Source organism: Thalia democratica, chromosome 2, assembly GCF_965202585.1.
Source record: "Thalia democratica chromosome 2, ktThaDemo2.hap1.1, whole genome shotgun sequence".
In the NCBI taxonomy this organism is placed as follows: Eukaryota; Metazoa; Chordata; class Thaliacea; order Salpida; family Salpidae; genus Thalia; species Thalia democratica.
This window is the reverse complement of record NC_139166.1, coordinates 101,238,047-101,310,135: the sequence shown is the minus strand read 5'-3', so window position 1 is coordinate 101,310,135 and position 72,089 is coordinate 101,238,047. Positions and strand designations below refer to the sequence as shown.

At 25.0% G+C, this 72,089-nt stretch overlaps 1 non-coding gene across 1 annotated transcript; it reads left to right on the top strand.

Moving 5' to 3' along the window:
- The first annotated feature begins 32,430 nt into the window (after positions 1 to 32,430).
- On the top strand, positions 32,431 to 32,512 carry Trnal-aag (transfer RNA leucine (anticodon AAG)). The gene has a single exon. It is a non-coding gene; the product is annotated as a tRNA-Leu (tRNA).
- Positions 32,513 to 72,089: the final 39,577 nt, after the last annotated feature.

The window sequence follows — 72,089 nt, the reverse complement described above, 5'->3', positions numbered from 1 at the left end:
TTTGTCTTGTTGGTATTAAGAAATTAATTTTCCTTGTAAACTTGCTAATGACGTAACAATCTTAATTTTCCTTTTTTTACGAAAATGTTTTATTAATATTTTCACTAAAAATATGAAAGCCCAAGGATCTACTGATTTGTATATTACCAATTTATACCAAAAAATACGTGTTTCGGAATATATTATAATTAACTGACATTAAGTTTGAACATAATGTTATACTTAGCCAGTGATGGGTAGTCTAAGAGCAGTACAATAGTCTTAAACTTGTCTAGACTAATAGTTTATTAAAACAAGTGTTTTAAATTTTTTGATTTTCAGAATGGTTCTTTTTGAAGGAAAATTTCAATAAAATTTTGCTTAAGGTTTTTTAAAAGTACCTATAATTTAATGGCTTGTAAGGACATTTAAAAAAAAAGGTTTTATTTGTTTACTTTTTTAGTTTCTAATCAAATAATGTAAAAAACAACTTATTTTACTTTAAATATTCTGAACTAAATTAGTCTAACTTAATATATTTTCTGCGCTAATAAAATCATTTTAGAGTTTTTAACGACTACAAATACTCTATTATTCTTTTTTTAAGTATCCCTTGTTATACTAAACTTAAGTTGCAAGCCTAAATTTAAACCTTTTATATAAAATTACACTGTTGTTCTTAATTTAACCTGTATAGTTGTCAAATATAATATTAATAATAAATATAATATTGAAAACAAATAATGCTATGCTACGATTTTTCTGTGTTCTAAAAATTCTTTAAGTCAAGTTGGTTTTGATTTTAGACCGTAGTATTGTTGCTAAACTGTAAAGACATTTTTATAAAGCTTATAAAAGTGTTATTTTTATAACTGAGATATATTTAAAGATATCTAAACTTTCAACTTACATAAATCAGTAACTTTGATTTGTTGTTGAAGCGATTTCATTAACTAAACTGTATTTAAATGATCACTAAATTAGATTTTCTTGAAGTTTTATCTGAATTGATAGTTATAAAATTTATTTTGAAAACATCTTCTAAAACATCGAAATTGTTTGTAGCTTAATTATACTTTGTTGAACGTTTTCCTTAAACTATTGAAAATTTTTTAACGCAAAATACTTGTTTCAGTTGCTGGTAGAAATTTAAAAAAACAAAAAAATAATTTACCTTTGAATTTACAGGTGAGGTAATGTTATAATTTCAATTAATACGAAAAAGTTTTTGAACTTACTTTTACCAAATTGTGCTAACAATATTAAAATTTTTTCATCCTTCATATTAATTTGCACCATCGTGGTTGCTGACATTTTTTCATTTAAATATTATGTTAAAATTAAATTATACGCCAGCGCTAGGAATTGGAACAACCTACGAATCCGTATATTTTACCTGCAAACTAACAAAATTAATTGGTATGCTATGGACGTGATTATTAGTATACAAAAGTTCTTGTTAAATTGTCCTTACAGCTTCGATTTTTAATAGTCTTATTTATAATAACATAAGTCAAAGTTTTGCGGCCCGCAAAGAATTTTTTAAAAGTTTTTCAACTATTTTCTCAATCTGTAATTTATATCTTAAAGATATGAGTTTTTTGTATTTGAATAATTTTACCCGAGAACTTACTGGTGACGTCATAACACATTTTGAACTTTTTTCAACAAAAATTAAAATATAATATTTTCAAAAGGATTCGAACAGTAATACTTCTTTACATCTAGATTTATGCGGTATATTTAGCGCTACTAAAATTAGTGGCATATTTAATTAAAATAGCTTTATGTAAAGTTTATAAAGCCTGTTATGATTGGGTTTCATCATTTCGCGACTTTCGAAAGTTGTTTACATTTTAGTTATTAGATATATGTTGGTTGTTATTATGAATATTGTCATATTTCATAAACACCAAACCTGTAATTAACAACCTACAAATCAGTTAACTTACCTTTGAAACTAACAAATTGACCTTTTTTATAATCTTTGAATGTTGTGTTATTAATTTGATTCTTGGTATACAAAAGTGCTTATTAAGTGACCATTATAGTTTCTTAAGAGTTATTTATTAAAATTTTATTCAAAGTCAAGCAGCCGACGAGATACAGGTTTTTAATTTGCTGTTAAATTTGTGACTGATATATTTATTAGTAACCAATTATACTTGATTAACATTTTCACCTGTTGACTTAGCAGTGACTTAACAACATAATCTTGAACAATTTTATGAAAAATGTGTTACAAATATTTAAAATTAATTATTTAACTACAAAATTTTTACTTCTTTCTTTATTGGGAATATTTAGCACCACCAAAACTATTTGCTTACATTTTTATATAAAAAGCAATATAAAGTTTTAAGTCTTCTTTATAGTATTTATGGTTGGGTAACCTTAACTTTCCTGAGATGTTTTTAGTTTTAAACAACTAAAGTTGTGGCTTTTTTGAAGCAAACACTTTCCATGTACTTTTAACTTGCTTTCCAGCACACATTTGTGATCATATATTAACCTTAATTTTATTTTAATCTGTTATGACTTATATTTTTAATTACTGTTCAATCTGCCTTGAGCATATTTTGATTAACTGATTTTATTTACAACAGACTGAATTAAAATAGAATATTTTTTGTCAACGTGTAAAGTTTATATCTAAATAGTATTTCTTTGAAAACAAAAAAGATTTTGTCATGTCATTTTTAAAGTTTTAAAAATAATAACAGTTTAAATTAACACTTTTACTTTGTCTTGATTTAAAATGTTTATGGTCAAATATAAACACAAGTATGCTATTTATTTTGTTTTTAGCATACCAAAGTGCTTATTGAATTATCCTTACAGTTCTGATTAAAGAGTTTTTTTTTATCAAACTGTTATTAATAGTTGATAGCCCACAAGAGATCTTTTAAACAACTCTTTGTTTTTCTGTTAAATCTGTGATTTGTAGTTTTTTTTTTTCTAATTTCGAGTTATATTTTTTGAACAATTTCACCTGTAAACTTTCTTGTGACGTAGTAACAACTTTGGAACTTTTGTTATAAAAATATTTATATAAATACTTACAAAAATTGATCAATCACAACATCATCAATTCGGCTCATAGGTGGAATATTTAGCACCACTAAGTGGTCTACAATTTGACTCAAAAAAAAAACTTTAAGTAGAGTTAATAGTTTTATTTACTATTGATAGTGTTGGGTAACCTACAATTCGCGAAGTTTTTACACAACTAAAGTTTAAACTCTTTTATAGTAAATATGTTTCCATTTGCTATAATTTGATTTTCATTACACAGTAGAGATTATGTACGAACCTTAAAATTTTGGATATAAATTGTTATTTTTCTGATAAAACCTTATACTTCTTGCGAGTATTTTTATTTATAACTTTTTAACTTACTGTTCAATATGCTTTCAATAGTTTAAAAAACAACCTGTTTTGTTTACAACATACTGAATTAAAATTTAGATATTAATTAAAGTTTTCCAGGCGTAAGGTTTATATTTAAATAGTATTTTATTAAAAGTATAAAAAGATTCTGTCATGTCATTTTCTAACTCATATTAAATTTAAACGCTAGTTTAAATCATAAGTTTGAACTAGTCTTGGTTCTACGCATTTGCCGAATAAACTTGCTTTTATTGGTTCAATTTTTGTAGTAAACGTTTATTAACAACCTACGAATCCGTATAATACACCTTAGCACTAAAAGTTTAAGCTTTTTATAATCAAAACGAATATTAATATATTTATATATTGATTATAGTTTACAAAATCGCATATTAACATCTTACTGTTCCGCTCTCAGAAATTTTGCGACGTATTTTTCATTTCGAAACAATTTTGTGAAAATCAAATAAAATTAAACTTTAAGATAAGAAATATTTTAAAATTGAAATAAATTTAAGCATATTATGGTCCTTAAAAATAATTTTTATCTAGCAACTTTAGTTAAAACAGTACAATTTTTACAAAGCTACGCAGCCCGCGAAGACCTCTTTTTTTTTAATCTACTAAATATTTTTTGGTTAATCTGACCCCCTTAACCATAAAGTTACCCACCAAAAAATTATAACTGTTTAAATTTTCAAACACAAACTATTGTCATCTTAAATTAACGAATCATAACTTTTTTAAACATTTTTACCCGTAAGCTTGCTAGTGACGTAGTAACGTAGTTTTAATTTTTTGTACCAAAAAGTCTTATTGTTATTGTCACTGAAAGTAATATCAACCTTGAGTCTGATGGCTACTTCTTCTCTTTTATTTTACACCACAATGATGTGGTTTGTAACATCCTTCGAAAAATTTAATCTCTTAAGTATTTTACATTGGATCATAGCTGGGCAACTTGCGAGTCTGATCCGTGCAATTTGTTTTTATAACAAGCTTATTTATGTATATTTTTATAATAATGTGACTTTTTGAATAAAACTTCATGTAAACTTACTTGTGACGTGTTAGCATATATTTCGATTTATACCAAAACTGTTCTTATAAATGTCCTAGATTTATCAACAATGTATAGTCCAGCATCAGTGTGTAGTTGATCTTTGCACCACATATTACGTGGTTCATATTCTATTGTAAACACAATTAACTTTAAATTTTTATTTACACTAAACCAGGGTCAGAAATATGCGGGCAAGATAATAACCTTTCGCTTATACAAAAATAATATCGGTTTGAATTTTTTATTTCTTACCTTCCGTATTTATTTCCACTTTTTTATATGTAAAAAACGACTACTGTATAATTATCAACAATCAAGAAATCAGTGTTAAATTTTTTTTTTTGTTTAACCTAATTTTTGAACTTGAAATGTTTGTTGTCGCTAAATTATTACCCATTGTCTATGAAATTTCTTACCAGTTTTGTTTATATAAGTTTTGTGTACAATTCACATAAATGTTTAACTTTAATTTAGTCAGCAGCTGTAGTATATTATTGAAATATCTCATTAACTGACAACAAGCTTTACTTTGAGGTTTATCTCTATAAATAAATATTAGGTTAATTGAGTTGTTAAAACTAAGTCTTATACTTTTTGCAAAAACTTTTTCTTCACTAATTTATGTCATTTTTGTTTTTTAAAAAGTACAAATGCTTTTTTGATTGAATAATTTTACTTGTAAACTTTTTATTGACGTAATATCCTAATTTGAACTTTTTTCACAAAAATTTTACACATATATTTAAAGTAATAATCAATAACAGAAGTTTGATTATGTATTTTTTAATTTTGACCACAGAAAATGTGGTGTATAATATGTAAGACACTTATTATAAATTAATTTGATGACTGTTTTAGTCTGTAACTAAATCATATCATCAATTAAGCTGCAGATATATTATATTCGCTAAAATGTTGTTATTTTATATACTCTTTTTAATATTTGTATTTTTCTATCAAATCTGGCCCGCTGACTATAAAAATTACCTGCATTAAAAAAATAATCGGTTTTAACTACATTTTTGCATAATAGAAGTTTATGTGTACTAATGTTTATGAAAATTAATTAAGTTGTTTAATTTTTACAATGGTTTATAGCATAATATAAATAACTTGTAGAAAAATTGTTCATAAACTGTTGATGTTTTTTAAATGCTAAATGTTGACATCTTAAAATAACGGTTCCTGCCTTTTAATTTCATTTGACTTGTTTATATCATTTTTCACTTTTAAAAAGTGCTTTTTTTTAGAATAGTTTTACCTATAAACTCACCAGTGACGTAGTAACACGATTAATGATTTTTTTTAAACATACTAACATAAATTGGCTAAAGTATATATTAGTATATGCAAGGTTTCTTGCTTCTAAACATTCTTTATTTTGTACCACAGTCATGTGGCTTACATTTTTATACAAACCTACTAAAATTATAATATTAAATGGCTCATGGACAGGCAACTTCCGGGCATGGTCCGTATGACTTTACTTAAATAAACCACAAATGAGCTTTTTTAAACTTGTACTTAGCAACATGCACTTAAATTTCATATTCAGTTAACAGTAGTGCTATTAACTATCAATACGATTTCGCCTTAAAAGCGTTTTTTTATTATAATTACTAAAAGTTAGACAGCCTAAGTATTCCAATTATTTTTTTAATCTGTATCCAACAATTTAAAATATACTTCATTTGATTCTGTCTGAATTGTAATGAAGCTATTTCTAAAAATTTGTCCATGTGTAACAGTATGTTTGAACACTATCTTTTTAAAGCTGAATTATTCTGTTATGTTATTTCAAATAAATTGAAATTGTTTTAAAATTAATTATAACTTTCAAACTTAAGTTCAAACCATTTATTATCATCGTACCTGCCGTGTATATTCGCATTTTTATCTGTATTCAATACGGGAGTTTCATGGCTATTGTGTAGTTTTACACTTGACAACATCATTTTTGGTAATTTGTAATTTTTTTAAAAGTCCTGGACAAGACGTTAAAAGTTATCCAAGTTGTGTGAGACTTGTTTTATGTATAGTGTAGTTTTATATTTGACAAATTTTTTAGTATTGAATTCGGTAGTATCTTAGATAATATGTTTAGTATTTTAAAAGTAAAAGAAAATAAAAGAGTACTGTTTTATTTAAGCAAATTCTTTGTTTTATATTATTGATAAGTATTTAGATTTAGTTATGCTAAACTGTTATCAGTTACAAAACAGTTCTGTGATTAAAATGTAATCAATCTGATTAAGTTTGATCTGTTTGGATATTAAATGTTTTGTAACTGATTATCTTTTTAAATAAATCATATTTTTACAAAAAGTTCTGAAATAATAAATCCCATAGTATATCTCTTAAGTTTTAAGATGTTTTATTTAAATACTAAAAGTATAAAATTGAACTATAATAAGGTAAGTTGTTTTAATGTATTTCAGTTAAATCATATAAACTGTCTATTATATTCAAAAAAACAAGACTGTTTAGTGTGTACTACTCAGAACATTTATTTATAGTTATAAATTTAAATAAAAATAATCGATGATTCAATGTTTTCAAGTTAAAAACTACTAATTGTTTGTGTATTGTTTTAAGTAAGCTGTGTTGGAATATTAATACCAGAAGTAATTAAGTAATGTTACTTTAAAACTTTAAGTGACGTCATAGCATAAATTAAGCTTTTTTGACGAATTTGTTTTTATAAATGTTCTCACAATAAAACTGACATTGAAGTTTTAACAACATAGTTTTTTACACCACAAGCTTTGTGGATATTATTTTAACTGTGAGAATTTCGATCCATAAACGAGATTACTTGTGGGCAATATTCGATATTTAGCTTTAAAAAAATGATCTTCTTAGTAACAAATATTTATAAACGACCTTTAATTTGATAACACAATTAGTGCTTATTGTATAAGTTCTTCAATGCTGTATTACTTATAAATAGTTGTTCTGCTAAATCTGGTCCGCCCACTAGATTAGACTAACGCTTACAACATAATCTTATACATTATTAAACGAAGACTTTTTAACTGTTGAAACTTTTAAAACTACTAGTTGTCTGTAAGTTTTTATATTAACATTAAAAATACGTTTTTTTTTAATTTTCCTTGTAAACTTACTAGTGACGTAGTAACCTTACTTAAGCTTTATTTCCAGAATTTTTTTTTAATTTTTCATTAGAATATGTAAATTTATCTATTTTAAAAGATTATTATTTGCACCACGAAATGGGTGGTTGGAATTGTGTTATGATAATTACAATCTTTGAATTATTATTTAAGGGTAGAGCAACTTGTGAGCAAGATAATATTCTTAAACTTTTTTTTTAACAATTTATTGGAATAAGTACTTTAATTAATTTTTTTGTTTGATTTATAGTACACGTATTACTTTTTAAAGAAACATTTTATTGCAATTTTGCTGTTAAAGAGTTTTTTAAAGACTTTAATTACATTTTTATCATGTTATTTAATCTCTAATCCTACAGTATAAAACATAATTCATTTTATTTAAACTAGTCTGAACTATAGTTAAGGTAATTTTTGAAACTTTCTGGGTTTATTTCTTCAAAACTAAAATAAACTACAATTTATTTTCTAACTATCTAATTTTTAAACTAAACTTTAGTTTTAACCTTAACTTTATACCTGTACTAATATTTAGCACTTTTTTCCTAAATTAAACTTGCGTATATTATGCCAAAGACTACTTGTATCTTTGTTAATATTGTTAGTATAGTTTTAATATAACTACTAACAAAAAATAAAACTTTTATTTCAAATCAGTTTCAACTTAAATTATTTTCAATTTTAGACTGTAAAAATTTGTTGTCGCTAAACTTTGAAGAAATATTTACAAAGTTTTTAAAAGTATTGTTTTTGTAATTAAAACATATTTAATTCAATTTTTTAGCCATCATACACTCATTAATTCAGTAGTTTTGATTTGTTATTAAAAAATCTCATTATTTTTTTCATATACACTCATAGTTTTATTTAAAATGATAGTTACCAAAATTTATTGGAAGACATTATAAAGCATCGAAATAGTCCGTAGATTGGTTTAAAGTTTGTTAAACGATTTTCTAAAACTATAAAAATTTTGCACTGAAAATTATATATGTCACTACGTTTTACAATTTTGTTGACAACATTTTTGGAATGTTTTTTCCTGTGAATTTATTAGTGACGTCGTTATACATTTTCAATTTTTTTCTGAAACTTTTCAAGTCTATTATCATTAAAATATTGCACTTATTGCATTTTCTATTGATAATCAGTTTGGACCACAAAATGTGTGATTTACATTTTATTTCACAACTGTTTAGATAAAGGTCATTTTAATCTTTTTATTAAACAAGCACAATTTACGAATCCATGTAATTTACCTGATAGAAAACCAATTGAATTGAGTTGTTGTAGGTTTTGATTTTTAGAAAACAAATAAAGAAATCTCAACTACTTAGTTTGATAATAAAGTCTGGAAGTAATAAAATACAAATCGAGTATTTTACTAATTTGCTTATTTTATAATAAAATTAATTGTTATGTCATTAGTTTGATTATAAGTACTTAAAGAGCTTAATAAATGTTTGATATTAAAGAGTTTTTTTTTGTATAGTTGTTATTCAAAGTTTCACAAGCTGCGAGAAATCTTTTTATTATATTTTTATTTGCTGTTCAGTTTGTAATTTCTAGTTTTCTAAACAGAAATTTTTTGACTAATTTTACATGTGAACCTAGTAGTGACGCAAAAACATATTACAACTTTTTTCAACATTTTTTTATTCAAATATTCTCAATAAAAATTTCAAGTACTCCTTTTTATTTTTATACTATGTGATATATTTAGCACCATTATATAAGTGGTTTACGCTTTATTATAAAAACTTCATGATATTTGATAATATAGTCAATGTTTCGCGCCAGCTAAGAATCTTTTTAACAGCTTTTAAACATTCTTCTTACTTTGTGATTTATCTTTTCTTAAGTACATGAGTTTTCTGTTGTTAAATAATTTTATATGTGAACTTAGTAGTGACGTAATAACATAATTGAAGATTTTTTACGAAAGTAGTTCAATAAATATTTACAATATGTTTACTCAAAATTAAGTCTTTGTAACTTAGTTTATATTGTATGAATTTAGCACCACAAAAACGGTGGTTAACATTGTGATAGTACTAAATCTAATATAAAATCAATCAGTTTTCATTATAAGAATTGGTAACCTACGATTTACGATGTTTTAAGATTTACGATTAATATCAAAACTTCTTATTACAAGTATTTTGCCATGATCTTTTTTTTCATATCAAGTAGTGATTATAAATGATCATACAATTATAGTTTTAAAAAGCTTTTATTTCTAATGGAATTTTAACATTTAGCAGACTGCAAGGACTTTTATTGATAGCTTTTTAACACACTTTTCAATTTTAGTTGCATAATTTTGAAATGACCTGTATTATTTTATACAGACTAAATTGAAAAATAGGTTATTTTAAAAACTTATCCACGTGTAAAGTTGATATTTGTACAGTATTTTTTTAAAAATTAAATATACTATGTCATTTAATCTTAAATATTAAAAATGGTATTAAAATTAGACATTAGTTTTTATTATAATTTTTAATTAATTTTGATTCTACGCGTTTGCCGTATAAACTCGCTAAACTAACATAACGCTTACTTATTAGCAATAAATATGTTAGTGTTAGGTTTTTACCACAAGTTAAATTGATTTTACTACAAATTATTGAATTTGTAACTAGCCACAACATTTTTTTAATCATTTTTACCTGTAAGCTAACTAGTGACGTAGTAGCGAAGTTTTAAGTTTTTTTTGTACAAAAAAGTTTTATTAATATTCTCACTGAAAATAATATTAATAGCCAGTTTTTTTGCTTCCGTATAAACTTATTTTGCACCACTAAAAAGTGGTTTGTATTTCATTATTATGTAGTTTAGCATGTTTTTAGTATTTATTCTCACATTGGACCGATAGTGACCACTTGCAAGCCGGATCCGTGTAATTTATCTTAAAAACTACCAAATTTTGAACATTTTTTTGTCTTTCTTCTAAAACTTCTAGACATTTAAAAGTACAAAGTAAATTTATGAATTGTTTTACTTGTCACATAATTACTTGGCTTTTGATTTTGTCAATAATGTCAATAGTGTCTACATCGAACTTTTTGCGAAATTTAAGATCTTATTTAGCAACACCACTGTAATGTGTTTTGCGTTATTTAAAAAAAAAAATAATTTTGAATTAATGATTATCCTTACATTGGATCATAGCTGGGAAACTTGCTGAGTCAGTGTAACTTATGAAAAAGAAACTTTTTTATAAGTTACACGGTTTTTTTTTAACTTCTGCACTTTTTTAATATTGCTTGTAAACTTACTTGTGACGTGTTAGCATATATTTAGATTACTTTTCAAGACTGTTTTTATATATTTCCTAGAATTATCAACAATGTCTACTCCAACATCCGTGTGTAGTTGATACCATACTTTGCACCACTAAATACGTGGTTCATAAACTATTGTAAACAAAATTAACTTTATATTGTCATCTACACTATACTAATGTCAAAAATATGCGGACAAGATAATAACCTTTCGTTTATACAAAAATAATATTGGTTTGAATTTTTTTCTTACCTCCGTATTTATTCCCACTTTTTTATATGTAAAAAACGACTACTGTATAATTATCAACAATAAAGAAATCTGTGTTAAAAATGTTTTATGTATAACCTAATTTTTGAACTTGTTCTCGCTGAATTATGATCTGTTGTCTATATAATCTCATAATAGTTTTGTTTATGTTAGTTTTATATATAATTCATAAATATATTCTCTTTTATGTACTAATAAAGTCAGCAACTATGGTTTACTATTGAAATATCTCATTTACTGACAATAAGCATTAAATAAGATTTTTAAATAGGTATAATAAATATTAAGTTATCTGTGTTGCTAATACTTTGAACTATTTACACTAGAGTCCTATAGTATTTAAAAAAATTATTTCCAAACTGCTAAAACCGTTAAAATGACATTTGAATTGTACAAACTTTTTTTTTGAATAATTTTACAGATAAAGTATTTAGTGACGTAGTAACGTATTTTGAACTTTTTTTACAAATATTTTGTGAATAACTTGTGTGTAATGATTATAATCACAAACTTGATATTCATTTCAACAATTTTCACTACAGTAACTGTGGTTTAATATCAATCAATTTGAGTTAATAATAGTCTGCACTAAATAACTAAATTATTTACTCAGTTGATCTGCAGACAAATTATATTCGCTAAAATTTTGTTATTTTATATACTCTTTATTGTTTTATGTATTTTTCTAGTAAATAGAAAACTCACCTGCATTAGATTAATGCTTGTTTGTGCTAAGTTAATAAAACTTTTGCACACTAAAACTTTATAATTACTAATGTTAATGAAAATAGCTTAAGTAATTTAAATGTACAATAAATTATAGCATAATATAATAACTTTTAGAAAAATTGTTTATAAACTGTTGATGTTTTTAAAATTCTGAGTATTATAAAAATAACGATTCCGACTTTCTTATGTCATTAAACTTATTTATATCGTTTTTGTCTGATAAAAAGTACAACTTTTTTTTTCGAACTGTTTTAAATGTGAACTTATTAGTGACGTAATAACATAATTGAAGGTTTTCTTAACAGAAAAGATACAAACATATTCTGCCTAAGTTATACGTTGGTGCAAAATTTTCTGTTCAAATTTTCTGATTTATTTTGTACCACAGTAACGTGGCTTACATTTTCTTACTTTTACACTTAAATTTATATTTAAAAGTTGTAGAATTAAATTAGCGTGTCTTCAAAAAAAAGTTTCGCGGCCTTCAAGGATATTTTTAACCTATTTTTCACTCTCTGATCAAATAATGTAGAACGCGATTTATTGAAATCATTGTGAAGTGGAGTTACTCTAGTTATAAAATTTTTCTGCGCTTTTTAAATTTGTTTCAGAGTTCTTTATCACTAAAAATAAATTGTTTTTATTTTTCTAAATACCCCTTGTTGAACTAAACTTTTTATTTCAGTTAGCACTTTTATCCTAGATTAAACTTTAGTAGAATTAGAAAGAGAACTGTATATTTGTTAAGTAACTTCACTGGAATATAAATAAAAAATTATTAATAAATAAAGTGTGTTGATTCGTTAACACACAGAAACATATGTTGGTACAATAAAGGAAGATTACTGTACAATTTGTTTTTATTTGTTAAGTATAAATATTAGTAACATGTGTAATCATTGACAAAAAATAAAGCTGTGTGCCAATGTTTTATGTATTTGCTATCAAAACAACCTCATTAACTGATAGTGATCATAAATCAGATTTACTCATAGTTTTATTTTAAATGATAGTTTCCAAAATTTATTAAAAGATATTTTAAAACATCGAAATTGTTCGTAGATTGGTTTATAGTTTGTTAATTGATTTTCTGAAAATATAAAGATATTGCACTACAAATTATTTTGTAAATACAAGTTTTAAAGTATTTTTTTTAAAAACTAAAAGTATAAAATTTAATTATAATAAGATAAGTTGTTTTAATGTGTTTCAGTTAAATCACATAAACTGTCTATTCTATTCAAAAAAAAGCAAGACTGTTTAGTGTGTACTACTCAGAACGTAGTTAATTTGTTTATAGTCATCAAGTTACACGAAAATAATCGATGATTCAATGTTTTCAAGTTGAAATCTAGTTTGAAAATACTAATTGTTTGTGTCTTGTTTAAAGTAAACTGTGTAGGAATATTGATACCATAAGTAATGTTACTTTTAAACTTTGTTGTGACGTCATACCATAAATTAAGCTTTTTGACGAATTTTTTTTTTTATAAATCTTCTCACAATAGCATCTGACTTTTAAGTTAGTTAAGTTAATTTTGTATCTGAAATTTTTATTGTCGTTGAATTATGGTTCATTGTCTAAAAATCTCATGACAGTTTTTTTGTACTAATTTTATATATAATTCACATAAATGTTTAACTTTTACGTACTAATAAAGTCAGCAACTATAGTTTACTGTTGAAATATCTCATTTACTGACAATAAGCATTGTATAAGCTGTTTTTTAAATAGGTATAATAAATATTAAGTTATCTAAGTTGCTAGTACTTTGAACTTTTTACACAACAGTCTTATACTATTTAGAAAATATACTTCTAAACTTTTAAAACCGATAAAAAGCTTATATTGTCTTTTAAAAAGAATTTTTTTCTGAATAATTTTACTTGTAAATTTTTTAGTGACTTAATAACTTATTTTGAACTTTTTTCACAAAATCTTTACAAATATGATTGTGCAATGATTATAATCACAAACTTAATGCTGATTTCAATAATTTCCACCACAGTAAATTTGGTTTAATATCAATCAATTTGAGTTAATAATAGTATAGTCTGCACTAAATAACTAAATCATTTACTCATTTGAATTGTAGACAATTTATACTTGCTAAAATTTGTTATTTTATAATATTTACATTGTTTTCTGTAATTTTCCAGTAAATCTGGCCCGCTAGTAAATAGAAAACCTACCTGCATTAGACTAATGCTTGTTTGTACTAAATTAATAAAACTTGTTCATATTAAAACTTTATTTGAATTAATGTTTATGAAAACAGGTTAAGTTGTTTATCTAACAACTTGTATAAAAGTTATTTATTAAATCAGTAGTTTTGATTTGTTATTAAATCAACCTCATTATCTGACAATGATTATTAAATCAGATTTACTCATAGTTTTATTTTAAATGATAGTTACGAAAATTTATTGAAAGATATTTTAATACATTGAAATTTAGTAGATAGGTTTATAGTTTGTTGAATGTTTTTCTTAAACTATAAAAATTTGCACTACAGATTATTTTTGTAAATAAAAGTTTTAAGATGTTTTATTTAAAAACTAAAAGTAATAAATAAGGTAATTTGTTTTAATGTATTTCACTTAAATCATATAAACTGTCAATTATATCCAAAAAAAAAACAAGACTGTTTAGTGTGTACTACTCAGAACATAGTTATTTGTTTTTAGTCATCAAGTTAAATAAAACTAATCGATGCTTCAATGTTCTTATATAAAAATCTAGTTTAAAACTACTAATCGTTTGTATGATGTTTTCAGTAAAACTGTGTTGGAATCTTAATACCATAAGTAACTAAGTAATGTTACTTTTTAAAATTTGTAGTGACGTAATAGCATAAATTAAGCTTTTTTGACGAATTTATTTTTTCAAATCTTCTCACAATAGCAACTGACTTTTAAGTTAGTTAAACATAATTTATTTATGCCACAATCTTTGTGGTTACTATTTTAAATGTGAGAATTTCGACCCATAAAAGAGATTACTTGTGGGCAATATCCAATATTTAGTTTGAAAAAATTGAGCTTCTAAGTAACAAATATTTATAAATGACCTTTAGTTTGATTACACAGTAGTGTATAAGTTCTTCAATGCTTTATTACTTTTAAATAGTTGTTCTGCTAAATCTGACCCGCCGACTATATTAGACCAACGCTTACAGCAAAATCTTATACATTATTAAACGAATATTATGAACTGTTGAAACTTTAAAACCACTAGTTGTTTGTAAGTTTTTATATTAACTTTAAAAAATACGCTTTTTTTAATAGTTTTACTTATAAAGTTGCTAGTGACGTAGTAACCTTACTTTAGCTTTTTTTCCAGAAATTTTTTTTTTTAATTTTTCATCAGAATATGTAAATTTATCTATTTTCTAATGATTTGTATTTGCACCACGAAATGAGTGGTTTGAATGGTGATATGATAATTACAATCTCTGAATTATTATTTAAGGGTAGAACAACTTGTGAGCAATATAAAAATCTTAAACTTTTTAATTTTAAAATTTATTGAAACAAGTATTTTAGTTTAAATTTTTCTTGACGCTAAACTGTGAACGAATGTATATAAAGTTTCAATTAGTATTACTTTTGTTATCAAAATATATTTTGTTAAAATTTTTTGCATTCTTATACTTATTAAACTAGTAGTTTTGATTTGTTATCAAAACAATCTTATCAACTGACAATGATCATTGAATCAGATTTACTCATATTTTTATCTAAAATAATAGTTACCAAAACTGATTGAAAGGTATTTAAAAAAAATTAGAATTGTTTGTATATTGATCTAGAATTTGTTGAACGATTTTCTGAAAATGTTTAAATTTTGCACTGCAAATTATTTATGTCAATACTCATTGACAATTAAATAATAGCTTGTATATTTTCTGAATATTTTTACCTGTGAATTTACTAGTGACGTCATAATACATTTTCAATTTTTTCTCAGAAATTTTTTAAGCTTATATTCATTAAAGTTAAGCGTAATTTGCAATAGTTATCTTGAATTCTGTTTGCACCACGAAATACGTGGTTTACATGTTATAATTCAATTGTTTTGATAAAGGTAATTTTCATCTTTATATAGACATTAGACAAGCAATTAACAACCTACGAATCCGTAATTTACCTGATAGAAAACCAACAAATTGAGTTATTTTTAGAAAACAAATAAAGATATCTCAACTACTTAGTCTGCATAACAAAGTCTAAAATAATAATTTATTAATTCAATTATTTTATAATAAAAATAATTGTTATGTTATCAACTTGATTATTAGTACACAAAAGAGCTTATTAAATGATCCTTACAGTTTGATTTTTTTTTAAATATTGTTAAGTTCTTATTCAAATTTTTTACGGCCTGCGAGGAATCTTTTAATTAGATTTTCATTTGCTGCTCAATCTGTAATTTCTAGTTTTCCAAACAGAAATTTTTTGACTAATTTTACATGTGAACCTAGTAGTGACGTAATAACATAATTGAACTTTTTTCAACAATTTTTTCATTCAAATATTTTCAATAAAATAGTTTAAGTATTCCTTTTTGGTTTTATTAATGTGATATATTTAACACCACTATATAAGTGGTTTACACTTTATTATAAAAACTTTATGTATATTTGATAATATAGTCAAAGTTTCGCGGCCCGCAAAGAAGTTTTTTTTTTAACTTTCTTCTTACTCTGTGATTTATCTTTTCTTAAGTACATGAGTTTTCTGTTTTAAATAACTTAAATAAATTTAAGTCTATGTAACTTAGTATATATTGTATGAATTTAGCACCACAAAAACGGTGGTTAACATTGTGATAGAACTAAATCTAATGTAAAATCAATTAGTTTTCATTATCAGGTTTGGTAACCTACGATGTTTTAAGACTGCTAAAATCAAAACTTCTTATTACAAGTATTTTGCTATCAGCTTTTTTTTTTTATTCAAGTAGTGATTATAAATGATCCTCACAATTATAGTTTTAAAAAACTTTTATTTCTAATGGAATTTTAACAACTAGCAGACTGCAAGGATTTTTATTGATAACTTTTTAACACACTGTTCAATTTTGGTTGCATAATTTTGAAATGACCTGTATTATTTTATACAGACTAAATTGAAAAATAGGTTATTTTAAAAACTTATCCACGTGTAAAGTTGATATTTGTACAGTATTTCTTTGAAAATTAAATATATTATGTCATTAATCTTAAATATTAAAAATGGTATTAAAATTAGACATTAGTTTTTATTATAGTTTTTAACTAATTTTGATTCTACGCGTTTGCCGTATAAACTCGCTAAACTAACATAATGCTTACTTATTAGCAATAAATATGTTAGTGTTAGGTTTTTACCACAAGTTAAATTGATTTTACTACAAATTATTGAATTTTTAACTAATCGCAACATTTTTTCAAACATTTTTACCTGTAAGCTAAATAGTGACGTAGTAGCGAAGTTTTAAATTTTTGTACAAAAAAGTCTTATAGATATTCTCATTGAAATTAAAATTCATAGCCAGTTTTTTTTGCTTCAGTATAAACTTGTTTTGCACCACTAAAAGGTGGTTTATGTTTCATTACTATGTAATTTAACATGTTATTAGTATTTATTCTCACATTGGACCGTTTGTTGCCACTTGCAAGCCGGATCCGTGTAATTTATCTTAAAAACAACCAAAATTGAACATTTTTTGTCTTTCTTCTAATACTTCTAGACATTTAAAAGTACAAAGTAAATTTATGAATTGTTTTACTTTTCACATAATTACTTGGCTTTTGATTTTTCCTGTAAATTGTCAATAATGTCTACTTCTATCTTTTTGCGCAATTGAAGATCTAATTTAGTAAACCACTGTAATGTGTTTTGCGTCAATTTAAAAAAGTACTTAACTTTGAATTAATAATTATCCTTACATTGAATCATAGATGTGCTACTTGCAGGCCGAATCCGTGCAATTTGTCTTTAAAACAAGCTTATTTATGTATTTTTTTATAACAAATTCACTTGTTGTATAAAATTTCTTGTAAACTTACTTGTGACGTGTTAGCATATTTTTTGATTTTTACCAAAACTGTTCTTATAAATGTCCTAGAATTATCACCAATGTCTACTCCAACATCAGTGTGCCATTGATATCATACTTTCCACCACATAATACGTGGTTCATATTCTAATTAACTAATAAATAAGTAATTAACTTTAATTTTTATTTACACTATACCAAGGTCAGAAATATGCGGACAAGATTTTCGTTTATACAAAGTAATATCGGTTTGATTTTTTCTTACCTTCCATATATATTCGGACTTTTTTATCTGTAAACAACGACTATTGTGTGGTTATCAACAATCAAGAAATCTGTGTTAAAATTTGTTTATGTATAACCTAATTTTTGAACGTGTATTTTTTTTGTTGTCGCTGAATTATGATCCGTTGTCTATAGAATATCATAACAGTTTTGTTTTATATTAGTTTTATATACAATTTATATAAGTATTAACTTTTATATACTAATTAAGTCAGCAACTATAGTTTACTATTGAAATAATATAATTAACTGCCAATAAGCATTAAATAAGCTTGTTGTTTAAATAGGTATGATAAATATTTAAGTTATCTAACTTGCTAATACTTTGAACTAATTAAAAAACAGTATTATACTATTTAGAAAAGTGTTTTCTAAACTGTTAAAACCGTTAAAAAGTACGAACTTTTTTTGAACAATTTAACTTGTAAACTTTTTAGTGACGTAATAACTTAATTTGAACTGTTTTTACAAAATTATGATCACACATATCATCATTGTAATAATAAAATTCAGAAGTTTGAGACACATTTCTAAATTTTTGACCGCAATAATTGTGGTATATAAAATCTAAAACATTTATTTAAATCTAAGACTAAATCATGTACTCATTTAAGCTGCAGACAAGTTAAATGTGCTGAAATTATATCTACTACATTAATGTTTGTATTTTCCTGGTAAATCTTGCTGACTATGAAAGTTACCTGCGCTGGAATAGTGCTTGCTTGTTATAAAATACTAAAACTTGTGCATATTTAAAATTTATGTGTACTTATGTTTATACAAGTTGCTAAAACTTTACAATATTTTATAGCATAATCTAATAGTTTGTAGAAAATTATAAACTGAGTTTTTAAATTGCAAACTGTTCGCATGTCAAAAATAGGTTTTAGTATATGTTTTTGTTTTGAGTTTAAACCTGTTATAATACTAATAGCACTTTTTTTCCTAAATTATACTTGTGTATAATACGCCAAAAACTACTGTATCTTTGTTAATACTTGTAATATAACTACTGACAACAAATAAAACTTTTTTTCAAATCAGTTTCAACTTAAGTTACTTTTAATTTTAGACTGTAAAATTTTCTTCGTCGCTAAACTATGAAGAAATATTTACAAAGTTTTTAAAAGTGTTATTTTTTGTTATTGAAATACATATAACTCAAATTTTTAGCCTTCATATACTTATTAAATCAGTAGTTTTGATTTGTAATTATAAAAATTTTATTTACTGACAATGATCATAAGTCAGATTTACTCATTTTGTTTAAAATGATAATTTCCGAAACTGATTAGAGATATTTTAAAACATTGAAACTTAGTAGATTGGTTTATAGCTTGTTGAAAGATTTTCTGAAATTATAAAAAAATTGCACTGCAAACTATCTATGTCAATACTTGTGACATTTAAATAACAACTTGTATATTTTTACCTGTGAATTTATTAGTGACGTCATAATGCATTTCCAAATTTTTAAGAAACTTTTTAAGTTTATATCCATTAAAGTCTAGCACTAAATGCATAATCTATCGTAACTTGAGTTTGTCCTACAAAATACGTGGTTTACATTTTATTTTACAGTTGTTTTGATAATGGTCATTTAAATCTATTATTAGACAAGCACAATTAACAATTTACGTATCCGTACAATTTACCTGATAGAAAACCAATTAAATTGAGTTGTTTTATGTTTTAATTTTTAGAAAACAAATAAAAAGATCTCAACTACTTAGTTTGCATAATAAAGTCTTGAAATATAAATTGAGTTACTCTATAATAAAAATAACTGTTAATAATATAGTCAAGGTTTCGCGCTAGCTAATAATTTTTTTATCAGCTTTTAAACATTTTTCTTACTTTGTGATTATCTTTACTTAAATATATGAGTTTTCTGTTGTTAAATACAGGGTTGCCACTTTACCTGGAAAAACCTGGAATTTTTAATAATATAAACATACTTAGTAGTAAAAATTCGATTTGACACAAGAAATCTATCATATAGGTGAGATTTTTTGTCATCATCTAATTTTTTTTTATAATAAACACATTTAAAGTAACTCTAAAGTATATTTTCAATGTTTTTATACTATTTAGCACAGTTTCTTATAAAGAAATAAACTTAGAAATAAAACATGTCCACGTGTAAGGTGGTATTTGAACAGCATTTCTTTAAAAATTCAATATGTTATGTCATTTTATCTTAAATGTTGAAAAAGGTAACAAAATTAGACATCAGTTTAAATCGTTGTTTGAACTAGTTTTGATTTTATTTATCTGCCGAATAAACTCCCTTTTTTTGTCCAACTTTTGTAGTAAGTGTTTACTTATCAGCAATAAATATGTTCGTGTTAGGTTTTTACCACACATTTTTGACATCTTAAATTGACGAATTACAACCTGTTTTTAGCATTTTTAATCATGAACTTGTTAGTGACGTAGTAGCGTAGTTTTAAATTTTTCTACAAAAAAGTTTTATTAATATTCTCACTAAAATAATTATTTATGGCTAGTTTCTTTGCTTCGGTTTAGACTTATTTTGCACCGCTGTAAAGTGGTTTATAATATATTACTATGTCATCTAACATATAATTAATATTTATTCTCACATTGGAAGCCACTTGCAAGCCGGATCCGTGTAATTTATCTTAAAAACTACATAAATTGAACATTTTTTGGTTTTTTTATAACTTCTTGACATTTTAAAGTACAGTAACTTCTACTCATTTGCCGTATAAACCGTTTTTTTTTTGGTTCAACTTTTGTAGTCAATGTTTACTTATTAACAATAAATATGTTTATGTTAGGTTTTTACCAGGGGCGTAGCGTGGGGAGGGACACTGGCGCATGCGTGCCACCCAAAAAAAGAAAAATGTAAAAAAAAGAATGTAATATCTTTATCCTTTATAGTTTATTTTTTCTGCTTAATTTGCCTTTTTTCAACTATGTTTATCTAGTACTCAAAAAGTAAAACGAAATTTTGAATACCAATTAGTGACAAGTTAGGAAAGTACATGTTATTACTCAATATACTGATTCGGTGTGTAATTGCAAATGCGCACCGATGTTGATGAAAAACTCCATTAGGAAAAGTTTTATAAGTTCATTAACTTCATAAGAATTTAGACTCAAACAGTACGCAATTAATATAGCGCACCGCTGTAGTATAACCTTATGGCAGATTATTTTTTTACAAAAAAGTTTACAAATATACGTCACGCTTAAAGAAAAATTAAACAATTTTACAAATTTTTTTTATGCTACATTGTTAAGACTACTGCTAGTTTTCCGAACTTTATTTTTGTAAACATACAAGATAAGCGTGTCGGCCTATAAGAAATAAATTGTGTTTGTGATTTTTATTTTAAACAAATACAATCAAGTGAATTAAATTCAAAAAGTATACTTTTAACTATTTTACAAAGTTGTAATAAATTGCAATAACAGTTATAAAGTTGGTCTATTTTAACTTCTGTCTAACTTTATTTAAATTATGTGCAATGAGGTGTTGTTATCACTGTTGTATTGTATATTAAAGAGATTGATATTTTTTCGTAAATAAAACAGATACTTTCGTTTTATTGAATATATTAATTTTTAAAGATATAAAGTTTACTATAAGTTATAAAAACAATTTTTATTTAGTAAGTTTACATTTTTGCAAGTATAAGTAATTCTAATGAAATTTATACTTTTATTTAATTGTTTAATTTTATAATATATAAATATTTTTTAAAACAGTTAACGAACTTATTTTACTTAATAAATTTATTTCAATTATATTACTTATAAACAGTTTTTTTATAGCTAGTTACAAAAGTTTTAATTTAGAGGTTTTTGAGAAAAAATTTGCGCACCCTCTGACCAAAGTACCACGCTACGCCACTGGTTTTTACCATAAGTTAAATTGAGTTTTACTACAAATTATTGAATTATTAACTAAACACAACATTTTTTTAACATTTTTACCCGTAAGCTTACTAGTGACGTAGTAACGAAGTTTAAATTTTTGTACTAAAAAGTCTTATTAATATTGTCAATCAAACAGTAATTCATTGACAGAGTATAGGCTTAAGCTTCAACTTATTATTGCACCACTGTAAATTGGTTTACTGTTCAAAACTATGTCATCTAACATAAAACTATTATTTATCCTCACAATGGAAACCACTTGCAAGCCGGATCCGTGTAATTTATCTTAGAAACTACTACGAAAGTTGAATAGTTTTTGTCTTTTTTTATCCTCTTGACACTTGAAAAATTGTTTTTTTGTGTACCTGTGACTTGTCACTTAATTGCCTAGTTGTTGATTTTTTCACCAAAGTTGTCAATAATGTCTACTTCGAAATTTTTGCGCAATTGTATACTTTAAATTGCACCAAAAAATATGTAGTTTGCATTCTATTGTAAATATGTTTACCCTTTCATAATTGTTTACATTTACACTAGAAGTTGGCAACATACGTGCAAGATAATAACTTTTTTAAATCAAAATATTTTGCACTTTTTTTGATTTTCTGAACACAGTGGTTTTAAACAGTCAACTCAGTTTCGCTTTTAAGGTCTTTCAATTTTGAGTAAAATTTCAAAGTTTCCCGACCCGCGAGAACTGTTTTCTTTAATTTACTATTCAGTATTGTATTCAGTATGTTTTACAATAGTGTAAAACGTAATTTGTTGTGTCTAAATTATGATCAAGATACTTGAATAAAGTTTACAAAAAATGGATAACACTTAAGTCTTTAAAAATTTTTTCATACACCGTTTCTATATGCGCGTTTTATATATCATTGTTAAATTTAAAAGTCACTGTTAGCTTAAATCGCACATGCTGTATAAATATATTTTTTTCATATGTATTCAACATGCTTAGTTACTCGACAGTTTAGTTATTAGCAATAAATATGTAGTTTTTCTTACAAAATAAAACGTTTTTTAATTATGAACCTAATTTTTGAACCAAAAATTTTTTTGTCTCTGAATTATGAACCATTGTCTATAAAATTTATAACGTATTAGTTTTTACTATTTATACATATCATTTATCAAAACTTTAACTTAATGTATTAATAAAATTAGCAACTATACTTAATTATTGATATAAACTCATTAAGTAACAATAAGAATTAAATAAGCTTAACCAAATAGCTTAATTTGTATAAATATTTAAGTTATCTGATTTGCTATTACTTTGAACTATTTAAACAACGGTCTTGTACTATTTAGAAAAGTTGTTTCTAAACTGTTAAAACCGTTTTAAAGTTATTTTTGTCTTTTAAAAATAGTTTTACTTGTAAACTTTTTAGTGACGTAATAACTTAATTTGAACTTTTTTTACAATATTTTACGAATATTTTCAGTGTAATAATTTATGACATATTTGAAGATGAACAGTTAGTGTCCTAAATTTACACCACAAAATATGTGGTTCCAAACACTTGAAATGATATATTTTAATGGAAATAAATTTTATTTTAATGTACATTAAAATTATGTGCTCATAAAATCTGCAAACAAGCTATATTCGTCAAAATTTTGTTATTTAGTATGCTTTACATTATTTTCTTTATTTTTCTGGTAAATCAGACTCGCTGTCTGGAAAAATTTTCCACCCAGCATTGGACTAATGCTTGATTGTACTAAATTAATAAAACTCGTTCATATTTACAGGGTGGCCACTAAACCTAGCATACTGAAAAAACTGGAATTTTGAACAGAAATCTATAAAAAGACCTGGAAAAAAAACAATTTTTACGTGTTTATTTGTAAAATTTCGAATTGACACAAAAATTATATCATATGAATAAAAAAATTGTCATCATTAAAAAATTTTAAAACTAAATTAATAAAATATGTTCGTACTTATAAGGTAGCTGTCTTTTAATAAGTATTTGCTAAAGAAATATTAAATTTGTTTAACAAAAACTAATTGTAAGTCTAAATTTGAGCCTGCAACGGATTTTCTGTAAATGTTTGAACTTTTTAACTTTATTTGGAAAAACTAAGCTAAAATTTAAAGCTTTTTAATTTTAACCTTATAAGTTTTTTTTTTTGCTGAGTTACGAAGCATTGTTTTAAAAAAATTCTAACAGTTTTGTTTATGCTATTCAGACACATTATTTTATTTATATGAATGTTTTACTTTTAACTACTTATCTAACTTTGTTTATCACTAAATAACCTCATTAAATGAAGACCATTAAATTAGCTTTACTTTACTTGTATTACTTTTTATTAAGGTCAATTAAGTTCTTAATACTTCACAATATTTTATAGCACAATCTAATAATTTGTAGAAAAGTTAATTATAAACTGAGTTTTAAACTGCAAGCTATTGGCATCTCTAAATATGAACGTTATCTATAATTTTAATTTTTCTGAAAAATTCTACTTGTATAATTAGTAGTGACGTAACAACATAATTTAAAGTTTTTTTACGAAAAATTTTCGTTAATATACAGACTAAAATTGAAAATAGTTTCTCATTATTAGAAATCTGTGAACCCTTATTTAACACCGCTAAGTTAGTGGTCTGCATTGTATTTAAAAAATGAATAACTAGCATTAATAAAGAGTTAAATTTTTGATTTATTTAACGCAAAAATTATGAGGCATTATCAGCTACCGAACATTTATGTAATTCAAATAGAATCTTTCTGATGTTATTAATTATAATTATTATTATTTTGTATTGATTGTCCTTATGTGTGATATCTTTGTTTCATAATAAATTTTAAAATGATAAGTATAGTAATCTATTTCCGACAATTTATTGTTCATAACTTTAATATTTTGATTTTAAAACCAAAAATACTAAAAAATTAAAAAAAAAATAATGTTATTATAATTCAATTATTTCAGATCCAGAAGTAATGTGATATCGAAAAAAAGTGACAAAGTTACACCGGCCCACCACAAGTCCTTGCAAACACTGCACAATTACAATGAGGAACATTACGTGCCAAATAAACATGTGAAGTCGATATCTATACTGTCGCTACCTACAGCAGTAACTAACATTTCTAACAGCAGGTTATTATAATTTATTTATTTTCAATATTTTGTACTAAAAAACATGTAAAATCATGTTATTAATTATTATTAATATATTATGTTTTAATTAAGTGCCAAATAAACATGTGAAATCAATATCAATACTGTCACTACCCACTGCAGTTACTAAAATTTCTAATAGCAGGTTATTATAATTTAGTTTTTGTATCTTCATAATCTAGTACTTATCAACCTAAGACTGACAACATTAAGGCCTCCAAAACACTTTTTTAGTTCTAACAATTAAAAAACTATATACTAAATACTGGACAATAAAGTTACTTTAGTTGTTAAACATTATTTCTTGTTTTCTATATTAAGAAAAGTTCTAAGGGTGCCAAAAATAAAAGCTTTTTTACCATACTCAAAATAATTGTTTTGTTTTCAACCAATTTTTACAGTCCACACTCGCGGGCAATGTCACCAGTCGGGAGAATGTCATCGAGAAATATGTCACCTGTCGGGAGAATGTCATCGAGAAATATGTCACCTGTCGGGAGAATGTCATCGAGAAATATGTCAGCTGTCGGGAGAATGTCACAAAAGTCAAATAAATCAGTTGTTACGTCACAATTGCATGAAGATAAAGAAGACCAACTTGTGCTGGTGAGTTTTTTTATGTTAAAACAAAATATGAAATACTAGAAATAAAACACTAGTATTAGGTAAGAATTTTCTAAATATTTTGTGACATTCTGAAGTTAAAAACTGTATAATAAATGGTAAAACTGCCTAAAAAGTTAAACAATTAATGATTTATTTAGTTTTTAAGCTCTCAACTTAAGGTATGCTATTTTATTTGGTACCCTAAGCTTAGTTTACCTGAAAAAGGTTAAACAAATAACATCTATTAAAAAATTGAATATTTACAATCAATTTGTTTTATCTTTTTTTTTATTCAAAAACTCTCAAGTTAGGTATGAAGTATACACACTGTTCTTAAAAATTTAAATATTCATTTACAATGTGCATAGCTTCTGTAAAACTTTGTGAAATTTTAATGTTAAAAACTGTACAATAAATGTTAAAATAATGAAACTGCTAAAAAAATTAAACAATTATTTATTTAGACTTTATACTCTAACTCTCAAATTTAGGTATGCATACAAATTTATTTGGAATCATAAGCTAAATTTACCTGAAAAAGGTTAAAAAAATAGCATCTATGAGAAACTAAATATTAACATACATTTGTCTAATGTGTTTCCTTTTTTAAATTTTAAAATCTCAAGTTTAACTATGAAATATAATTGCTGTTCTTAAAAAATTAAATATTTAAACCAAATGTACGTATCTTCTGTAAAGCTTGAAAGGAATTTTATAAATATTTAATTTAAAGCTTTTTGTGCAATCCAAGTAGTTTTTGCTTTTCGTCTCTTATTAGAAATATGATTTATTGTTTTTTTTTTTTTTGAATACATCATTCTAGCAAAAATACTAGTTTACATATTTTTTACATTATATAGAATTGTTAGCAAATTTCAAGTAGTTTAGTAAAACATATTTTAGACTCAATGGAATAATTTTGACAGTTTAAAATTTATCAGTTTGATTTATTTTATTCTTTTTTTACATTTATGAAAATGAAGCTAGTCAAAATTTTATGAATATGTTATTAATAACTTTTTGGGTGATCTTTGCTTTAATTTATTTTGAAATAGCTACTTTACAATACTGCTTTTGTAAATATTAATTAAATATATCATTTAGATAAACAATTTTATTTTTATACATAGATGGAAAGCGGAGATGTAATTCAAGAAACAATTTCAAGTTCCGAACATCAAATTGAAAAAGCTAATTTATTTTTCATGAACTTGATTGAATGCTTCAAAAATATAAAGATTAATGAAAATAAAGATAAAAACAATGCTGTATTGTACAGGTTTGTACTTTTTTTGTATACTTTTTAATTTAACATAAATTTTAAAATGTAAAAATATATAAAACTATTAATGTAAGTGTGTTAACTAAACAAACTTTTTCATAAGCTTCACATAAACACTAGTTTTATAACCTTAACAAGACTACTAAGTTCTTAATGTTTATTATGAAAAGTTTTTGTTTTTTAGTAGTTTCTTTACTAAAAGGAATTTTCAGAAAATAATTGTAATTAACTAATCTAATATGTTTTTTGTTTGTTCTATAAAAAATTTCTCGGACAAAAAATAAGAGTAATAACTTTAAGACAAAATATTAAAAGTAGAGACTTTTATTATTTATTTATCACTATGTAACATTTTATTACATTATTTAATATTTTACAGATGTAACATCGCCTGTGTTTTATTGTCTTGCCTTATCACAGAGCACGGAACAAATAAGAATAAGAAATAAGAATGTTCACTTATTTTTTGTAAATACAAAATTAAAAGTTAGATTCTATCTTGTTTACACACAAAATGTTAAAACTAAAATAAACTTTATTATAAGTTTTCACTTATTTTTGTAAAAACTTAATTCAAGTAAAGTTTCTATCTAGTTTATACACAAATTGTAAATGAAAGTTTTGTATTTAAAACAACTTACAAATATTGAATTATAAGTTGGTTTTACAAATATAATTTGTTAACATTTAATGAATGAATTGATAAAACAACTACCAAATATTTATTTGTTAAACTTTTTGTTGTTCACAAAGTTTATACAGCTTTAAAGTTTATTGCCAAGATTTTTTACCAGAGTTCATTGACTCAAATCATTCTATTCTAATTTTTTTTTTACTTTTATTAAGTTTCTGTAACAAGTTTAAATGTTTAGATAAATCTTAGTTTTTACATGAAGATAGCTAATTTGTATTTATTTCTGATTTTGTTTTATATACATTTTACTATTAGTTTATATGTTGAGTTCCATCATTGAACTAAAATATTTTTAGGATAGTGTGCAAATATTGTTCTGCCTTAGTTTTTTATTATATTTATTGTACTTGTTATATTTTATTCTATTCTTTTAACGTTATTATTTCTTATCTTCACAGGACAATATGCACATATTAATATTTTCAAGTTTGTTAGGATTCGATCACTCAATCGTTGCTGATCATTGCAAGAAGTTACTTGCAAATATAATAGTTATTATGACGTCATACAAACACCAACATCAGATAATTTGTTTAATTTAATACCAGCAGCGAAAAACAGAGTTATTTAAAATAAATTACAAAAGTTAGTTAATCTAAACTGAAATTTCAATTAGTATTTTGGTTTAAATACAAAGCATCAATTAAATCGAGTCACATATCTTACTGTACTTTAAGTAACTTAGCTTGTATTAATTTGGGGCTTGGCATATTTATTTCTTATACCAAGTCTAACACAGTTATAAATATACATTTGTAAAAATTTTGTAGTACATGGTTTAGGTAAGTAAGTTCAACCAAGTTGATTGATTTTTTACAGCTTCTACCGACTTTAGTGATGGGAAATTTCAGATCAAATTTGTTTTCTACTTTTTTCAAATCTACTTCACTAACAGGTTAGTTTTGTTTCTAGAAGTTAAATAAAAAATTAAGAACTTATTTTCAATATTTTTACTCAAGTTTCAAACAAACTTATTTCAGGAATCTTTACTACATTATTTTATAAAAAAGTCTTTAAAGTGAAATTTGTGCATGAGAGCTTTACAATTGTTTTTTTAAAGTTTCAATATTCTTATGATTTCTCTATTTAGTTGTTCTACTGATAACTTTTACACTGAGCAAATATAATGTAATTTAAAAAGTACTAAAGTGTTTACTATAAACTGATTTTAAATTGTGAGTGTTTGATTTTTTATTTACAAAATAATAACATACCTTTTTAATAATTTTTTAAATTTTGTTTTAATCTAGATAAAACACTTAATTAAAAAAATCAGTTCTACTGTATTTTGTATAAGAACAAGTTTTTTAGAATGTAAAAGCAACTTTACTATGTGTTTAAAGCATAACATTTTAATGGTATTCATGTGTTTAAAATCAATAAAGAGACAAATATTTATGTTTAGCTGATTCAAATCGCTCTTTATGCTTTAAAATAATTGATTTATTGATTACGTTTAAAAGATAGTTTCAATTTCTTGTTTAAGATAGCATGAATTTTAGACTGACGTTTTTGCCAAAGTTTAAATTTTAGTGATTGCATCTTTTCTCTTTAGTAATTATTATTTTTTCTGTTTTGTTTGTTAGCTGGTATTTTACAGGTTTTATTGACTTTTAAACGTTTTTTAGTCAAATAGTTATACTATATTTTCCTTACTTTCTAAAATGCTTCGTAGAATTACACATTTTACATAGTTAGCTGTTATTCTACAAGTTTTATTGACTTTTAAACTTTAATTATTTTCTCTTAACTCAAGTAGTTATACTATTTTCCTTACTTTTTAAAATGCTTCGTAGAATTACACATTTTACTTATAAATTTAAATACTATTTGCTATTATTTGTTTTTAAGAAAATTGAAATTTAACTAATGTCTTAATTTCGCAGTAAGTTTTGGAAATATCAATAAAAATTCTAGATTTGTATGATTTACTCAGTATTACTGTAAATAACATTCTTTTTAGTAAATTAACCTAAACTTTAGTAGTTTATGCACAATCTCACAGAGTTTTTTAAGTATTTTATTCAAATACTATGCTAAAATAGTAATCTAAAGTTTTTTTTTACATTCAAGTATACATATAGTATGACAAATAGGATTACTTTAACAGCATATATTTTTAATGCTTAAATTCCTAATTGAAAACACATTTAAATGTGGAAATAATTTCAAGTGTATAATTACGCTATAGGATCAACAAAGCAAACATCTATCAAAATATAAGCGATAAATGTGATAATAAAATACTTTTAATATTTTATGTTTTCAAATAATAATAATTATAATAAAATATATTTAATACAGAATCAACAAAACAATGATCTATCAAAATACAATTATAATAAAATATATTTAATACAGAAACAACAAAACAAAGAGGTAGTATTTCCAGTGATGAGAGTTCAAATAATAATTCAGAATTTCAGAGAAAATACGATAATCAGGAATTTATAGAGGAAAAATCTAATAAAAATCACAAAAATTTCTTTGTTAAACTGTTTGAAAATAGGTAAATACAAATAAATACTTTACAAAAACTCCTTTTTTTATTTTTTTAAGAATTGGTATTTTATATTTTTTATAAATGATGAGTTCTTTAAATAAAATCACATAAATTTTTTTATTAACTTGTTTCAAAATAGTTTAATGTTTGTTTATAAATATTACAACAAATTTTTCATCAAACTGTTTTAAAATAGGTTATTATAAATAATTATTTTTTAATTAAACTTAATTTATGCTAGTGTTTTTATAATAGTTACTTTAATAGAAGTAGAGCATATTTTCGATTTTGTTTTGTAAATTTGAATTTAAGTTTAGTTATGTTTTTAATTATTATGTAAAACTTATGTGAAGTTTATATGAAACTATACATAAACAGAATAAAACTTTTTTAAAGTACTTTTTTTTAGTTTTGTATAATTTAACTAAAGTGAATTAAACTATTTAAAACAAGTTAAAATTTCAATACCCAGTAGTTAGTATAAAATAGAATTGTTTTAATTTTTGTTTATTTAAAATACATATTATAAATAGTTTTTTTTAATATCTATTGCTTTATACTGCAAAACTGAGTTTATTTAATTGTACAACAGAAAGTTAGTTTTAATAAAAAACGTTTCTCAATTTATAACAACGTTTATAAACATTAAGAATTATAAATTAAAGCTCACAATAAAATATTAAGCCATGAAGACTTCATTTTATTTTGATATCTATAAATGATTAAATGATTAATAAAATTTTTGAAGGTTATTTATGCCTATAATTGGTTTCATTCTAATTTTATAGAATGAGCTCTTTTTAAACTTAATAACTCTATTTAAAGATTTAAATGTTTAGCAACTAGGTCTTGATTAATTAGGACTAACTTTTGAAACGGTTTTGTTAGAATGATTCGATACAATTTAGTAGACTTTTTAAAAACTAGTAAACTCTGTAATCTATTAGTATTAGTTAGATATAACACATCAAGTTTAAATAGTTAACTTTTTTTTATACAAACAGCAAAGCAAGTACAGTTTGGGAAAATGAGGATATTGAATCAGTAAATCAAATAAACATTAAAAGTTCGGTTGAAATAAATAAGTTTGTTCAAAAATTTAAGCAAGTCTTGCAAGATTTGATAAGTTTGTTTTATTTAGAATAACTTATTTAGTTTTGGAAGGTATATGAATATTAAAAAATAATAATAATTTTTTAAATTTTATTATTTAAAAAAAAGGTATTGTCATTAAAAGTTTGTAGAATAGTAAAAGCAATTTTATGTATTTTAAATTTCAAGTCTTCATTCTATAACTTGACAAATTTTTGAGAAAGGTATATATTTAAATGTATATTTATAGCTTATAATAGTTTCTTATTTTTTCATTACAGTTACCAGAAATGAATTTATTGGACAAACTTGCAAATAAAATAATAAATTTCACATCAATACAACAAGGTGCTAATATAAACAAACATTATGTCAATAGGGCTTTCCAAGTTAGTTTATTAAAATTATTTCAAGCTATATGTTAATAATGTTTTTATTTATATTTGAAATCAATACTTACTCTTTTTATTAACATTTTTTTAAGTTTTTCAATCTAGTTGTAAAAATCTATTGTATGTAATAAAAATATTGTTATGAATTTTGTATGTTTATTTTACTGCAAGCAAGAAATATATTTCTCAAAAGCATCACATTTAAATTAATATCTTTGATGTATATCTTTGAAACAAATTACTCTAATATATATTTTTTGTTATTAACTGTATGGTAGTTAAACTTTGAAAATTAAAATTGCAGTCTAAACACCTAGTATATGTTTCAATTAAGTTTATAAACTAAACTTATTTGTTAATTAAAAAATAATAAATCTATATATATAAATATATATATATATATATATATATATATATATATGTGTGTAAGGTAGTTTGATTGTGGTTTATACAAAAGCACATGTACTTAATTATACCGGCGTAATTAAAACAAACCGTCAAATAACAAACAAGATAATGATGTTTACACACAAACAACTTTCCCTACTACTAAACCGCATTACAAGCTTCATGAGTGCTTATGACGTAACAAAAGTATTTATATACGCTTGTTTTATCTTTCAGTCGTGTGGTAGCATGGCCGAGCGGTCTAAGGCGCTGGATTAAGGCTCCAGTCTCTTCGGAGGCGTGGGTTCAAATCCCACTGCTGCCACCCTTTTTAAATACAGTTACTTTACTAAATTTAAATTAAATTCTTTTTACGCTTGTGGTAACTTTTGATAAATAATTCTATTTTCCTTGGAATATAATAATTTAGCATTATAGTAGTGTTTATTTGAAAATTTTCAAAAAATGAAAGCATCTGTACAAGATTGAAGTGTTCTGACATAAGAATTTAGTTAATATTATATAAATAAATTTGTTTTTAGTTTAAACTTACACAGCTGTCTGTGTTTTGAAATATATTTTTAATTTACACTTAGTTGCTTTCAGTAAAACTTTAATCAAGTGTTTTTCTCTAAATGTAAATGTTGGTTGTTCATTTTGTTTTTTAATATAAATTAGACCTGCAACTAAGGTAATAACGTTTAGTTTAATTGTACTGCAAAAACTTTTAATGAGTTACTTTAATTCAAAAAAAGTTTTAGTTGTTTTAAGAATATTTTTTATGCTTTTTATTTAATTTGCTACGAGTATATGTTTGTAGACTATTTACTTAAACATTCAAATAGCTTTTTGATAACAATTTATATTATAATGATCTAATTAAGTTAAGTTTGAAACTTTCATTTTTCTAACAGATATACAGGGCATTAGATAGGAGAATGACTACAAATCATTTGTGTCAATTAATAAGATCACTTATTAACAATATAAGCAATAAGCAATCACCGACTATTATTGAAATATTTCTCACTTTGGAAAAAGCTACTAAACAACTCAATAAACAAAATAATGAAATTATTGCAAGGTTCGTTTTAATTCAAAAAAGTATTTTTTAAGCCTAATAAATTTTAAGTTAAATTTGCTTTATAGAAGTATTATGAAGTAATAAATTTTATTAGTTATTAGTATTATTATTAATTTTATTTAACATTAGAAAAAAAGTTCGATATGTTTTTTATGAAAAAAGAACAATTCAAATTGGTGTATTTTAATTTCTTTAAATTCTAAAGAACTTAATTTTTTTTAATATTGATTGGTCTATTTACTAAACTAACTTTTAACACAGTAGAAATATTATATAAACCAATTTTTATTTTATAGTACTTCTTTCAATTTTGAAGTTTTTAATTTTCTTGTCTTAAATTGAAAACTGTAAAGTTTTCATAGTTATTAAAAGTCTTACCTAGTTTTGAATTTTGTTTAATTACAGTAGGAAACAACGTAGTAGAGAAACTTCATTACTGATGCCGTCGCCTTCGCTCGTTGCCAAGCAACCCAACACGTCATCGCAAGTCGCCAAAATGGTCAAAATGGTTGGTAATATATTTTTTCTTTGTTTATGTATTAACTTATAAATCCCTAAACCCAAAAAAAATTGAAACGGTCAATTTATTTGTTATCAATGATAAAATAGCTCATTTTTTGAAAACTATAAGTTATTCAAGTACTCTTAGAAATTCTGAGAATGCATTGCAAAATGGTTATTAGAAAAAAAAATTCTAATTTAAATAAAAACTATTAAAAAGGTTTTAGTTAAAATTAAAAAAGTAATTAGAATTTTTCAAATTTTTATTATAATCTAAATTTCAGTATAATTTCTTGACTTATACATAACTTTGAACTACTTATTAGTATTTCAAATCTCTCCTTTTGTCCCCATTTTAAAATAATTTTCTGCAAATCAAACTTATAATCAAGTGTTTTAAGTTCTAAACTATTATTTAAATTAATTCCAACAGCGTTCGGAAGTGGCGACAAATCGTTGACGTCATCAAGCCGCAAACTTGCCACGTCATCACAGAGCGTGGCGCCACCAAGCGGTAGAAACACTTTAGCGCCTCCCAGTGTGGAGAAAGTGAATGATAAGAGGGTTGAGGAAAATATACAAATTCTTTCGCAGGTTAGAAAATTGTTTGATATTTATTTTACATTTATGAAAAAAGAAAGTTTTAATAAAAAATTTATGAATTATTTGAAGTTTACATTACTGTTTATTTCTTCTTGTATTGTTTTTTAAAAAATCACAAAAATATACAAGTTCTATCACAATTTAGATCATTGTTGTTTAGTATAATTATTTAACTTAAAACTTAATAGTTTATAAGATGTTATTGTAATTTTTTGGATGGTAAAATAATAAAATCATTTAGATCCCTATAGTAAATTATACCAGTTTTTTGATAATTCTAAAAAATAACATATTAATAAAAATTCTAAAAGTTTCTAACCTCCAACAGCGTTCGGAAGTGGCGACAAATCGTTGACGTCATCAAACCGCAAACTTGCCACGTCATCGCAGAGCGTGGCGTCACCAAGCGGTAGAAATACTTTAGCGCCTCCCAGTGTGGAGAAAGTGAATGATAAGAGGGTTGAAGAAAATATACAAGTTCTTTCGCAAGTTAGATAATTGTTTGATATTTATTTTACATTTATGTATAGGAAGTTGAAATAATACATTTAAGTATTATTTAAAGGTTACATTTCTGTTTGTTTCTTCTTGTATTATTGTTCTTTATAAAATCTACACAAAATATACAAGTTCTATCACAATTTAGATTATTGTTATTTAGTAAAACTATTTAACCTAAAACTTAACAGTTTATAAGGGGTTAAAAGACTATAAAAGTTTTATCACAGTTAAGAGTTTTTTATTTCAAAAAATATTTCGAGTATTTTTATCATTTCCAAAGATATTCTATGTTTTTTTTATTATACTGAAGATACTTTGGATACTTCAGATAACAATAATATTATATACAGATTTTCTGGATATGCCAGATAATGGCTTCAACGGAATTCGAGTACGAATACTTGATGTCTGTTCGCATAATCGAAATAATACTGAATTCGGATAATCGAGTTCACGTTATCGACGATGTTATCAAGACTAGAAGGTTATCGTAGTTCTAATATTTAATTAGTAATAAATTAGACGTCAAAATTAAATTTCCATTTAAAATGTGCACTTTGTTATACTTTAAATTTTTACTTAAAACCTCTATACACCCACAAACACTCGCTTTCAAATTGTATACAAAACTATTCAAGTATCATTTCAACATAAGCGTTGCCTTTTGTGGTTTTAAATTTTAAGCTGCTAAATGCAGCTTTTCAATGTTATCTTTACATTTCAAGTAAGCTTATCATAATTGAAGTATGCGGACATCATACGAATAATCCACAAACACTCTCGTGCAAACACCTAAATTAATGTAATGTGGTGTATCGTCTAAATTTTGAAAGATAATTTAGAGCTGTGAATACAGCACCAAAACACACTCATAAATGATATTACAATTCATTGTTGTTTCCAAAACATTATGCTGACGTCATAAATTAATTCCCACAATCTATCGGTTGTGGCTAATGTATATATTTCAAACTATTTTTTACACATACGGCTTAGTATGCTTCTTATTATTTATAACTGTAAAATACAGTTTTTCAATGCGCTCATAACAAAACAAGTTGATGATCGTTATCATTGTATTTCAAGTAGCTCATCATAATTAAAATATGCGGACATCATACGAATAACCCGCAAATACTCGGTCGCAAACACCTGTTTTATTATCAGATATAATATGTGGTAACATCAAATTGTTTTAAAAAGATATTTTAGAATTGGGAATGCAGTTTCAAAGTATACTAATAAATAATGTTATAACTCACATTAGTGAAAAATATGCATTACAATTCACAGTTGTTTCAAAAACATTATGCTGACGTCATAAATGAATTCCCACAAGTTATCAGTTGTAAATAATGTATATAATGTAAACTATTTATTTACAAGTCTTCCACTCCTGATTCTTTCTAATTATTTACAACTGTAGAATACAGTTAATTAATGCATTCAAGTCATGCACACATAACAAATCAAGTAGCTGATCGTAGTTAAAGTAAGCAATTTTTTTTTTTTTTAAAAATGAAAATGAAAGATTTTGTAATCATATTACCATATTTTTACTTGAAAACTCTTTACACCCACAAACACCCGCATGCAAATTGTATATAAAAATAGTTAGGTAATAAAAAATCATTAATTTAAATGTTGCCTGGTCTTAAATTTCAAGCTGCTAAATGCAGCTTTCAATGTTATAGTTGTACTTCAAGAAAGCTTATCATTGTTGAAGTAAGAAATATGCGGACATCATACGAATTACCCACAAATACTCGGTCGCAAACACCTGTTTTAATGTCAGATATGATACGGTGTAACATCTTATTTTTTAAAAGGTAATTTAGAACTGTGAATACAGTTTCAAAACACACTCGTAATCGATATTACAATTCACAGTTGTTTCCACTTTGAAACATTATGCTGAAGTCATAAATGAATTGCCACAAATACTTGGGTGCAAATGCCTGTTTTAATGTCAAATAAAATGAGGTGTAACATCTAATTTTTTCTAAAGATAATTTAGAACTGTAAATGCAGTTTCAAAACACACTCATAATTAATGTTATAACTCATATTTGTGTTCACTTCGAAAAAATAAGCAGACGTCGTAAATGATTTCCAACAAGTTATCGGTTGTTGTTAATATATATAATTTAAACTATTTAATTTTTAATCTGTCACTCCTAATTCTTTCTGATTATTTACAACTGTTAAATACAGTTTGTTAATACATTAATAACGAATCATGTAGCTAAACGTAGTTAAAGTGAGTTAAATATTTTGAAAAAATATGAAAAGTTAAGATTTATATTCATATTACCACCAATACTTGCTTGCAAACAGACATTAAATATTAAATAAGTTTTTCAACTCCCATGTTGATATACTTCAAGTTGAGATTAAACTTCAAACCGTTAAGTACAGTCTTTCAATATAGTACAGGGCTTCCCAAAATCTTTTTTAAAAGGTTATCTTTAATAGAATTAAAAAAGTTATGGCCCTCTCCAACAAGATTACTCAAAAAACTACGAATAAAAACACAAAAAACATTTTTATTTTGCTCTTCATCGGCAACTTCAGAATATCTAGTGTACGTTTTAAATTATGACCCCCCTGTGGTCCCTTTGCTGCTCCCCCAAAAGAGCCAGTTGGCCTATTTAGGAAACCCTGATATAGTATAGAAAGTAGCTATTCACAACTGAAATTACAGTATGCTAATACCAAAGTATCCACAAATACCCGCTTGCAAGTACTTGTATTAATCTTAGCTACATTTCGAAAAGACACAGGCTTAATGGTGTCAACGATTTAAAACTGTGGAATGCAGTTTTACTAAATATTCATAAAAACTTTAAATTCTTGATATCCAGTTCAAAACTGCTTATTTTAGCCATATGCTTAAGTTTTATAGTTTTTAGATAATATTCACAATTATAATACGTCTTTACTCAAGCAAGTTTTCGAATGTAATTATATAGATAACCAAAATCAGCTGATCCACATGTTAACCTCTGTATTTAAATTTACAACAGTTTTGTAATCATTAAGATTAACTAACTTATTATAATTTAACTACAGAACATCTTTTGTATAGCTCTTCTAACGTCCCATAAATTTGACAGTTTAAAACTTTTGTGCATGTTCCCACAAATACTTGCTTGCAAACGCACATATATAAAAGATAAGTTTCTTAGGTTGACGAATCTTGAAGTGTTCAAATAGTTTGCAGCTGTGAAATACAGTTAATGCTTACGATCAACAAATAAGATATAAAATTGACAAATATCATCTACAAATTTTTCAACTATTTGAGCTTGAAAACGAAGTACTGACGTCAAAGCAACATTCCTACAAACTCTTACTTCAACAACACAATTAATATAAGATTAGTAATCTTCACGGATGGAATGAAGTTGTTATTTCCAACTTTATTTTCAATCATTTAATACATACAGTTTCTCCATACGTAAAGTGTCCAAAGTTGTGCATACATTAACATACTGTATTTACGTCACATGCAGTTAGAAACTATAATTGATATTGAAACTTGCTAGACTTAGTTTGGATTTATAACTGTGAAATACAGTTTGTCAATATATTCATAACATAACATATAACTGATCTTTATTTTTGTTTGAAAAGAGCGGCAACCCTGTAATAGATTATTTTTGTTATTGATTACATAATACTTAGCAGCAATTTTACTTAATATTTCAGAAACAAGCAAGTAAGTGAACCATCGAACGATGGAGACAACAACATTAACAAGCACCACGTGAAAGATCTGCAAGAAGTTGTGTTGAAGGGAATTACCCTGAACTGTTGCCAAGAAATTGCGTTTAAATTATTGACCATGATTATTACGATGGTTGATTACTCGATTATATCGAAATCTACTAATAATAAAGGTTTGAGTATTTTGTATTATATAGTTAAAATTACTGATTATTCAGTTATATCGAAATTTATTGATGACAAATGATGTTTGATTAGTTTTATATAAATTATATTATCAACATGATGATTATAGTTTTACTTTAAAAATTACCAATAACAAACGTTTGGTTAATTCACTAACTTTGTATATGTCTCATTATTAAAATGGTTAACTACTTAATAAAATCTACCAACAAAAAGGGTTTGTATATATTTTAAGTATTTACATTTACTGTGGCTCATATACTACAGCAGAAAATCAAATTTACTATGATAGACAAATATTTTCAGGTGAAGCTTTTGCATTATGTGTTGTAGCATCGTTAACACATTTAGTTTATAATTTCGAAGATCCTACTGAAAATTGTCTAAAATGCGCAGAAAGTATTTCCAAAATATGCCAAGATAAATACCAGTCTTATAATAAACTGCAGGTTTTTTTTTATTGTAATTAGTGTTGTGTTTTAGAACAAACTGATTTTATGTTTTTCAAGAGTTAAGAAAAAACAAAAAAATACTAAAAGCTTAATAAAACTTAAGAATTTAAAGTTTTTAACTATGTTTTTAAAAACTTTTTAAGCTTTGGAAAAAATTAAGATAGTTTTACATTTGGCTAAGTTTTAAACATATAATAGCCTTTAAACTTAGAAAAACTCAAAAATAGCTTAAAAATTATATTATTTTAAAACAAATATACTCTAAGTTAATACTTGAATGTTTTATTCGAACAAGATTAAGCCATTTAATTGCTAGTTTGATGACTAAGAGAAAGATTCTTTAACTCAAACTGAATTGTGTACTTTATTTTAAGTCTCTATCGAGAGTAATGGAGCTGTATTATTCGAGAAATTACAATAAATCTACGAGCACATTCATACAATCAGTTTGTAAATATATTCACGAAACATTTCCGAGATCTGTTCATACACAACTAGTGTTTCTACAATATATGCTCGAAAATGGTTAGGTTATGTTTAACTAAGTTTATTTTTTATTACTGAAAATAGTTTTAAATTATACTTTTGAGTATGAATAAATGTTTAAGTAAAAAATAAAGCTCATTGAAAGATTTATGCTTTTAGAAAACCTTATATTTTATTTATTTTTTAATTCAAAGTTAATAGTTCTAAAAAAAATCTGAAAATACATTTTTATTTACTTTGTCAAAAACTGTTTTTTTAAAAACAACTTTTTAACACCTATACTTTTATATACAGAACCAAAAATATTCTATAAAATGTTTAAACTTAAATTAGTTAGTTCGTAATATTTTTTTTTGTTACAGGGCCACTAATTCTCTATAAAATACATACGTATAAAATAAATTTATTATCTGTTTTATCTTTTGTTAATTTTTAGTTTAAATTTTTTTTAAACACAGGATGAACAAATATTCTGTAAAATATAAACATTTAAAAAGATTATTCTGTATTTAATCTGTTATACTTTTAATCAGTTTGTTTTAATTTCTTCAGGACCACCAACGTTTTACCAACCGTGTTTGAAAATAATTTATCATTTGTTATTTTTATCTGATGTGTTGGATTTCAACAATTCGACTGAAAGTAGTAGAAGTTTAAACCAACTCAACAATGAAGAATTTATTACGTCATTATTGAATACTGTCATCAAACATGTTAAAGTGAATAAAACTTAATAAATAATAAAGACCTTAATACATTTTATAGTTTTAACTTTCATCAATTTCAGTTTATATATCTATTAGTTTTAAGTATTTTTGAAATGTAATTTTTTGTTGAAATATGTAAACTTTTTACTTTACATCTACAATTAACTCTTTTTATAAAACTTAAATCTGACATAAAAATTATGTTGCCAACTCTTAGATGTGCTTTTAATCTCAATGGTTTCCTAAAAAGTAAGACTTTAAATTTATACCGCAAAAAAAATATAATAGTTTATATATTATTATATATATTAGGGCAAATATTGGGAGGATTCAATGGAAATATTGAAGTTGTGCGTTCACAAATCCAGCAAATTTATTGATCCACAATCTCAATTGACTACTCCAATTTCTAATTTCAATAATAAAGAACATAAACAGACTGCTAGTGATGCTTCTTCGCAAGTAAATATTTAACAACTTTTAAATGCATATCTTAAAGTAAAAACCATTATTAGGTGTAAATCTGCAAAATGATCAGAGATGCATTACTTAAGATTATTTTTTTTATTTTGACTAGTATTTCCCGAATTGTGTACAACTAGTTTTGCAATGTACTAGTTTGAACAGCTGTCTAATACAAAAACTTGTAACGTATTTGGTAATAAAGAAAATTCTTCCAAAATTTAAAGTTAACATCAGTAAAATATAAACCATAATCTTTAATCTATGAATCAATCTGATTTTTTTTAAAACAACATTTTTAACACTCAATTTTTCACTATAGTTTTGTTATGTTATCTTATTTTTCAAAATTATATCTTATTGTTTTAATATAATATCTAATTTATTTATTTTCAAGGTAATATCTCTAATATCTTCACTCAGTGGAAGGCAACAACTGCCAGGATTAGAAATGAGGTTTAATTGGTCGTTGGAAGATCTTAAAACTGAAAGCAACAAGAATAATTGTTAGTTTGTTCTTTTATATTTTTTAAACTAATTTAACTGAACATTCGTAGACTTGAAAATTAGAAAAAAAAATTGTTAAATTATTACTAAGACATATTAATGTTTAAACAATTTAAATATTATCTCAGTGCCTCTATGTCTTAGATGCAATATTATTTTTTAGCATCAACAAAATGTGAAATGTTCAAGTTCTTATCACTTCACGGCGTTAGAGAGCAACTTCGCGTCATACACAACAATTACGTCACAATACATACTACTAGTATGACGTCACAAACGAACAGTGTTTCGTCACAGTATTACCATCAACCTCTTCAGCCAATAAGGGTTTGTTTGTAATAAAAATTATACCGAATTTGATAAACAATTAAGATCGTTTTTAAAAGGATTATAAATGAAAAAGTTAATATATTTAAAATCTTTCATATAATTATTTGCAAGTTGTTTTAAGTCTAAATATTTTCATAGGTAAAATACAAAAGTTCACCATATAGGAAATAATCTTTATATTTTGTACAGTTGAAATGCTTTTTTTATTAATAAAATTTTTAATGGAAATATTTTAAAACATTTATTACCTTACTGTTGTTACAATAACATTAGTAGTTCAATTTTTTAAACAATTGAATACATAACAGTCATTTTCAACTGATGAATGTGGTCCGGATAGTTCAAAAGAATGAAGCATTTTCACCTAATAAAGGTAAATTTTTTTTATAAACTTTCAATATAATAGATGCAATATTTTATTTCTAAGAATCTTGTAAATCTAATTTAAAGTGTAAGTTTTAAAAAGACTTGTTACCAATCTAAGGTATGTTTCTAAGCTATGATGTAGTAAGGTTTGTGTTATCAAGGTAAAAAATAAACTTTACAATATTTTTTATGAAGAATTACTATATAATTTTTGTTCTTATGTCTAAAATATATTTTGTGCAAAACATTTTATTTACTTGTTTCAGTTCGATTTTCCACTAACTTGACTACTTACTTTTATTCTACACAATTTTGTAAGTTTAGTTTTGTGAATTTTTTCGCTTAATCACTTTTTGATTTGTTTTATCTAGTCATTTTTGCTTCAAAGTGTTCTTGTTCATTTATCGATAGATTTTTGACTAATTTATTTCTAAAAATACATTTTCCTCATTTTGCTGTTCTTTGAGCTTTTCTATACATTTCACATTTTTTGAAGCTTTTTCTCTTAAATTTTGCTGTGTCTTTAGAGTGTAAGGCCGAGCAAAGTTCGGATTTAACTTTTTAACAAACAACTTTTACCGTTTTTTATTTTATTTAAATATTTTTTAACTGCTACAAAGTAAAAGCCTTTTTTTATTTTTTCAAACTACATTTTTTACCAGTTGAAAACAACAAAGTTAAGCTGTCATGTTTTTAAGGCAAGAAGTTTAATTCTAAATATTTTATACACCTTTCAATGTTCTCGAAACTTTTTCAGTTATCTGTTTGGTTTCCAGCTGATATATTTATTTAATTTTCAGAACTTCTTATTTCCCCAACAACGACAACCAGCGATTCTCCCACGACAGTGTTCACCAAAAACGAATTAAATATGACGTCACATTTGGAAGATGCGAGAGTCACTTCTCCCATCCCCGTTGTTACGTCATCAAATGACGTCAACGTGTTCAAAGATTTCGACTTCCTCGATGAATTTGACGAGGCTGAGGTTAGTTAGAGTTTAACGAGGCTTAGTTAGAGGTTTAGTTAGAGGTTTTTAATTTTTCATGAAAACGAATCAGCAGATAGTAATAATAAATATATCATAAATATATCAACTTACTTTTATAGTCGTACATTTAATAAAACGATTAAATTTCACTTTTTTCTTTTTATTAAAGTTTTTCTTAAACGATAGATTCATACCTTCAAGGTGAAGCGGAAATAATTAGGCTATTATCAGCTTCAAAAATGTTTTGACTACATATATATTTGCAATAAAATTAAATAGTTTTTAAAAAAATATAATTTCCCAATAAACTGTAGCCGAGTCCATAAAAATCGTAAATTGTTAATTTCAGGAAAACGAGTCAAATTTCAATCCTTCGATGAAGTTCCCCACGAACAGCGATTATGACGTAACATCCACGCACACGACTCCCACCAAGAAGAAAATCAAACACGTGACGTCACAATACAGCAGCAGATCAGCGACGTCATCGCCGTTGAAGAAAATCGACGAAATCAGCAAGATTGGTGTAAGGGATGAAAGTGGGAAAGTAGAAGCTGAAAGTTTGGTGGATCTTAAGAAATTAGTTTGATTGTTTCGAATTGATGTTAAACTTTGAATACTTTTTTTTAAAGTTAAAATATTTTGGTAGCATAAGTTGTTTTTGAAAGTTTACAATAAACTAAAAACGCTTCTAACGTGTAAACTTATGCATATATTTTTTAATCTGCATTTTTAGTTTCTAATTACTCATGTTTTAACTAAAAAGTAGTTGAAATAATTTTTGGTTTATCAATATTTAAGATAATTCTCAATACAAGATTACTCATAAAAAAAAAAAAATTTAGTATCAATTTTCCCAGATCGAAAGCAAATTGGATGACGACGACGAAATGACGTCATCGGCTGAAATAAACGACACCGTGACGTCATCGTCGATCGAAAAATCATCAACCATGACGTCATCCACCAGCGAGAAGTGTGACGTCACAGATCACAAGAACGATGACGTCACTTCTTCGTGCAGCAGCAGCGGTTGCGTGGCGGATGACGCAGTAACCGATTCCGATGACGTCATAATCGACTCGGGAGAAATTACCACGAGCAGCTCGAACGACGAAGTCGCTAAACCGAAGTTGAAGGTTTTATTATTTTTTAATGTTTTGTTTATTTATTGTATTGTTTCCATAAACTCAGGATAACTCAGGTCGGGTTTTGCTCGCTCTTGCTGACTTTTTTGCTTTAAAGAGTGGCAGCCTTATATTTAAGACTATTCAACTATTTTAAATGTTAGAGATGTAGATCAGGGTCTCCCTAAGTTACCCATATGGTCCCTTTGGAATAAACTAGATATTCTTTAAGTGATGATAAAGAGCGAAAAAAAGTCTTAGATTTAAGATTTACTTTTGGAAAGGACCATAGCTTTTATAACTTGTTTAAAGTAGACCTTGTAAATAACGTTTGGGAAACCCTGTTGTAGACTTTACTTCAAAAGTTTAGCAACAAAACAAAAACTGATTTTAATCAAATATAGAATAGCCATATATTTGTTTGACCCTGTTCTAGAACTAATAGTCATAGCTAAAAACATATTTTTATTTTTAAATTACCAGTAGTTATCAACCTCAACTTAAAAAAAATTTCATAGGCTTAGCTGTATCGGTGTAGCAATTTAAACCTTAAAAAATAAAATCAATATTTGAAAAAAAAATTAAATGTTGAATTAACATTACTAACAGTATATAAACTATTTAAACAGAAACAAAAAAGTGAAACTTATAGTAGCAGCAACATTACAAGTAGCAACAACAGCAGTAATATAAACCTACATGGAAGTAATATAAACTTACATGGGAGTAGCATTAATCTAACTGGGAGCAGTCTTTATAATCTTCATGAGTCGAGAAGTTCTAATTTAAATGAATCAAGAAGTAGTAATTTAAATGAATCAAGATCCAGTAATTTGAATTTAAACGAGCTTTCTGCTTCGACAACTTATTTGAGAAGTTCCAGCCCGAATCCTCCTCCAGAAAGTTGAAGAAATTATCAGAATTTTCAGAGTTTGTTTTGTTGATTGCTTCTTAAAAAGTTATCAAAATTTTCAAAAGTCGTTTCAATAGTATTTTTCTTTTTTTTAAGTGAATTTTGGAATCTGATTTAAACAACAAAATCTAAAAACTTATCAATATTTTTAAAATTAAAACGATGATTAAAATTTGTTTAATTTACAAATATAAATACTGAATAAATATTATTATACTATTATACTGAGTCAATTTGCAAACAGCTCAAACATTATTAAATAACCAGATAATTTTACATTTATTTTTTTTCTATAAAATATTAAATTAAATCTCTAAATACAGCTCAAACATTGTTGCGTCAACACAACAAGAAATCGCTGATGCGCGGAAGCCATCTTTACAAGAGGCCGCAATCTACCAATTATGACGTCATAAACAGAAGGCCGCAGTCCACTAATTTCGACATCATACCCACTAAACAGTTGATGCAACAAGTAAACTACAACTCCAATAACAAGTTTGTTTTATTTACTGTCTTCTTTCTGGATTTTCTTTTGTATCAGTCAGTCAAAGAGATCTCACTGGAATACGTATACTAAACTAAATACCTTGACAAAGGAGCAATATCAGTTATGAAATATTGCTAGTTAGTTTTGTATAAATTTAAAGAAATTCTGTTTTGATTCACTCATAAATCTATCAAAATGAGCTGTCATTGGTTTTTCATTTATTTATTTTTATGATTGCTAAAACCTACTTGTAGAAACTGATACAAACTTTTTGATATGCTATTTAAGACTGCAACCAATCTTTCTCCACAGCAATTCAAAGAAACCCCCCAATAATCTGCGTCACGGTTGGATGCGTTCAACAAGTATGACGTCATCACCGGTGAAGCGTGAACAGCTGTTTTCGTCGACTTCAACGCTGGTCAGTGACGTAAGCGTCGTTACGTCATCGAACAACAAAGAAGCCGATTGCGTCAGACTTATCGATGAGTTGGTTTTTGTTCTTTATTTTATTACAAATGTTTAAAGAATCATTTTTTTGTTATTTTTTAATATAAAACATAGCTAAAAATATTTAATCACTTTAATGATAGTATTTCTCAGCTTTATAAAAAACGTAAGAAGTTAAAGAATAATTAATACAAGTATTGCAAAAAATTGCTATACTTTTTATAATTAATAAATCTACTAATCCAACCAATCACCAGCATTCAGATGGATCAAGTTAGAATCGACTATGGCGTCACCATCCGAAGTTCAAATTCTCCTCGTAAAATTTCCACTCCTCTTCAACAATTACGTCACAGAGTGGCTCAAATCCAACATGACGTCACAACACAACAACGTACTCGGCTCTGATTGGCTCAACTGCCCGACATGCTTGGTTGCGCACGCAAGGATCACCAAGGAGTTTAAAGTTGTGCAGAAATCATTCAAAGTGTTGAAGGTTTGTCGAAAAAAAAGTTAATCAATTTTAAGAATGTCTCAACTACTATAAAAGTTTTAGTCACTTTTTATATGAATAAAAGTAAACATGGTGCTTATACAAAACTTTAAAAAATTATGTCTTTCAATTTTTGATACAACTCTCTAAGATAAACACCAATTTTTCTTGCAACTATTATTAAACATTTCGACTATCATAAATAATTTACGAATAACCATTAATCTAGCAATCTAGTGTTTCTCTAAACATACATAGTATAAACGTTTTTGAAAAATTTTTGTAACCCACTGTCTGCATCACAGGTTCTTTCAAATTTTGTTTGCACAATTTCAAGCTAATTTGTCATCAAGTACTTTTCAATAAATTTTGCATTTTGACTAAATAAGTTAAGTTTCAACAGAAAATCAAAGCCTTAATAAGTTTTTTTACAGCTGTATCTTATAACTTTTGGTTATGTTTACAAGATTTTTTACTAGTTGTTACTACTAATTACTAAGGAAAACAATTTTTTATAAATTCTCCATTTAAGATATAAAATATATGGAGTTTTAAACAAATTTTTGTTTGAAAAATTATACTACTTAAGTTCAATATATCTAAAATAACTTTTGCATTATAATTCTCAATTTTTCATAAAGGTTTCATTTATTTCTATAAAAATGCATATCAGTAACTGATACTTAGGATCTATATGTATATTTAATAGATAGTAAACAACCTAAATTTTTGATGTTTATCATGCATTGTTTTTAGTAGTATAAACTTTTTTATTGTATTAAGTAGTTTAGTGTAATTGTAAGAAACAAATAATATAATTTCAGGATGGCATGAATACCTTCAAAAAATTTAAAAAAAGAAGCAGAAAAATTGACAAAGTGTGGAAAAGAACTTTGTAGAAAGGAAATTTTGAAAATTCAATTTGAAATAGTTACCATGTGTAACACATTCAATAAGTTGATTGTACAACTAGTTTTAAACCAAGTAAGTACTCAGTTACAAATAAAACAATATTTTTACAGCAAATGTGTTGCTGTTTCTTAGTTATATTTTTTTTATTAAAATGTTAGAATAACTTTTTAAAAATTTTTTTAAATAACACTTATTATATAAACTAAATTGCAACGAAATATGCAGATTATACTTTGTAGAAAACTACAAAATAATCAACTAATTAAGTTTTTTTTGACCTTTAAAACTATGCAAAAATTTTCATACAATTTTAAGTTTAGCTATTAAGTGACGTAATGATTATTTTCTAGCAATTATTTTACATACAGTTTTGTATATTTATTCAAGTATAATAAATTATTGCATACTAAATTTGGTAACATAAAATAATTTAAACTGGAACAAACCAGTAAATATAACTAGTTATAATTTTATAAATAGAAAATATTATTAAGTTACAAATTAAAAAAAAAAGATTTTAATTATATGTTGAAATTATCTTTCATGCTTTTGGATATTGTTTTTCTTAGTATTATATTAGTTCTTTTGTATATTTGAAAATAATTAAAAAAAAAATGGAAAATATTTTATTTAAAGAATTTCTTAAAATCAACAAGTGATCTTCTTTTAATTGAATTTTTTTTTAAAGTATAACTTGTCGCACTATTTTTCAAGTATGATTTACCTCACTTAAAACTAAAATTACATCAGAAACCAAAATCTAAAAACATGTTTTATTTAAAGTTGTTTAACTTGAGAGTTTGTGCAATTTATTTTTGTAAATACAATTTAGTTATTAGAAACCAAATTTGTGAAATTTAATGCATTTATTAGTATACGCTAATTTATGTAAACTGAATTAATTTAATACTTTTTTTAAATGAATACTTGGTGTTCAACAAAACATATATTTTACATTTTTTTATAATAGTAATAATAATATTTATCATAATAGTAACTAGTCATCTAGCTGAAGACTTTGCAGAGTTTATTTTTATGAGATTTTATATTTCTATAATTTTTCTTATTTATTCATTCCTCCAAAAAACCAAACTACCAAATAGTATTTTAACTTAACATATCGAAAAAAAAACTATTATTAATAACTGCAGTTGAAGATTTCAAAAAAAAAATTATGATGGTTTCTAGTTATTTATTTTTTTAGGAACCAACTGTTTTATGAAGTTTATTATATGCAGTTTAGTTTGTTTTTAAAATACGAGTTTGTCAAATTTTTTGTGATTATTATTATTTATTATAATAATATATTATTTAATACTTTAAATCATAAACCAAAATACACCTTTATTGTAATTATTATTATATATTAATGTTATTTTATTACTTATTTATTTTTAATCAGAAACCAAACTACACCCCACAACTGAACGAGGCGCACAAAAACCTCGTCACCGCGGTTGCCACGGAAACAACAGACACTGACGTCACGTATGACCTCACGTGCGAGCTTCAGAGCATGACGTCGGAAGAAATTGTGACGTCACTGATTAAACTTGTGACGTCACAAAAGTACAAGGAAGCTCTCCAGCATCACAAAGTGTTTAAGTTTGTAGTTTATAAAAATCCTTTTTTTAGTATAACTTTTAAAAATATAAAATAAAAGAAAAATATTTTTGTACAAAATAATAAAGACAAAAGTTTGTTTTTATAAAACGGTCTGTTTATTTTTTACGTGTCTCTCAATAAAAAATGGCAAAGACAGAGTTTTTTAACTTAGATGGATGTAAGCTATGTGTGGTTTCTTACATATATATGTTTAGTTTTTTAGTTATAAATAATTCGTTATTTTGACTGACAAATTTAAGGAAGTTTCACTTTAAAGAAGTTTATAATCAAGTGGTAGATTAGTTTACTAAACAAAAAATTATCTTGAATTTTATGATCAACTAAATTTTTTTTGAAATGTTATATTTGTGTTTATTATAATAAGTATTTAAGTCTTACTTGATTAATTAAAAAAACTAATAGAGTTGTAAAGTTTTATTCAAACTTAAGTGTTAATTAGTTATAATCACCATACATAAATACATTAATTATGTCAGTATATCTTTGGTAGTTTTACTTTAAATACTTTTGAATTAAAGCCAGGCGTCTACGTATATTGATTATTAAAATTTTGTTTTTCAGAAAAATTTGGTCTTCAACAAGTTTATTAAACGGAGATCTACCAGACGAAATTTCATTGGTTAAAATTAATTTCGAATATTTGCAAAGTACCTCAAAAAATAGTATTGCAGGTTAGAAAGTTTTTTTTTTTGTTATTTTACGTTGATGTTCCCACAAATTAGTTTAATAGATAATATGATTTTTTTGGAAAAATTACACAAGGTTTATAGTTAATACATTCTGTTAGTTATTAAAAATTAATAGTTACTTTAAAAACTGTGTAAAATTTAACTTGTAATGTTTTATTAATTTTAACAAGTAAATTACGCAAGTAATACGCTTTAAACTTGTCCTTGCGATTTTAGTTTACCAAACCTTTAAATTATTTATTTCAAAGATTTTGTTCCAAAATATATGCTTTTACAAAATTTACAAAGCTACAAAACTTTTACAAAAGGAAAGTCAGTCTGTATTTTCAACTATGTTAAAATTTTGATGACGTAGTAATTGTTTTCAAGCAACAGTTTTATACATAATGTTATTCAGTATTGAGCAATATAGATCTTAATATAATCACTTATTGACTTCCAAAAATTTAACCGGTGCAAATTGGTATAAATATTCTATACAACTTGATTAGGGTTGGGTAACATACAGTCCAATACTGTTTTAAACTAAAAAGTTTTAAACTACTTAGTTACGTAATAATTATTTCCAGCAACAATTCTAATTATATTTTTGTATATAATTAAGTCACAATATAAATATACGTTTATTAGTATTTGCACATTTTTTAAACTGGTAAAAACCAGTATGAATTTAATTGGATCTTACGGTAAAAAAAAATAAAGTTTTAAAACGCCAATTAAACTTTTAAAACAAAATTGATATAAATTAAATTGACCTTACCAATTTTTCCAGCAACGATCTTAATAATATAACTTATTATTAATAAGTAGTAATTATAAAAGATACCCTTGAATGACATAATTTGAATGCAATAATGAACTTTATACTTGTAGCGTGCCTACCAGTTTAAAGTCAGTTAATTTTGTAAAATTGAAAACTAATTAAGTTGAAAGGAAGTCATTAAGAAAGTAAACTGATGTTTAAAATTTACTAGGCTTGTATTATATACTTGAATATTTTATTATTCAAACTTGAGTTGTATAGTTTGCAACGTTTAATATTCTTGACCAAAGCTATATTATGAACTGATGTAAATCTTTCGGATTATCAGTAACAACACTTTTTTTTTCAACTTGTTAAAAAATTAATTGAGTAAAAATTTCTAAAACAAAGGATTTTTTTTTGACTTGATATTTCAGGGTTGCCACTTTACCTGGAAAAACCTGGAATTTTTAACAAAAATCACTAAAAAACCTAGAGTTTTAACAATTTTCACATGCTCAGTAGTAAAGTTTCGATTTGAAACAAAAAATCTGCCATAAAAATAAAAAACATTTGTCATCATCAATTTTTTTTTCATTGAAAAACATATTTAAAGTAGCTTCACAGTTTCTACTCAATGTTTTAAACTATTTAACACAGTTTTTTACCTTAAACTTAACTTTAAATTTAAAAATAGACCCAAAAATGTGTACTTTAAAAACCTGAAAGAAATTTGAAAAACCTGGAAAAAAAAATTAAAAAAACGAGTGGAAACCGTGTTATTTGCAATTTTAATTTGACGAACATTAATTGTTTTTAAACTAAAGAAATTTTTTGCTGTATAATATATATCCTTTGTACGTTTAAAATTAAACCAAGCTATAAAATCTATTCGTTTAATTTTCAAACAACGTAATTGTTTAGTGACGTCATGAATATTTTAAAGCAAATGTTTTGTAATTGATTTTATTATATAAAAGCAGTAATTTTTATCAAAACATTCGAAGAAGGGTCCTTTCATAATTTAAACTGGTGCAAACCAGCAAAATTTCTCCGAAACTCACCAAAGAGATCAACCAGTTAGATAAACTCTTGTTTCGCTGAGCTACATATTTTTAAAGCTTAAGCTTTACAAATGTATTTGGCGTAATTGTTATAAACTTATTGATTTTTCTCAAACTTTTTTTTGTAAGTTGTTTTTATGACTTATATTTTGCAATAATAAAATAATACTAACAAATAAACTTTATACTTAACAATCTCGTATTTTGAACGAAATTTTTTGTTAAACAATAATTGAATTTAAGACTTTAATTTGGCGTTTTATTTTTTATTATAAATTATAAAAGTATTTGTTATAAAGTATTTTTTTACAGACTCGTGTTTCGCCCTGCTGGGAGAAAACTGCGAAGTTTCAAATTTGCAGAACGCAGTTTCGAAAAGCGGAAAGTCCCTGAAATGGAACCGGGGAATGTTGCGGGTAATGTGGGTAGAATAAAATAGTCAAAAAGATTTTTTAATTAAATAAAGTTATACTGTTTTGGGTTTAAGTTAGAATTGATAATCTGAGGTTTTTTTGGCAGTTTTTTAAAAGCATTTTTATATGTAGCTAAATGTTTAAGAATTTTTAGGTTTTCATTTAGAAAAAATTAATTTTTGTACAAAATATGAAACAATAATTTAACAATAAATACATATAATTTGATGAGGTTTTAAAGTATGTGTTACTAAATTAATAAAAATAATAATTTTTTGGGATGTAATTTTTAAGGACCAAAGAAACACTGTTGCCATTTTGACAATCATGAAATTTTTCTTCATTTTTATTTTGTTTTATTTTAAGTTTTATTTCGTTTGGAGTTCATTGCATTAAACTTGTTTAATTTGTTTTGTTTAATAAACTTATTACTCTAAGTTAGTTGGCTGAGTATAATAAATGGTTGACAAACCACATTTAAGCTTTGTAAGTTTTACTACAATTTTCATTGTAAGATTATCACTGAAATTACTTGGTTTCAAAAGCCTAAAGTTCCATGTTTACATTTTTTACTTGTAATCTATTGTTTAAAGTTGCACCAATATACTTGTTAAAAATTATTAAAAATATCCTACAAAAATTCAGCGTAAATTTTTAAACATTGTAAGATTGTAGTGACGTTATAAGTGTTTGATTAGGTTATTATTTTAAAAGGTTATTTAAATTAATAAAATATAGAAAAAAGTTGTCTTTGCTTTTAAATCTACATTTAATTTAAACCGGTAATGAAACACATCAATATTTTAGAAAAAGAATTTATAATACGTACTAAAATAAATAAAGTTTGTTTATTCAAGCTTATTATAAGTTTATAAAATAACCTAACTTCTAAGTACTTTTGTAAATTAAACCAAGACTTTTATAAGCAATGTTATTTAGTTTTGGATCATTTTAGCTCACTTAAAATTTCTAACTTTTATTTACTATTGCTTCAAAAACGTTTTCTATATTTCTACCATTGACTTCCTTTATTATTGCATCATACAGTCACTTTTTGTTTAAATATTCAAGCTTTTTGGAAAGCTGTTTTTGATTTACTTTGTTTAGGACATTTAAATTATAAAGTTCAAAATATTATGAACTAAAATTTCCTAACCGGTATATTTTTAAGACTCAAATAACAAACTTAATTATGATTAAAACAAAAAATAAATAAACGATGGTTTAAAAATCTACAAGTTTATTGCAACATTTTGTTCAAATTAATTTCGGACAACAGTCCTTCATCAGTGAACTTTAAAACTAGTAGAACTAAACACATTCATGCAACAAAATAAATAAAAGTTCAAAAATATATTATGACGTAGTATTTCAAAACTGTGTATAAAACTAAAATTTTAAAAGCTAGACGATTTTTTACATTGTAATGATATTTTTGTATGTAAAAGTAAATTAAAATGAAATGCGTATAAAAACAAACACCTTACCGATATAAACTTTAAATAAAAACCTATCTTGGTAAAGAAATGTTTGATGTAAGTTATTGTTAGTAAATAACTACTGCTATCGGCGAAATATAAATAAAAATAAAAACTTTTCAAAACAATACTTAAAGTAATTACAAAAACCTATATTAATAAAAAGCTTTACCTTACAAACTTCTTATCTTAATAAAATAGTTTTATCCATGGATAAAAATAACTATTTTGAAACGAAACTTAAATCTAAATAAGATAAAAATACAAAAATTATATAAAGAATTAAATTAACTTGTTTCAGCAGCAAATTATTTTTTATAGTATATTGTTTTTTAAAATTAAAGTTTTATCAAATAAACAAACGGTTAAGAACTATTGTGAAACAAAAATTATTCTTAGTGAAACTATCCTATTAAAAACCGATCACTGTAAAACTATTGATTTTATAAATTTGCTATTATCTAAAAAAAGGCAGTATTGTCTTATTTATGTTTATACTTGCTTGTAATAAATTAACCCATTTACTCTCTAAATAATCTAAGTTCGTAAGGTTGCTTGTTGAGTCTGTAAAAGTGATTGAATAATCTTCTTCAAATGTTTTGTTCGATGTTGGATGCTTGTTGGTATAGTGAAGTTTGAGTGCAGCTCGATCATTTGTCTCGCTGGTGGTCATGTTCTTCCAGTTATGTCTGTGAGAGCACCATCTTTGGGAAAAAGACGTAATTGTCTGTCCCACATACTTTGCCGCATAAATCTCAAAATTTTTGCAATTCAAATTCTTTATTAATTCAATTGTTTTACCACTTTTTGATTCTATTAATTTCGTTTTTTTCACCATTCCGCCTACTCCCCCTCGGTTGCAAAACATTAAAACATTGATTAAATGGTTAATTAAAACAAAAGAAAAGGGCCGTGAAATTAGCAAATTGTTTTATTTGTCAAATTTTAATCATTTCTCGTTCCATTAAAAACTAGTGCTGTACGATTTTTTTTTTATTCTAAATTTCAACTAACCTAAATTATTGTAGTTACTTAAACCATTACTTACAAGCAAAACAGTTCAGATAGTATATAAAAAATACTTCTCAGTTTAAACAAAGTATATTATAACTAACTTTGCTAATTACTTATCAAAAAGCTATTTTTTGAGAAATAAAAAAATAAATTGCAGTAAAATTAAAAGTATTCTGAAGGATAAGTATTATTCTTAAAAAGATGTTTAACAATTAAACTTTATAAAAATTTATATACAGTTTGCATGAAAATTGTTTAGTGACGTAATAATTTTTTTATTGCTACAAAACATAAAAACATTAAAAACAATTTCCTTTGTTAATAATCGATTCATAGTCCTTTCCTCTTTTCAATTTGGACTGGTTAAGACCAGTATACAACTGCTATTAAGCTTATAAAATGTTAAGTATTATATTTGACCTATGTTGCCAGATACGAATATTGACTTGAAAAATTTGGCGATCTTAATTATTTTACAATCAATTAGTTATGTAACTCAAAATATTAGTTGATTTAAAGCTAGCTGATTTTTTACTTTAAAACATAATCGTTTGATCAAGTTTAGATTATATCTGTATCAGACAGATAATATACAAAATATTGAATTATTTAAAAATTCATATACAGTTTGCATGAAAAGCGTTTAGTGACGTAATAAATTTATTGAAATATTTGTTGCTACAAAATATAAATAAATATAAAAATGTTAATCAACTTTATAATATGTAATCTATTAGATCTGACCTATGTTGCTAGTACCTAAATCTTGACTTGAAAAATAAAGCGATCCTAATTACTTTACAGCTAACTAGTTATGTAACTCAAAATATTAGTTGATTTAAAAAAAGGTGATTTTATTTTTTAAAACATAATCTTTTGATGAAGTTTAGATTATATCCTTATCAGACGGGAGCTAATTTCCAACCTGCAATCAAATCCGAGAACTGCTTACCGACCAAGGGTTAGAGGTAACAGTGATAGTAAAAAATAAGCATAAAAAAACAAAAATATTCAAAAATAAAGAAATAAATAAAGAAAATAAAAAAAGTTTTCAGTGGGAAATGATCGCGGGTGGAAATTCGTCAGTGTATCGTATCGGACAGGGTCAAAATTTATAATCTACGTTACTCTACAAATGAAATTTATATTAAATGTCTACGAAGTCCATCGATTAACGTTATTTGAAGACTGGCAAGTTTCGTTAAAACCAAAACTTGTATCTCAAACTACCGAAGGCTTGTGGTTTAATGATCATATTTATATGATCAAGTCATTATGTTAACTTTATCTCACAGCATTAAAAATACAAAGATAAAGTTCTGTAGACTTTCGCCGATGTTTTCTTTTAATAATAAAAGTTTTTAAGTTTCATGTTTGATTTAAATTTTTACACAGTTTACTTGAAAAGCTTATTGTGACGTAATAAGTTTTATAAGTGAGTTTTTGATAAAAAGTACAAATAAATAGCCAACAACATCTGAAATTATGGAAAATCATGTTGTATTCGTATCATTTTAGACTGGTGTAAACCGGTATAATATTGTAAAACAACTTAAAAAATTGACTTAATGTTTATTACTAAACAAATTAACACTTAGTAATACATAATTAGTTGTTCCTGAATAGATAGGTCTCGTATTTATTTTCCAACCAAGATCTCATCAAGACACAAATCTAGATGATTTTATGTTTTGATATATTATATTTTGTTAAATTTTAAGAATAAATTTTTAGTTAGACTAAAACTTTAGTTATCAAAAAGCTAAAACACACTCATATTTGTATCTGAATAAATCCTAGTTTGTAAGTCACAACTAATAGCTGATAACTAGTAATTAAATTTTCAAGTGACAAAACGTCAAACGAAAATCAAAGCTTAGGATAGTTTAAAGACTTTCACCGGTGTTTCGTTCCAATTATAAAGGTTTAAAGGTTAGGCTAAGTTTTTACATCATTTACATGAAAAAAATTTACTGACGTAATAAATTATTTGATTTAAAAATTAAATAAAGCTGTACATGTAATTAGTAGAGTAATATTTGGAAATACTTCAGCTGGGTCTGCATGATTTTTGACTGGCGTAAACCAGTAAAATTTCGTCAAAAAATTATAGTTTAGTTGGTATAAAACTAATACGGTACCTAACTTTGTAGATATAACTTATTATGTATTACTATATTTTTAAAGATTTATAAAAAGTTTGGTGATTAAACAACCTGATCAATATCAAATAAATTTTTAGCTCGATTTAAAATTCAATCAACATAAAGCTAAAATATATTCAGAAAACTTTTGCTATGATAATTTTTAAGCAACATTTTTATTTCAAAAGGTAAGTTACAGTGGGAAGTGATTATTTGATTTTTCTTTAAACCTCAATTGCAAACCTGTGTTTTAAAACTAGATCTGCTAAAAACACAAACAACAACTTCACTAAATATAACATATATATTTGTACGTAAGTACAAATTGAAAGGATTTTTAAACATAGTTTACCTTTACAGGTAAAATATAGATTACATTACGAAAATATTTTAAAGGTAACTTACTGTTTGGGTAACCTTTATAAAAGTTTAACTGAAGTAAAATATAACCGGCGTGTCAATGTGTATCATTACAAACAATATTGAAAGATGGCACCAAAATTTTTCAAAACTTTTCAATTATGAAGTAGTGTAAATTATAAACCTTGACCCAACCGAGTACAAATAAATAAAAGTATTGTTTGAATTTTAAAAGGAGCTTTTAAATATTGTTTGTAGTCTTACGAGCTTTAATAAGAACAAAACCCGGTACCGAAGGCTTGTGGTCTGATAATGGAAATAGCACGATCAAACCATTAAGCTAGTTTGAGCTTGTCCCAGGGCAAACTTATTTTCAGGCCTTGGTTCTGTAACTGCTGACTTTTGCAATGTTTTCTTTCAATTATAAAAGTTTAGAAACTTTTTTTTTGTGAAAATTTTACACAATTTACATGATAATCGTTTCGTGACGTAATGAGTTAATTGTGGTATTTTTAATTTAAAAAATATATAAATTGTAAACATCTTCCGCATATTAGGTTGAAAAAGTTCTTTGTTATTTTCAAATATTTTGACTGGTGCAAACTAGTTTATTTTTGTAAAACAACTAACTAAACGGTTTAAAAACTTTTATGAGACCTGACTAACACTTTTAGAAACAAATAATTTGTATTAATAAACATCTAAACCTATTAGTTCAGAGCAAGGTAATTTTAAAACAAACTAGACTTTGATTAAGCAAAGTCTTGTGGTTCGATTTAAGCTTTAATCATTATACAGCCAAAATATACTGATATATGTATCCTGGTTAGTGAATCACAACTAATAACTACTTAACACATTTTGGAATGATAAAAGGACTAGTATAAGTAAAAAGTTACTTTTAAAAGTATAAAAACGTTCAAGCAAAGAATTTATCAGATTACTTAACTTGTCCGTTGAATTTAAAACAAAACAAACTTAGTGTTATACTAAAGCTTTGTTTCGATCAGTACTTAAAGTGCTAAAAACAACTTTACTTAAAAAAAGTATTAGATAACACTTGTTTTAATAGTTGTCATTAAATTTTTTTATCTTAACAGCTATGTTACAGTAAAAATTGGTTACTTGATTTGTTTATTATTTAATCTTATACTAAAGCTTTGTTTCGATCAATAGTTAAAATATTTTGACTAAAACCATTAACAATGAAATTGATAAGTAACATTTGCTTTGATAACTGTCAGTAATATTTTTTTGTCCTTACTCTTTTGCCGGAGTAAAAGTTGTTTACTTGATTTGATTTTCCGCTAAACTTTACTACTGAACCTTTGATTTAAAACTAAGTTACAAAACGCAAGCAATGACCTCTAGAATTTTATATATACATTGTAAGTAAACGCATAATAAAGGTGCTTTTAAACACCGTTTACCTTTTTATACATGTTAAAATATTAATGTAAATTTATATTATGAATTTGATTAAAGGTCACTTGCCGAATAATATTAAGGTTACCTTTTTAAAAACTATTGCTACTTAATTTTACTGTTAGGTTAGATATCAATAAAATAAAGTTATCAATTCAATTTTTAAAATTTACTTGTTGATTTAGCAGCTGCTCTGTTCTTTAAAATAAAATTAATAAAAAAATACAAAATTAATAAGAAAGTATTCAAGTTTCAAGACAGTTTTTCTGTACAAATCATAAACGAGTAAAAATGTGTGACATACAATCGTATTTACGAGCAAGTTTAATACTTTTAATTAACTTTTTTTTAATTCTAAATTCTATATTCATTTTTCCTGTTTTGAACTAAATAACTTGGTAAAAAATATAGGGCAGTTATTTTTTAGAATTTTATATTTAACCTTTGGTTAACTTTTCTAAATTAAGGCTTCAAAAAGATCTTTTGTTAATGTATTTTAGTAAAAAAGTTTTAAAAGCACAGCACTCACAAAAATAAATCTTTCAACAGTTTTTTCACACAACTTTAGTGACGCATTTAGTTTTCAAAAATTATTTTTTGTTCTTAAACAAAGTATAATAAAACTAAATTATTTTAATCAAATTAATTTTACGCCGTAAAGTGTATTTAAACTGGTATAGAACCGGTACTTTTAATTAATCAAACATTATGTAAGATATTACAAAAGTAGTAGGATTGTTTAAAATTTTAAAATCTGTTTCAATTTGTCAAATTTTAACCGTTTCTAATAATCACTTAAATCAAAAGTGTTTAGAAAGTTGCTATTATTTAAACTGAAGCTTAAAGAAATCTAAACTTAGACTTATTGTGGTGACAGACAAACTTTACTTACAAGAAAAATGGTTCAATAAAATTTTAAAAGGCTTTATCTTTTTTAACATTAAATTTTGAAATATTAAACTCGATATATTTAGCGAATAAAAAGTAAAAACATAGTACTTAAAAAAGATTACACGTACAAAAAAAAATTTGTCGTAAAAGGCTTACAAATTGTAGAATCGCTTTATTTTTTGCAGGTAAATTTTATTTTAAACCAGGGTTTCCCAAATTAGTTTTCAAATGGCCCCCTTAAAAAAAATAAATAAGCTATGACCCCCTTGAACAAGATTACTCAAAAAACTACCATTAAAAGCACTTAAGACCTTTTTTCTTTGCTCTACATCAACAACTCCAGAATATCTAGTGTAAGTTTCAAAATATGATCTCATGACCCCCTGTGGCTCCTTTACTGCTCATGGCTCCCACTTTGGCCCCTTTGCTGCTCATAGCCCCCAAGGGGACCACTTGGCACACTTTGGGAAACCCTGTTTCAGAAAAAATACTTCAAAAACTTGATTCTATTTTTCATAAAAATTACAAGAAATGCGTTTAGTGACGTAATGAATTATTAGAGGCAATTTTTGATAAAAATACATCAAAGTTGCCAACAAGTTCTGGACAATTGGTTGTGACGACTAATCTATATTTTAATAGACTTTCAAATATTTTGACCAGTGTAAACCGATACATTTTTGAAAAAAAAACTATTTAAGTCACTAAATATGCATTACCATATAAGTCAGTATTTAGTTGTTCCTAAAAAAGTTAGGCCTCCTTTTTTCATCAAACTACAGTGATTAACTTAAAGCTAGGTGGTTTTACATTGTTAAGAACTTCATTTTGATAAATACTATGCAAAACCTTGTACCTCGACTTAAACAGCTAATTTAACTACAGAGCTACTTTTAAAAATATAAAACATCTCAGAGTTTATCAACTTTATCTGTGCAAAACATATAGACTAAATTTAAATCAAAACGAACCTAAACCTAGTTTTATCCTTACAAGTTCAGTTTAACCTTTAATTACCTATTAAAACAAACGCTTTAAAAAACCCATTTTTACTTGTTTTGAGTAAAAACCGTTGCACGTGCAAAATAAATTTTTTCAAAATAAAATCTTTTACAAAAAAAAACGTACAAATTGTGGAACAACAGCTTTTTGCAAGGAAAATATTTTTATAAACAAATAAATTGAAAAATTGAGTTTTACTGTAAAACAACTTACATGTAAACAGTTTAGTGACGTAACAAATTATTTGGGCTTTTTTTCCTTATATAATACAAAATTCAAAATATTTACATCAGCATTTGAAAAAGCATGCTAAGTCGGTTGAAGCCGGTTACTTTTGTTAACCAGCTGATAAAAGAGAATTCTCTTGCTAAGATCCGGGTAATCCGGGTCTTGGTAAAAAATTTACCGATCGTAATTATTTTACACACAACTAATTGTTTATCTCAAGTATTAATTATGTAAGGTTAAGTGATTTTAAGACATCATCTTTTGATCTAATTTATATCATATTTGTATCAGACAGGAGCGAAGTTTATAGTCTAGACTACTTTCGAAATGAAAATTATCTTAATCGCTTATGACACCCATCGTTTGACATTATATGTAGACTGACGATTTTCAATGAGAACAAAACCCGGATCTCAGTCTACTGAATTTTTGTGATCGAGGATTCAAGTATAGTAAAGCTCCTTTTAAAATATTACTATTGGTGAGATTAGTGTCTGTATCCCGGCCGGATAAAATTTTTAATCAAGATTACTGAAAATATTTGACTTAAATCGAAATATAATTTAAATATTAATGACATTCATCGTTTAATATCATTTGTAGTACCGATAAAAACGAAACTTGAATCTCAAACTACCGAATTTTTGTGGTAGAGGATCAAATTGGTACGATCAAATCATTATGTTAAGCTTGAGCTTGTCTCATGGCATATAAAATATCAAGATTAAGTTCTGTAGAATTTCGCCGATGTTGTATTTCAACATCATTTAAAGTTTTAAAATATATTTTTACGAAGTTTTACACAGTTTACTTGAAAAGCTTATAGTGACGTAATAAGTTTTTGGGTAAATTTTTGATAAAAATTACACATAAATAGCCAACAACATACGAAAATTTTATAGTAATTCTTTGGACTTCTGTGTCATTTTTAACTGGTGTAAACCGGCATATTAAACAATTAATAAAAGTGACTCATTATATATTACTAAACAAATCAACACTTAGTTTTACATAATAGCTGTTCGTGAAATAGATAGGTCTCGTATTTGTTTTAAAACCAAGATCTCATCAAGACACAAATCTAGGTGATTTTACATTTTGAAATATTTTTTTTTCAACAATCAAACTCTTGTGGTTAGACTAAACCTTCAATCAACAAAAAGGTGAATATTAATCATATTTATATCTGTATCTGGCTGATTCCTACTTAGTGAATCACAACTAGTAGCTAATATCTACTATAAATATTTTGAAATGATAAAACTGCTAATTAAAGTAAAAAGTTACCTTTAACACATACACTATAAAATAAAACCAACCAAAGAACTTATCAACTCACTTAATACTAAAGTTATTAAATCAAAACAAACCTAGCGTTGGTTGCTATTTTAAAGCTTTCTTTTTATCAATAGTTAGAAACATTTAAGCTAACTGAATTTAAAAAAAAAATTCAAGTATTAGATAACATTTTTAGTACCACATTTTGGACTTTACATATACTTGCTCAAAACATAAACAGCAACTTCATAAACTTTGATATAAATTTATATATTGTTAGATGTTAATTATTTGTATATGAGTACAACTTAAATTGTTTTAAATTATCACTTACCTTATATACAGGCAAAAAGTTAAAACAAAATAGATTAAGGATTTTATTAAGAACACTTGCCGTTTAAGGTTCTAAAAGCTTTGCTGTAATTTTTGTGTAAAGTTTTGAAAAATTTGTAAACTTTTGCGTTTATTTTGCCTGCTTAGGAGTAAATTTACAATGTAAAGCTAAAGCTTACAAAGGCTATCAAAATTTGATCGTTTATTGAAAGTAAAACACGTTATAATTTTTTTTTCAATAGAAATTTGATCTGTCTAAATTTGTTTGTAATAACTGCATAAACCTTTTTTTACAAGTAAAACATTTCAGCGTAGTCTTAAAAGGATTTTTACTTCATAAGTATAGTATGCATGTTTAACCTTTGATAACCTATTAATGTTGACGCTTTAAAAGGCTCCTATTTACTGTATTCAAAATAAAAAAGTAGCTTATAAAATCCATTTCACTCACAAAAATAAATCTTACAACAAAAAAGCTTAAGTATTGTAGATTAGAAGTATCTTTTTGCAGGCGAATATTGTCTTTAACTAGATGTTTTAAAAAAATTATTATAAATAAACATTTTATACAATTTACATGTACAGCGTCCAGTGACGTAAACAGTTATTTTGAGTAATTTTTTGCTACAAATTACAAATAAATTGCAAACAGTTTCTATAACATCAGGCGGGGTATATGATAGAAATGTTTAATTTTAACTGGTAAAAACCAGCATGCTTCTGTTAATCAAGTAATAAAAGATCTATTTGGCTCGATTTAATTTGTCAAAATTAGTATGCTAAAATAAAGATACGGTTCTTAACTATTTTACTAACAATTAGTTATGTAACTCAAAATATTAATTGATTTAAAGCTAGGTGATTATAAGTTTTTAATGTAACCTTTCAATCAATGTTAGGCAAAAACTTCTCTAATTTAAAAGCTCCTTTTAAAATTCAAACAATAATTTTATTTATTTGTATCCGGCCGGATCAAGGTTTGTAATCTACATTACTTTGTAGTCGAAATTTATTTAAAATATTTACGGTGCCATCATTAAATATTGTTTGTAGACTTACAAGCTTTAATAAGAACTAAACCCTGTACCGAAGGCTTGTGGTCTGATAATGGAATTGCTACGATCAAACCATTAAGCTAATATGAGCTTGTCTCAAGGCAAACTTATTTTCAGGCCTTGGTTCTGTAACTGTTGACTTTCGCCGATGTTTTCTTTCAATAATAAAAGTTTAGAAACATAATTTTTGTAAAAATTTTACACAATTTACATGAAAATAATTTAGTGACGTAATGAGTTTATTGAGGTATTTTTTGTGTAAAAATGTAAATAAATTACGAACAGCTTTATGAATATGTGTTAGAAGTGTTTCATCATTTCTTTCAAATATTTTGACTGGTGCAAACCAGTATATTTTTGTAAAACAACTGATTAAAACGTTTAAGAACTATTATGACGCCTGATTAACTTTTTTAAAAACAAATAATTTGTATTAATAAACATGTAAAATTATTGGTTCGACTTAAGCTTTAATCATTACACAGCCAAAATATACTGATATATGTATCCTAGTTAGTGAATCTAAACTAATAAACACATTTGGAATGATAAAAGGACTAATATAAGTAAAAATTTACTTTTAAAAACTTATAAACGTTTAAGCAAAGAACTTATTAAACTATATAAGTTGTCCGTTGAATAATAAAACAAAACAAACTTAGTGTTATACTAAAGCTTTGTTTCGCTCAATACCTAAAGTGCTAAAAACAACTTTACTTAAAGTAAAAGTATTAGATAAGACTTGTTTTAATAGTTGTCATTAAAACTTTTTATTTTAACAGCTATGTTACAGAAGAAATTTGTTACTTGATTTGTTTTCCACTAAATTTAATACTAAAACTTTGTTTCGATCAATAGTCATAATATTTGGACTAAAACAATTGACAATAAAAGTAATAAATAACATTTGCTTTGATAACTGTCAGTAATATTTTCATCAAAATGCTTATGTCGGAGTAGAAATTGTTTTTCTACTAAACTTTACCACCGAATCTTTGATTTGAAACTAAATTACAAAATACAAACAATGACTTCATAGAATTTAGTATACATTAGTATTTGTAAATAACAGCGTTGTCAAACAGAGTTTATACAGGTTAAAATATTAATGTGGATTTATATTAAGGTTTTTATCTTATTAAGGTTACTTGTTGTTTAATGTTGAAGTTGCTTTTGTAAAAACTTTTGCTACTTAATTTTATTGTTGATAAATAAAATTATCAATTTAATTTTCAAAATTTACTTGTTGATTAAGCAGCTACAATTTTATTTTAAGCAAAGTTAGCAAAAATATACAAATTCTATAAGAAAGTATTCAAGTTTTAAAACAACTTTTCTTTGCAAATAGTAAATGAGTAAAAATTTGTGACAAAAAGGATTTTTACGAGCAAGTTTAATACTTTTAATTGACTTTTTTTTTCAATTGTTAAGTCTATATTCATTTTGCTTCTTTAAAGTAAATAACCGTAAAAATATAAATCAGTTACTTCTTTACAAACTTAGTATGTTGTGTTTAACCCATAATTACTTATTATGATTAAAGCTTTGAAAAGTTCCTTCTTTGGTTTGTTTTAATTCAAAACAAAAAACTGTACTTAAAAAAAGCACAGCACTCACAAAAATGAATCTTACAAAATAAAAGCTTATAAATTGTAGATCAAAGTTTACTAGCAAACAAGACGTTATAGTGATTTGATTTTTAGTGAAAACTCATAGAGTTTACATGAAAAATGCTTAGTGACGTAATAAATTATTTAAGGCTTTTTTTGTTATAAAGTATAAATAAATATCGAAGAACTCATAGACAGCCTAGCTCACATACTCATAAAAATCGATTATTTAACCTGGTGAAAACCGAAACACTTTTAAATTTAGAAAAATTATTTGCATGTTTAAAGTATTAGGAATAAAAAGTAACTGCACCAGACTGAGCAATTATTTAACTTTTTTAAATTAATATCATTTATATTTATTCTTTCATAAATTTATTCTATATTACTTATCCTCCAGCAGTTGAAATCTTTCTATTTGTTTTCTTAAAACCAAAACATATAATATTATTATCATTTAGAGAAAATTCTTTACAAAGCAGAAAATTTTCCAAAAGACATCATTTTGAGTAGTATCCTCATGTTAATCTTTAGTGACGTTTAAAGTTATTTAAAGAATTTCTTGCTACAAATAAAATTTAAAATCACAAATGTAAAAAACATCAGTAGGTATACAAAAACTAAAAGTACACCTAACAAATAAGTCATGAAAATGATTAAATTTAAATTTTTTCGTTGCTTATATTATTAGTAATTAAAACTCACGCCCTCTAAACTAATTTGCAAACTAGTATCTTTATGACGTGATAGGGTACTAAAAACAAAAAGTGACTGTTTGTTACAGAATAAATCATAGTCAGTTTTCTGAATTGATACCTTTGCCGGTTCTCTGTCTTTGTGTTAAGGACCAAACTGACTTAATGTAAATTAATTTGCATTATGCACTACGTATAGCTAAACTTCAACATCGAAGTGAATTTTTTAACATGATTTTACACTAAACTGAAGAGACTTGTGATACTTGATGGTAATGTTATTTATGGACACGATTATTTTTGGGGGGTTGGTCCACACCCTCCCACGCTATACACCTCAATCTGCTTAGTATTTTTCTTGCAAGCTAGTTATTGTAGTAAAACTTTCACAACGTCATAGAGTAATCATCGGTTGTTTCAACAAAAGTACCATCAAAATTTTTTTGTTGTCGAATGTCAAATACGAAGAGACAGATAGATTACCTTAAGATGATGTAACTCTATAGTTGACATCACAGCAGCTTAATAAGTTAAAATTCATGCTTATATTCATACTACATTGACCAGACCTTATTCGTTTTCGTTATAATGTTACGTCACAAGAGTTAAAATTATAATCTAACGATAAAAGTATTTATACAGAGTATCTCATAGTAACTTTTTTATGTCTTTTGAAAATTGTTTTTTTGTTAAAATCAAAGAGTATATTTATAATCTAAAGTTTGCAAACATAGCTTTGTATGTAAAGTTAAATTATTTTAGGGTCTTATAATAAATGTTTTGTAAATGTCTTTTAAAAACAAAAAAACTAACATTTTCTTATAAAAACTTTTATTAAGGAAAACAAACAGCAACATTAGATATTTTTATTTAACCGTTGTATTTTTTGTTAAGATGATATTTTTAACTGTAGTATTTAGTTTACTTCTTTTTTATCAAGAATTTTTTAAACATTCTGCAATGATATATCTTTTGATTCAAAGTAACAATTTAAAAATAATGATTAGATTTAAGATAATAATAGAGAGCTTTAATTTATCTGATAAGTATTTTTATAGAAAATTTCGTATTTTAACAATTTTGCAACATTTTATGTTCGGTGAAACTTTTTTTTTTAATCTTTAATCTCTCTTAGTTATATTTATTTACAAGTTACTTATACAATCTAAATAATTTTTTTTGATAATGAATTAGTATGTGTTGTTGTACAACATTTTTTCCTGGTAAAATAGTTTATTTAATCAGTTCAATTTTTTATATTCATTAGACAAAAGCAAAGTATCTTAGCTAGTAATATTTATATTTTTTACACATGCTATTAGAATCTTTGTAAATTATTATTCTTTAATTTTCTAAAAAGTTTAGAAAACGAGGAAATAAATTCAATTAAGTATATTTTATTGATACTTTAATTTGTGTATTTCTTCTATATATATTAATATTACAAGTAAATTAGATTTGAACTGAAATATTTTTATTCAATCAAATATATAATGTATTATGCAGCTAAAGTTTTAATATATTTCTCTAAAAATATAAATTTAAATCCCATTATATAATAATTGTAAAATTTTAAAAATTAAAAAAAAAGGTCAATTAAATATTTTTTTAAGATACTTTAATTTGTATATTTCTTTTACATATTTTAGTATTGTATTATGAGTAAATTAAATTTAAAATGAAATATTTTATTTTAATCTAATATAATAATGAATTAAGCAGCTAAATTTTAATATGTTTTTCTAAAACTATAAATTTAATTTTCATTATATAAAAATGGTAAAATTTTAAAAAGTAAAAAAAAAAGGTCAATTAAATATTTTTTAAAGGTACTTTAATTTGTATATTTCTTTTATATATATTAATATTATATTATAAGTAAATAAAATTTAAACTGTATAATATAAATGGCAATATTTTATTTTAATTTTACGTTTTAATGTTGCATGCCGCTAAAGTCTTAATAAAATAAATTAAACTGAGATATTTAATTTTTGTTATATTATAGTCATTAAAATGCAATATTTTAAAAACTATTAATGCAATTAAATATCAAATATATCAATTAATTTTTTTTAATTTATTTTGTATACTATTATAATATATAATAATTACAGTTATTTAGTAATTATTATACATTACAAAAGATATCCGTCGTACAAGACTTAATAATCGAAAGGTTCTTTGTATCGTAGAACACGTCTTAGGACCAAAATTTTTGTGCGTTTTTTTTGTCGTTTGATAAACTACATTATTAAATTTTCATCTTAAATTTAGGCCCTGGTAAAGATACAATTTGAATATAAGTTCGTAAACATGGATATAAATATCAAGTTATGTAAACAATATATAAAGGGAATTTTACCTAACTTGAAACCCACTGCGCTTCCATTTTACTTTCCAAATAAACTAAGTTAATTAAAAAAATTGGACAGTATTGTCATTTTTTTTTAAATAGGTTACATAAATAAAAATTTGTAATTTTTTGTATTTCAAAACAAAATATTACCCATTGTTCTACTACTAATCTATTTAGTTTATTGTTTATACTTTAATACATCTAAAATTAATAGTATCTTTTTATTATATTATATCTATTAATCAAATATATTTTTGCATATAATAGATTAAGTTAATAATTTAATATTAAATAATATATAAAGTACACATTAATTATACCTTCAGGATCAGACCACAATAAATCGCACATTTTACGTTTATTTATTTAATTTTTTATATACATTCAAGATCAGACCACAATAAATCAAACATTATATTAATTAAATGAATAATAAATTTTATACTAATTACTTTTATTTTATTACCTTCAGGATCTGACCACAGTAAATCACACATTAGATATTTATTTGATTATGATCAAGGGAAGAAATAAATAGAGAGAGTCCACCATTAACACAGATTATCTTAATCAAAATAACTAAATATTTAATAAAAATCATAAAAATTCCAACCTGATCTAATGAAAAAATAGATGGAGAAAGTCCACCATGAACACAGATTATCTTAATCAAAATAACTAAATATTTAATAAGAATCATAAAAATTCCAACCTGATCTAATGAAGAAATAGATGGAGAAAGTCCATCATGAACACAGATTATCTTAATCAAAATAACTAAATATTTAATAAAAATCATAAAAGTTCCAACCTGATCAAGGGAAGAAATAGATGGAGAAAGTCCACCATTAACACAGGTTATCTTAATCAAAATAACTAAATATTTAATAAAAATCATAAAAATTCCAACCTGATCAAGGGAAGAAATAGATGGAGAAAGTCCACCATGAACACAGATTATCTTAATCAAAATAACTAAATATTTAATAAAAATCATAAAAGTTCCAACCTGATCTAATGAAGAAATAGATGGAGAAAGTCCATCATGAACACAGATTATCTTAATCAAAATAACTAAATATTTAATAAAAATCATAAAAGTTCCAACCTGATCAAGGGAAGAAACAGATGGAGAAAGTCCACCATGAACACAGATTATCTTAATCAAAATAACTGAATATTTAATAAAAATCAAAAAGTTCCAACCTGATCTAATGAAGAAACAGATGGAGAAAGTCAACAATGAACACAGATTATCTTAATCAAAATAACTAAATATTTAATAAAAATCAAAAAAATTCCAACCTGATCAAGGGAAGAAATAGATGGAAAAATTCATCATTAACACAGATTATTTTAATCAAAATAACTAAATATTTAATAAAAATCATAAAATTTCCAACCTGATCAAGGAAAGAAATAAATAGAAAAAGTCCACTATGAACACAGATTATCTTAATCAAAATAACTAAATATTTAATAAAAATCATAAAAATTCCAACCTGATCTAATGAAGAAACAGATAGAGAAAGTCCACCATAAACACAGATTATCTTAATCAAAATAACTAAATATTTAATTTAAATCATAAAAATTCCAACCTGATCCATGGAAGAAATAAATAGAGAAAGTCCACCATGAAAACAGAATATTTTAATCAAAATAACTAAATATTTAATAAAAATTATAAAAATTCCAATCTGATCAAGGGAAGAAACAGATGGAGAAAGTCCACAATGAACACAGATTATCTTAATCAATATAACTAAATATTTAATAAAAATCATAAAAATTTCAACCTGATCAAGGGAAAAAACAGATGGAGAAAGTCCACCATGAACACAGATTATCTTAATCAAAATAACTAAATATTTAATAAAAATCATAAAAATTCCAATCTGATTAAGGGAAGAAATAAATAGAGAAAGTCCACCATACACAGATTATTTTAACCAAAATAACTAAATATTTAATAAAAATCATAAAAATTCAAATCTGATCAAGGGAAGAAATAGATAGAGAAAGTCCACCATGAACACAGATTATCTTAATCAAAATAACTAAAAATTTAATAAAAATCATAAAAATTCCAACCTGATCTAATGAAGAAATAAATAGAGAAAGTCTACCATGCACACAGATTATCTTAATCAAAATAACTAAATATTTAATAAAAATCATAAAAATTCCAACCTGATCTTATGAAGAAATAGATGGAGAAAGTCTACCATACACAGATTATTTTAACCAAAATAACTGAATATATAATATATATCATAAAATTCCAACCTGATCTTATGAAGAAATAGATGGAGAAAGTCCACCATGAACACAGATTATCTTAATCAAAATAACTAAATATTTAATAAAAATCATATAAATTCCAACCTGATCAAGGGAAGAAATAGATGGAGAAAGTCCACCATAAACACAGATTATCTTAATCTTAATAACTAAATATTTAATATAAGTCATAAAAATTCCAAACTGATCAAGAGAAAAAATAGATGGAGAAAGTCCACCATTAACACAGATTATCTTAATCAAAATAACTAAATATTTAATAAAAGTCATAAAAATTCCAACCTGATCAAGAAAAGAATTAGATGGAGAAAGTCTACCATTAACACAGATTATCTTAATCAAAATAACTAAATATTTAATAAAAATCATAAAAATTCCGACCTGATCAAGGGAAGAAATAAATAGAGAAAGTCCAACATTAACACAGATTATCTTAATCAAAATAACTAAATATTTAATAAAAATCATAAAAATTCCTACCTGATCTAATGAAGAAATAAAGAGAGAAAGTCCAGCATTAACATAGATTATCTTAATCAAAATAACTAAATATTTAATAAAAATCATAAAATTCCAACCTGATCAAGGTAAGATATAGATGGAGAAAGTCCACCATTAACACAGATTATTTTAATCAAAATAACTAAATATTTAATAAAAATCATAAAAATTCCAACCTTATCTAATGAAGAAATAGATGGAAAAAGTCCATCATGAACACAGATTATCTTAATCAAAATAACTAAATATTTTATTAAATCATAAAAATTCCAACCTGATCAAGGGAAGAAATAGATGGAGAAAGTCCACCATGACACAGATTATCTTAATCAAAATAACTAAATATTTAATAAAAATCATAAAAATTCCAACCTGATCTAATGAAGAAATAGATGGAGAAAGTCCACAATGAACACAGATTATCTTAATCAAAATAACCAAATATTTAATTAAAATCATAAAAATTCCAACATGATCAAGAAAAGAATTAGATGGAGAAAGTCCATCATGAACACAGATTATCTTAATCAAAATAACTAAATATTTAATAAAAATCATAAAAATTCCAACCTGATCTAATGAAGAAATGAATAGAGAAAGTCCACCATGCACAAAGATTATCTTAATCAAAATAACTAAATATTTAATAAAAATCAAAAAAATTCCAACCTGATCAAGGGAAGAAATAGATGGAGAAAGTCCACCATGAACACAGATTATCTTAATCAAAATAACTAAATATTTAATAAAAATCTGAAAATTCCAACCTGATCAAGGGAAGAAATAAATAGAGAAAGTCCACCATTAACACAGATTATTTTAATCAAAATAACTAAATATTTAATAAAAATCATAAAAATTCCAACCTGATCAAGGGAAGAAATAAATAGAGAAAGCCCACCATGAACACAGATTATCTTAATCAAAATAACTAAATATTTAATAAAAATCATAAAAATTCCAACCTGATCAAGGGAGAAATAAATAGAGAAAGTCTACCATATACACAGATAATTTTAAACAAAAAAAGTGGTACAGAGTGAAAATAATAAAACTAAAAAATATGAAAATGATGTTTCATAAGTACTTTAGTTTAAAAGTAAATTGTCAACTATTAGTAAATGATATGTGTTCCAATTAAAAGTAAATGTAGAGACTAAACTGTTTGCTCTGGTAAAGATGCTAAGTTCATGTGAAAACTGCCGGTCAAGTTTTTTTGAATTAATTGTTATAAGTGAAAAAATATTTTGACTTTATGCTATTTATTGACCATAATAAAACATAAAGTTAGTTTTGCAACTAACACTTAAATTTTAAAAACATCACTAGATTATTTATTTTTTAAACAAAAATACTTCACCAACAAAAATATTCTGATGATTTACCCAATCGTGCACTTTA